We start from the raw sequence: 72089 nt of genomic DNA, 5'->3' as shown, positions 1-72089 counted from the left end.
GTCTTTCTGAGGGCTTCTTCACATGGAGCTTTTGTCCTGCTATTGAGATTGGTTACTCACAGAAGTTTGCAGGCCCTTTAGATGACGGCGTTAACCTCCAGAGTGTCTCCCGCACTAAGTGACCTTCATTCCATTTTTTTTTTACAGGTCAGAGATAATGAGCTATTAAATTACTCTGCTTGAATTCCACTTCAGTTCCCCTGTGAAAAAGGAAAAGCAGCAATAAGAGGAGCTAGACCACATGCCATCTAGTGGCTGTGTAATGGAATATACTGAAGACTCAGATAAGGGGGAAAAGGAGGTGGAAAAGGGTCGGGGAGGGAGCCTGTGTAAAGGGAGCCCGTCGTGATCCTGCATTTAAAACGGAAGAAGAGAGCCCCATTTTAAATGTGGGATTTTAGGCTGGTGTAGAGATGCTTTCAGAAAGCCCCTACAATCAAACTCCAGGTTTGGAAGCAGTACTTCCCACCTACTTTGCTAGCTCTGATGCTAACACCAGCCCATAAACATTGTTTCCACCTTTTCACACATCCAGTGTAGTGTACTGGTTAGGGTGTTGGACTAAGACCAGGGAGACCCAGGTTCAATCACCACTCAGCCTGACCTACCTCACAGGGTTGTTGGGAAGACAAAATCAGTGTGGAGAGAACCATATACATCACTCTGAGCTTCTCAGAGGAAGAGTGGGATAAAAATAATAACAACTGCTGCTACAGTGACTGCTCCTCTCCAACATTTCTTCAATCAGATAAGCTGGTATAATTATGTCTCCCTTCTCTTCCACCCAGATGATGTGCTGATTTATAAATCATCTTTCTGCCCAAAAAGGCCCCCGGTCCAAAAAAACAACAGCCAGCCACCTTTAAAAGAAATCTTATATCAAAACAATCAAATTAAGAACAGCGCATGTTCAAAACAACCAGAGAGCATATTAAAGTTTTTAAAAGCCATCAAAAGCCAGCCTAAGCAAAACAGTCTTTACAGCCCACCTCAAGCTAGGCAAAGAGTTGACTAATCTGACCTCCCCAGAGGGAGTTCCATAATTGGGGTGCTGCCACATAAAAGCCCGTGTCCCATGTCCCCACCAACCTAACCTCTCTTGTTGTTGTTCTTCAGTCGTTCTGTCCTGTACGACTCTTCGTGACCCCATGGACCATAGCACACCAGGCCTTCCTGTCCTGCGCTCTCTCCCGGAGCGTGCTCAAGTCCACGGTGATGCTATCTAGCCATCTCATCCTCTGCTGTCCCCTTCTCCTTTTGCCTTCAGTCTTTCCCAGCATCAGGGTCAGGGGCTCTCAAGAAGATTGTAAATTGCCATCAGGTTTATAGGGGAAAAGGTAGTCTTTCAGATCTCCTGGTCCCAAACTATTTAGGGCTTTATATGTGAGAAGCAGAACCAAGAATTGAGCCAGGAAACAAACTGGAAGCCATTGTGGTTCGTACAAGATCAATATTATATATTCTACAAAGTGCACACAAAAACAAGAACGGGAAGAACCAAAACAGGACCCAATGTGCAAAGAGAATGTATTCTTAAAGGTGCCAATGAAAAACATTGTTTATTGAACCCAATGCATTTTGGAACCAAGAGTTCCTTCATCACGGGCAATCTTACAAAACCCAAATTCTGGAAAAAGGCTAAGCTAGCTTTCAAGGATACTGGCTATCCTTCTTACACCATCAGTTCAACTTTCTTACACCATTATGCCCTGATGGAATGAATACATTCAATGAACAAAAAACCTTTTGATTTAACATGCTGTGTTAAGGGCTTTCCATGTTCACTCAAGTTCCGAAATGCTGGAAAATTATGGCTGTTAAGGGCCACTCCTTTAACAGACTTGTTATTTAGGCAATATGCGTATGGTATGGTATCCTATGCTGTGGTTAGTTTCAACTTCACCTTTAGCTTGGAGCTAGATGGTTGTCAGTACCAGAATGGAGGACCGAAATCCCAGATTTGTCAGTTTGCTGGAATAGACACATTGAGGGTATTTGGACAATCACAGGGGGTAAAAGCCCTGCGCGCAACTATGATTTGCATAATTACCTGCAATGCTGTGTCTGAACCTGGCATGTGGTGTGGTGGTATGGCTTCTTACCAACCCTACAACCCATGACTTGCAGTAGGGGTGGTGGGGTGGGTAAGTAGCCATGCCGCACCATGTGCTGGCTTCGGACAACATGGCAGCCTGTGCTGCATTGCGGGTAATTATGCAAATCGTGGTCACACACGTGTGGCATATGCGGGGGTGGGGGGAGACGCCACGATGGCTTCTTTTACCACCGTGATCGTCCAAACCCATAGCGACTATGGAACTGAAGTTATCAGTTGCAAAGCATCAACCAAATAGGGTGCTTACTAAATGGCATTAGAGAAAAACAAACACGAAGGCCAGGAAGTGCCTATTAAATTCCTACTCAGCCACAGAAAGATTTTTTGGTTTTCCACTAAAACATTAAATCAGACTACTCATAGGGAAGGACTGCAGTCTTGCAAGGCAGCTAAGAAATGCATTAAAGAAATAAATGGCCTTAAATAACAGCTTATGAGCAAATAGAAATGGAAAGCCACAAAAAAACATTCTTAAGTATTGAAGCAAAACATTCAGTTAGCAAAATCCTTAAGGAAAATGTCCATTATAAAGTTTTCACAGGTTTGGGAGGCATAAACAGAGGTGAAAATTATTTATACCAGGTGTGAATTCCTTATGGTGTGTCTCACTGTTTCATAAATAGAGGTTTAAAAAGAAACTGGACAACTGCCAACAGGAGGCCTATTTCAAATGGGACAGGTCCTTGCTACTACTGTGAGGGAAAATAAAGCCCTTCGAACTTCATGGCGAGTATTAAAAAACACAGCTGAAGTCTATGTATTTATTGCATTATTAGTTAATGAGGTACAAGAAGGCAGATGCTTATAGTCATTTCATTTTTTCTGCCAAAATCTTGCTTCGAAGACTTGCTGCTTTTCAGAATTGAAATAGACGTGTACAGCATTTATTAACTTGTGTGTCCACCCCTCCCATAAAACACATTCTTCACATCTTCTAGGGGAAAAAAGACACATGTAATGGCTGCAATGGGTTTTTCTTCATGTTAAGCTTACTAGCACAAGCCTCAAAAGTAAAGCTTGTGGTCAAAAGTAAGTCCCATTGTCTATTCATATACAGTCAGGGCCAGAAATATTGGAACAAGGATAACTGTTTTGGCAGTTGGACTCTATACACCACCACATTGAAGTTGAAAGGAAACACACCCAGATGGAAGCCAAGCCAGCACTTTCAGCTGTAATTCAAGGGGTTTGACAAAAGTGGGGCACTAACCATTCAGGAAGGACAGCCAGTGGCATACACATACCCCCGTCGTTGGTGGCCTATAAGTAATGGAACAAACCAATATCATTTCAAACTTAAGGATCACCTTTAAGACCTGGGTGAAAATCCTTTGCAGTCAATGACTGCCTGAAGTCTGGAACCCATGGACATGACCAAATGCTGAGTTTCCTCCCTCGAGATGCTTTGCCAGGCCTTTACTGCAGCTGCCTTCAGCTGCTGCTTGTTTGTGGGTCTTTCTGCCTTCAGTCTTGTCTTCAGTAAGTGAAAAGCATGCTCTATGGGGTGGAGATCAGGGGACTGACTTGGCCATTGAAGAACATCCCACTTCTTTGCCTTGAGAAACTCTTGGGTAGCTTTTGCTGTATGTTTTGGGTCATTATCCATCCGCAATATGAAGCGGCGTCCTATCAGTTTGGCAGCATCCGGCTGAATCTGAGCAGAAAGTATAGCCCTCTACACTTCAGAATTCATCCTGCTGCTTTTATCAGCAGTCAGGTCATCAATAAACACCAGTGACCCAGTTCCATTGGCAGCCATACATGCCCATGCCATAACACTGCCTCCACCATGTTTGACAGATGCTGTGGTATGCTGGCAAAGGCTAATCTGGCCTTTCGGTTCTTGAGCGTTACCAGTGGTTTACACCTTGTTGTGAAGCCTCTGTATTTACATTCATAAAGCCGACTCTTGACTGTAGATGTTGACAATGACATGCCTACCTCTGCAAGAGCGTTCTTGACCTGGCTAGATGTTGTGAAAGGGTTCCTCATCACCATGAGCAGAATTCTGCGGTCATCCACTTTAGTTGTCTTCCGTGGTCTTCCAGGCCTTTTGCTGTTGCTGAGCTTGCCAGTTAATTCCTTCTTTTCCAGGATGTTCCAAACTGTTGTACTGGCCACTCTCAATGTTTTTGCTATCTCTCTGATGGGTTTGTTTTGTTTCCTCAGCCAAATGATGGCCTCCTTCACTCGCATGGACACCTCTTTGGACCTCATGTTGGGGGCTCCAGTGAACAGCTACCAAATGCAAATGTAACACTCAGCACCACCTCCAGGCCTTTTATCTGCTTGATTGGTCATGGGGCACCCAAGAAACAGGTCACACCTGGCCATGCAGCTGCTTGTCAGCCATTCGTTCCATTACTTATGAGCCACCAACGATGGGTGTGTGTGTATGCCACTGGCTGTCCTTCCTGAATGGTTCATGCCCCACTTTTGTCCAACCCCTTGAATTACAGCTGAAAGTCCTGACTTCGCTCCCATCTGGGTGTGTTTCCTTTCAACTTCATTGTGGTTGTGTACAGAGGCCAATTGCTAAAACAGTTATCCTTGTTCCAATATTTCTGGCCCTCACTGTATGTTTACTCAGTAGTAAGTCCCAGTTTGATAGGCCTTATTCCCAAGTAACAGAACAATCATATCAGTTCAGTCAGGCAGCTCTGATGTCAGAGGTTCTGAAAAACCCAAAGACCTGCTGGTCCCACGGATGGAGGAGTGGAGTTTTCTTCTTCTTTCCTTCTTCTTTCTTAAACCCTTCCCCTCCTATTGATATCAACACAGGATTTGTGTCTGCACAGGACTTGTGTAGTTCCTGCCCTTTTCTGGGGCCACGTCAGGGGCACAGGAGGGCTGTGCCTGCCCCAGCATGCCCATGGAATGCCCACCAATCCACCCCCCTTTTGGCCATTCCAACATTGGTGTTCTCTCTCTCCTCCCTCAGAAGGAGAGATGCAAAATTTCAAGGCAGAGCAATAAAGCAAAGGCGAAAATTGCACAAATCTCACGGCTAGGGATGTCAGAGAATTCTACCACGGATCTCGGTGAGGCCGAATGCCAGTGCATTCGGCCCCCCGAACTCCGTGGCGGAACGGCCTGCCACCCCCCCGCCCCCTGCGGATCCCTCCCAGGATGAGACTTACCTGGGGCGGATGTTCCGGATGGCGGCGGCACCAGCGGCGGCTTCGGCGGCGGCGGCTGGTCTTCCGACCGGCTGCTGCCGCTGCCGCCGCCATTTACAGTCTTTTTTTTTTCTTCCCCCATTTGTGATAGGCTACGTAAAGACTTACGTAGCCTTTCACGTCTGGGTTAAAAAAAAAAAAACCCGTACGCAAATGGCGGCTATGGCTGCCGCCATTTGCGTTCCCTATTTTTGGTTGTCTTAGTCTACGTAAATATTTATGTAGACTAAGACGGCGAAACTAAGGGGGAACGCAAATAGGATCCGCTACGCTGTTTGCGTTCCCCCTTAGTTTCGCCGTCTTAGTCTACGTAAATATTTACGTAGACTAAGACGGTGAAAATAAAGGGGAACGCAAATGGCGTCCGCTGCACTATTTGCGTTCCCCCTTAGTTTTGCCGTCTTAGTCTACATAAAGATTTACGTAGACTAAGACAACCAAAAATAAGGAACGCAAATGGCGGCAGCCATAGCCACCGCCATTTGCGTACGAGTTTGGTTTTTTTTTTAACCCGGACGTGATAGGCTACGTCTTTACGTAGCCTATCACGGCTGAATACAGGGATGCAAACGGCGGCGGCTATGGCCGCCGCCATTTGCGTCCCTGCTAGCCAGCGGCCGGATGTCTGGCTGCTGGTGGAGCTGGCCGGCGGCTCCGCGGAATCCCCGTGGAGTGGAGCCGGCCAGCGAGGATTCCGGCGGGAGGGAAGGAGCACCTCCCCACCCCAGCGGAACCCGGCGGAGCCAGGTAAGGGGGGTTTCGTACATCCCTACTCATGGCAGAGCAGTAAAACGGGATGGAAAATTGCACAAATATCATGGTGGAGCAGTAAGAGAGGACTGTCCTCTGTAGGACACATGGCCACCCTATAATTTGTGGCACAATCCTATGCATGTTTGGACAGAAAAAAGTCCTACAACTTCCAGCATGCCCCAGCCAGCCATGGCTGGCTGGGGCATGCTGGGAGTTACAGGACTTTTTCCTGTCTAAACATGCATAGGACTGCACCCTTAGTACATAATGAAGTGACAAGCAGAAAAATAATTCTCATGTGTTGGCTCCCCAAAAATTGGACTGAGGGACCTTCTGCATGTGGAGCATTTCCTCTCGCATTAGGTCCCTTACTCTTGCAGAAGGCAGATCCTGGATCCAACCCCAAGTTACTATCTCAAACCAACACATCCTACTGTAGTCTGGAGTCCCCATTGACACCATCGGCTTCTGCAGAAGTAATTAGTTTATGGGTTTGTGTTCCTGAGGGCTTCAGTCAGAAACTGTTCTTAGTACCATGCACACCGCTGTTTAGCATTCAGAGAATACAATGTGCGCGCATGGAGATTCACAATGTTCTTTCTTTTTTTACACTGATAAAAACACATGCTACTGTAAAACATGACTTGTGGCTTTTGTAAGTATTGAAGGGGATTAGCTTTGGACAAATTCCAGCTGAAATGCTTTAGGGCTGTCTGCCTAAATCTCCCTGGCAGTTATGATTAGACATTGGGGCCTTTTTGTTTGAGGGCAAAATGAGAGCAGTCGGTCAAGTGCCATTTCAAATGACTGTTTATTATAGAGTTCTTTTTTTGAGAGGAGTGTGTGTGAGGGGAGCACCTGTACAGTACTTTCACTGATCAATACTTTTTTCTTAGCCTGCAATTCACAATTTGTTAAGAAAAGAAACAGAAGGAATGGTGGTCAGGAGAGCTGGATGAAAATTATAGCAAGATATACTTATAAGAGGTGGAATTTGTTTGCCTAAAGCATGACTGTGGTTGAGAGAACTATCAAGAAGAAAAAGTAAGAGAAAAAAGCTCCAGTCTGAAGGAGTTTCTTCACAGAAAGGTCAAGCACAGTGAATGCTGGGGGGCAAAGAGTTCCTAAGACAAAGCAACGTCAGAGAGAAAGGGCAAAGAATGAAGAACTGATCCCACTGTTAAAAATATAGGATTGTATTTATTATTATTATTATTTTATTTTTTTTAACAGTGGGATCAGTTCTTCATTTTTTGCCCTTTAGGATTGTATTTATTATTTCCCCTTCATGGATCACTGCCTTGTTGTGGCAAAGGGGCTTGCGTAACTCAGTGAAGCCATAAGCTATGCCATGCAGGGCCACCCAAGACGGACAGGTCATGGCAGAGAGTTCTGACAAAATGTGGTCCACTGGAGAAGGAAATGGCAACCCACTCCAGTATTCTTTCCAAGAAAACCCCATGGAACATATCACAAGGCTAAAAGATATGATGCCGGAAGATGAGCCCCTCAGGTCGGAAGGTGTCCAATATACTACTGGGGAAGAGCAGAGGCTATTTCCAAGTAGCGCCAGAAAGCGGCTGGGCCAAAGCCGAAAGGACACTCAGCTGTGGATGTGTCTGGTGGTGAAAAGAAAATCCGATGCTGTAAAGAACAATATTGTTTAGGAACCTGGAATGTCAGATCAATGAATCAAGGTAAGCTGGAGGTGGTCAAACATGAGATGGCAAGATTGAACATCGACATCTTGGGAATCAGTGAACTCAAATGGACAGGCATGGGCGAATTTAATTCAGGTGACCATCATATCTACTATTGTGGGCAAGAATCCCTTAGAAGGAATGGAGTAGCACTCATAGTCAACAAAAGGGTGGGAAAAGCAGTACTGAGGTACAATCTTAAAAATGATAGAATGATCTCAGTACGAATCCAAGGCAGACCATTCAACATCACAGTAATTCAAGTCCATGCCCCAACCACTGATGCCGAAGAAGCTGAGGTTGATGGGTTCTATGAAGACCTACAACACCTTCTAGAACTAACACCAAAAAAAGATGTCCTCTTCATCATAGGGGATTGGAATGCTAAATTAGGAATTCAAGAAATCACTGGGATAACAGGCAGGCATGGCCTTGGTGTACAAAATGAAGCAGGACAAAAGCTAATAGAGTTTTGCCAAGAGAACACGCTGATCATAGCAAACACTCTTTTCCAACAGCACAAGAGACGACTCTACACATGGACATCACCAGATGGTCAATATCGAAATCAGATTGATTATGTCCTTTGCAGCCAAAGATGGAGAAGCTCTATACAGTCAGTAAAAACAAGACCTGGAGCTGACTGTGGCTCAGATCATGAGCTTCTTGTTGCAAAATTTCGGCTTAAATGGAAGAACGTAGGGAAAACCACTAAACCATTCAGGTATGACCTAAATCATATCCCTGATGAATATACAGTGGAGGTGAGGAATAGATTTCAGGGATTAGACCTGATAGACAGAGTGCCTGAGGAACTATGGACAGAAGTCCGTAACATTGTTCAGGAGGCAGCAACGAAATCCATCCCAAAGAAAAAGAAATGCAAGAAAGCAAAGTGGCTGTCTGATGAGGCTTTACAAGTAGCTGAGGAAAGAAGGGAAGGGAAAAGCAAGGGAGAAAGGGGAAGATATATCCAACTGAATGCAGAGTTCCAGAGAATAGCAAGGAGAGACAAGAAGGCCTTCTTAAATGAACAATGCAAAGAAATCGAGGAAAACAACAGAATGGGAAAGACTAGAGATCTCTTCAAGAAAATTGGAGATCTCAAGGGAACGTTTTGTGCAAAGACGGGCATGATAAAGGACAAAGAAGGCAGGGACCTAACAGAAGCAGATGAGATTAAGAAGAGGTGGAAAGAATACACAGAAGAACTATACAGGAAAGATCTGAATGTCCCTGATAGCCATGATAGTGCGGTCACTGAACTTGAGCCGGACATCCTCGAGAGTGAAGTCAAGTGGGCCTTAGGAAGCATTACTAACAACAAAGCTAGTGGAGATGACAGTATTCCAGCTGAGCTATTTAAAATCCTAAAAGATGATGCTGTTAAAGTGCTGCATTCAATATGCCAACAAATCTGGAACACTCAACAGTGGCCACAAGACTGGAAAAGGTCAGTTTACATTCCAATTCCAAAGAAGGGCAACGCCAAAGAGTGTTCAAACTACCGCACAATTGCGCTCATTTCACATGCCAGCACGGTGATGCTCAAAATCCTACAAGCTAGGCTTCAGCAGTATGCGAACCGAGAACTACCGGAAGTACAAGCTGGGTTTCGAAGAGGCAGAGAAACTAGAGATCAAATCGCCAACATTCGCTGCATCATGGAGAAAGCAAGAGAATTCCAGAAAAACGTCTATTTCTGCTTCATTGACTACGCTAAAGCCTTTGATTGTGTGGATCACAACAAACTGTGGCAAATTCTTAAAGTGATGGGAGTACCAGACCACCTTACCTGTCTCCTGAGAAACCTGTACGAGGGTCAAGAAGCAACAGTAAGAACCGGACATGGAACAACCGAGTGGTTCAAAATTGGGAAAGGAGTACAAGGCAGCATATTGTCACCCTGCTTATTTAACTTATATGCAGAGTACATCATGAGAAATGCCGGGTTGGATGAATCACAGGTCGGAATTAAGATTGCTGGGAGAATTATCAACAACCTCCGATATGCAGACAATAATACCCTAATGGCAGAAAGCGAAGAGGATCTAAAGAGCCTCTTGTTGAGGGTGAAAGAGGAGAGTGCAAAAGCTGGTTTGAAACTCAACATTCAAAAAACGAAGATCATGGCATCTGGCCCCATCACTTCCTGGCATATAGAAGGGGAAGAAACGGAAGCAGTGACAGATTTTACTTTCTTGGGCTCCAAGATCACCGCAGACGGTGACTGTAGCCATGAAATTAAAAGACGCTTGCTCCTTGGGAGGAAAGCTATGGCAAACCTAGACAGCATAGTAAGAAGCAGAGACATCACCTTACCGACAAAGGTCCGTCTAATCAAAGCTATGGTTTTCCCAGTAGTAATGTATGGCTGTGAGAGCTGGACTATAAGGGAGGCTGAGCGCCGAAGAATTGATGCTTTCGAACTGTGGTGCTGGAGAAGACTCTTACGAGTCCCCTGGACTGCAAGGTGGTCAAATCAGTCCATCCTAAAGGAAATCAACCCTGACTGCTCATTGGAAGGACAGATCCTGAAGCTGAAGCTCAAATATTTTGGCCACCTAATGCGAAGAGAAAACTCTCTGGAAAAGACCCTGATGCTGGGAAAGACTGAAGGCAAAAGGAGAAGGGGACGGCAGAGGATGAGATGGCTAGATAGCATCACCGATGCAATGAATATGAACTTGAGCACGCTCCGGGAGAGAGTGCAAGACAGGAAGGCCTGGCATGCTATGGTCCATGGGGTCACAAAGAGTCGGACACGACTGAACGACTGAACAACAAGAAATTTATTATTTAATTTCTATCCCACCTTTCCACCAAAAAAGAAAAGTGGGGCTCAAGGCCATGTATCCAATGGTAGCTTTGCCTTAGTGGAAAGTTCTACTCATGCAAGTCAGGGGCACCCATAAGAACATAAGAAGAGGCCTGTTGAATCAGGCCAAATGCCTATTTAGTCCAGCATCCTACCTCTCGCAGTGGCCAACCTGAGGGCTATGGGAAGCCCACAAGCCAAACATGAGGGTAACAGCCCTCACTCACTGTTCCCTAATGACTGGTATTCATAGGCATAGTGCCTCTGATACTGAAGGTAATATATGGCCATCATGACTAGTGCCCATAAATCTATCCTCCATTAATTTGCTTAATCTTCTTTAAAAGCCATCTAAACTGGTGGCCATCACCACATTATATGGTAGTGAATTTTCATTGATCCACCCCTACTTATTGCAGACCTCCCCACCATATCCCGTTTTATTCCAGGAGGTTCCCTGAACCTTCAGAAACAGCTTTTCTGGATGGGGTGGGGGGCTTAAGTGGGTAGGGGGATCAGTGTCCCAATTGGCATGAGCAGAAACACTTTCTACTAAGGATACACCTGAACTGAAGGCCAAACGAAACTTTCTACAAACGAAATTTTCTTCAAACATTCTTCACCCCACCAAACCACGTTTAACTCCCCTGTAGGGGAGTGAAAGTACAAGACAATATGGGGGTCAGCTTAATCTCCCCTCCTGGAGCAGCATGGTCCTGATCCAAATTGCGGCCATACATGCTTACACTGAGGTAAATACGCTAATCATGCATAGCTTTGCTGTGTGTAGTTTGGCCCCTACGATTTCGAATTACTCCGCAGTTGATTTTCATCTATGTTTTGCCCTTGTCCCAATATTAAATACTGACAGGTTTCTCTTAGTTGTATCCAGCTTCTCTAGCATGGTGCTGATTTATGAAGCAGCTTGCCTACATCAGTACGGTATTTTAGCAGTAGCCATTAAAAAAACTCTGAATAGAATTCTCACCCTGCCATGCAACTAGACTATTACCTCCTGTAACTCCAACTCTTAGTATCATGTGATAGGTGGGGAAATAACATCCATAGCCCTTGCTGTCAGCAAAATCCTGCATTCACACCCTCAAGACAAACACAAAGTGGGGGCTGGGGGGAACACTCTCTGACTCTTAGAATGAAGCACCTGATGATTGCAATTGAAATGACAGGCTCTTTCCATACCCATTTGTTGAGACGCTACCTTTAAACTTGGCTGAACTGTTCCTGAATATTCCATGTTTACAAGGAGCAGATCAACTGGATGGGCAGTTATTTTCTTGCAGTACGCAGAAAGATTTTGTGATATCTGAAATAATTCTGTGAGGTCCAACTCTTCAAAGGCCAAGCAGTGTTTCAGAGGCTATGATAGAGGCCTCACAAGACTGTACCACTTCAGAACATGGGCAGGGGAAATGTTTGCTCCCCCAGAGAAAAGAGGCACAGAGAAAACTATTATGTCAGGTAAATGGCTGAGCTAGAAAACCCTTTTTGATATGGAAGCTAGGTGAAAGACTGACTAAACTACACATGGATGTTCAAGAAATCTATCCTGTCTGAAATGTACTGACCTCAACAACATCCAGTCATTCTGAAATACAGTGGTTGCAATACTAAGTTCTCATGAGTGAAACTCTGTTCATAGGATGCTCCTGTTGGCAGAATGAGGGGTGGGAGAGGTGATTTTTGCCAGTTCTCCCTTCTCTCTGCAGCCCTACTGAAAATCTACTTTAGAGCACTGTGGAACCCTCCAGAACAGTGTGGGGGTACAGGGGGAATTGGAAAAATCACCACCCCTCCTCCTCCTTGCAGATCAGTCATTTTCTGTTTGTGGAAGGGCAACATGGAGTCCACACCATTGATTTTTTTACTTCTTGAATGTATATGTCGCTGAAGTAGAGTGGGTTTGAAGACAGAACAGTATTTTCCAGAACCAGTACAGTAAAAAATGGTGTCCATACTTGGCATTACAGGCAGCTCATTTTGAAGAAATCATTTTTTTTTTTAATTCATCCCCCCACTCAACTTGTGACAGCTTCAACAAGGTTATTCATGCATTTCTATTGCAATGGGCAATACGACTTGAGAATCTTTTGGGTCCTATTCTGTTTTTAGCTGTTTTAACCCCTTACAGGAGAGTTCCTGAAACACGATCGCTGTATGGACATTTATGCTTATATTTCTCAGTATATAGAATAGTTGACAATTATCTCGCTTATTTTTCTCTTATCCCGTAAGGTTGACAGGAAAGATCCTAGAATGAGGGAAACTATTAACAATGATGCTCCTTGTGTCATTATTATTATTATTAGCATTTCTATACTGCCCCATAGCTGAAGCTCTCTGGGCAGCTAACAAACTAATCATGCACATGCTTTCACCCATAAAATGGGAAAATCCTGTCCCTGTGACCAATGCAAGACTTGTTAAGATTTCTAATACCACAGTCCTGTATATGACTACTCAAAAGTCCACAGAGTTCAATTGGCCTTACTCTCAGATGTGTACAGGATTGCAGCCTTAGTAGTGTTTGGGGGTGGGGTGGGGAACCTCTCATGTATTGTGAATGACTGAAGCAAGGGAGGACTGCACCAGAAAAAAAAGTAGCTAATGACAGCCATTCTGCAATTATCTCAAAACCTCAAAACACAAGACACCACCCTACGCTATTTCAACTGCAAAACTTGTTAGACATTGCAGATTTATCATACTATTGTCTTAATTGTAATTGTTTCAGTAAACCCAATGGAACAGGTTAATAAGACCATAAGGTTTCATAATCACTGAAAAACAGATGAAGTAACCTCGTGTTCAACTTGTTTTATTGGTTTCTAATGCAGAAGGGCAAGAACGTTCCTTTCTTCCAGTCTGAGAGAACTGACTGGTTAATAATGTGTTTGTTGAAGGAGGTGGTGAAAGTCAGATACATTCAAAACAGCTGCAGCCCTTTTCTTTCTGTTCACATAGAACACTGGTCAAAAACTGTACTTTGCCTGGAGGTTCCTTTGGACTATAGGAGAAAAAGCTTCTTAGCTGGATATGGGCTTTTCATCATAAAAATCCTTAACTAGATTTTTAGCCATTCACACAGTGTTATGTGTGGCTACTCAGAAGTAGGGATGGCGGAGAATTCCGCCACGGATTTCAGTGAGGCCGAATGTGGATTCGCAAAACGGTGACTTTCATACATCCCTACTCAGAAGTAAGCTCCACTGAGTTCAATGGGCCTTACACATAGGCAATTGTGCATATGGTTGCAGCCTCAGGCAGAGAGACTGAGCCTGGCCTACCAATGCCCTTGCATGTAAAGATGCCATTCCTCCCTTGCACTGCAGAAATGGGAAGCTGTGATTTGGAGGAGAGAAGCAAGGAACGTGCTGCAGTTACATTCAACTGGCCTTGCCATTTTCCACCACAACTCTCTCTAGCAACTTTCCCCACAGGCCAGACCTAAGTTTGTCATAGTATTTTTTTAAATCACAAAATACTTTAAAATACTTATTATAATACTTTTATAAAATACTTTTAAAATGCTTTTTAAATCACAAAATACTCAGGATTGTACATGACCTGCTCGGAACTCGTGGGCTACATATTAAAAGAGAGAATGAATGTTCCAAGGGACACGTTTCCTTTGATGGTTCAAGGCCAAAATGAGTTCCCCCGCAAATACTATTTTTTTTTCCCTTGTGAATACACCGAATGATCTCTAGCATGAAAGCAGCACTGTTTCCTTAACATCTTCATAGTCCACACAAAAATCTAAGTGGCAGAGGATGTCATCAGGGACATAAGTTTGGACAAGTTAGCATTCCTACTAATGTGCTTCTATCTACTTTAAACCATCAGCTAAGTGGCTACTTAAAAACTATGTTGTGGTACAACATGGATTTGAAATGCTGATAGTTTTTACCTGGCCAGGTACCAAAAAGCTATTTTAAATGAGCCCATGGCCTTCTATGCACACAGTGGGATTTGACCATCTTTGAACAAGAGACCCTCATTCATGTCCCAAACTGCTTTTGAACTCATGGCACAGGGGACTGCTGTTTGAGAAACAGAAGTTCTAAATCCAGGGCTCATTTGGGCACGTGGAACAAGTTGCCTGGTTCTTTATTTCTGGCTATTGTCTCTAAACCTATGACTAAGGCTGCTGAGAGGAAGCAATACGGATCTCCATGCATTTTATTGCTAGGCATTTTTATTTAGGTTTGTGAAAATGCCTAGCAATAAAATATATGGAGATCTGTATTGCTTCCTCTCAGGTATTGACCACTGTCGGGAGTTTGAATACTGATCTAGATGCATCTGTGACCCAACCCTGCCAGTTTACTAGGCAGACTTGCCCATTCTGAAGTGAAAATAAATAACTTTCTTGCAAAGTTACTCCACCCAACTCTATTTAAATGAATAGGTGCAATCCAAAGTGGATGGTACCAATGACACCCCATCCCCAGATTGTTACCATCCCAATCCTAACAACCTTTTCCTCTGTGACAGGTTAATAGTCCATTTTAACTACTGCAGTACGTGTTGGGTTCCATTAGTGCTCCTTTGTTTGTTGCATAATGGTTTTAGTAAGGATATACATCGCTTCAAAGTTTAGGAGTGCTACTATGCATGCCTACGTTGTGCGTGCACACACTGGATCCTGAGAGTCTTGGACTCGCACAAGGGTCTTACACTAGCATAGTAGAATGTTTGTCTTTTATTTGAACAACAGACCTCTATGCTTTATCACAGCTCTTCTGTTTCAAAAGCAGTTTACAATGGTCTAAGAGAGCAACCCTATGGCTCCGAGGAGCCTCTGCTACTGGAGGCTCTGATCTTTCCTATGCCCTTGCTGGCAAGAGCGGCAGGGCAGAAATGTGGAAGAAGCTTCCTGTGTTATTTCTCCATCCCTTGGAGCAAAGATCATTCCTTCCCTTTGCTTGCTCTTGAGCTGGTCTAAATGTTTGCCTGTGTTGGGGGCTATGGATCCTTTCGAGCCATGGCCGCTTCCTCCCCACCCACCAGAACATCCTTAACATACCCCTCTCTGCCATGAGGTTGGAGTTCCAACTTTAGAGAAGGTGCCACCACAGACAACTCTGTGGTGACTGGGAAGGGCCAGGACGGGGGCTGAAAAATCAGAAAGAAACCCTCTGAGGTCAGCGCTTTGTCCAAGGGTTTTTTTTTCCAATCAATCCTGTGGCCCTAGGGACATGTTCCCGGGACCATAGGATTGTTTTCTAAACCCCCTTTGTGCTTGCGGGGTTAGTGTCACAGGTCTTCGGATCCTGGCCAAATGAGTGTGAATATAATTTCATGCACACACAATGTACCTGCACTTGTTCATGCACGAAACAACGTTTTTCTGCTGAGAGGTTTTGAGCGGTCTGCTATTCCAGAGTTCGTAAGTGACCTCTTACCTAGTTACCCATTTGACCCTGGCCGTCTGTGTTTGACAAAAGTGGATTGGTTTTCTGTCTCACATTTCAAAATTCTACCTCAAGCATCCCTGGACATCTTAGGAACGTGGATTAACATTTTATATAGAAAATGTACTGTCCTTCATCTCAAGTACAGATTCCTCATACTAAAACTTTAAACTGCGATTTTTGAAAGCACTAGTGGGCAAATGTTTCCCATTTTGTACAGCAATTCTCATTTAAAAACATTGACTCTTTGTAATACACTCTGTCCACCAATTGGACCTTGCCCAAAATCTAAATGTAGAAATTTGACATTGTTCTAAACTAAGTCCCAAGTTTAAACCAAGTCACCACAAAGCTTCCTTTTACCCAACTACTCAACCATAGTAATACTTGCTTCAAAGAATTCACTGTACAGAACTTACATTCGATTTATGCCAAAAGATTGAAGATGTGTCCTGGAAAAAACAACCTTTTTATTTGAAAGCATGAACATCTTATTAAATTATTAGTAAGAAATATAAAAATATGTAGTCCACAAATGCTACATGTCTAGAGAGCTGATGCCCAGCTGTAGTCCAGTTTTCTTATTTTACGCAGTTCTCTTTCCTGAGCTTTTGATAATTTAGATATAACGTCCCCCAAACACTCTGTTGCTTCTGAAGCCTCTGGGTGCACTTCAGTAACTTCTGCTTCTTCTTCAGATTCATTCCCTCCATTGTCACTTTCCATTTCAACTTCATCAGCAACTTCACCAGTGCTGTAAAAAAAGGAAAGGATCAATAGAAATGTGCATTTGAGACCAATAAAAGCTATTATCATTCATTTATTGTGGGGCTTAGAGCCATTTGTTTTAGTTACTAAAACACTGTGTTCTGTAGCTGGGCTGTTCCACAAATACTGTTCTCATTTTCTTAAGATTTTTCTGAATATATTAAGCAAGCTTTAGCATGAAAGGGGCATGGAATTCCTTAGAAGCATGACTATTCTCCACACATGTCATGGACGGGGGACCAGCATTATAAGGTTCACTAAAGAGTGATCTGAATAGTGGGAGAGGAGGTCAGCAAGGAGATGGGTTTTTGATGCTATGAGGGGAATCAAGCTTTTCAACATCCCCCCCCGCACAAAGACTTTCTATATATACAAAACTAGCATAACACAGGAAAGCCTAGAAAGTAATGCTTGACGTGCCATTGTTGAGGGAGGGGAAGCATTTAGCATGTATCTGGAAAAAATAGAATTTTCTGAAATAACATATAGACAAGAGTACGCACGATCGGGGAAGGAAAATAAACCACCATGGCTTATATTCCTGCCCTGTTTGTGCCAGTCACACACTGCTTAATTTCCACAATTACCTTTCCTGCATGTGGCTTGCTGTGTCATCTGAACCTGGCAAGGGTGGGTGGTGGAGGTGGCTTACAAGCCACCCTGGAACCCATGGCTTGTTCTAGGGTTGCAAGGTTTGTAAGCCACCCCCTTCGGGTTTGGATGACACAAGCTGCACCTGGCGAGGGTAATTATGGAAATGAGCAGGTGCATGACCAGCACGCACAGGGTGCGAAAATAAGCCACCATGGCTTATTTTCCTTCTCTGATGGTGTGAACCCACCCCATAGTTGTGCCCAAAATCACTGGGACTAATATAGTAACACACTAATGTGTGTTTGTGATTATCTTATACAAATACATTAATTTACATACTGCACCTGGCCAGAAATGAAGTTCTGGGTCATGTCCATTATGGAATGCTCTTGCCCACCACTTGCGTGTGCATTTGAAAATGCCAGGCAGGCTCCCATCGAAAATGAGAGATGAGAATTACATTGTAAAATTCTACATTTGAGGAACCACTCAGCAGATTTCATACCTTTTGCTTGTTTTAGAAACCAGCAGCGAGTTAACAAAAATAGGACACAGGAAAGAGGCAGATGGTAGGACATGGGCTGGCGTGTGAAGCAGCTGGGGAGATAAAAAAGAAAAGACACAACAAAATGCAAAGTTTGTTAAGAGGATCGTTCCCCATTAATACTTTTTTGAACACACATTATGTTTTCTCTTACTTCTTTGACAGCAGGTGACTCTTGTGCCAAGCTGCTCTGCATAGCTACTTGCCCAGTTTCTGCAGCCTCTTTTGTTTGTTGCCGGTGCTTTCCCAGGAGCAGGCAAAAAGGTGTCACGGAGAAGCTCTCCTCAACTGCCAACTAAGAAGTGGTGGTGCAGAAAACACAAAAATTAAAGAACAGATGAGTTAATTCTAAAAAAGCCCATGCTCATCAAAGGTATGGGAGAAATATTTAACAATGTTTCCAAATGCAAACTTTGCAGCAGACAGTCGCAAACCACAAAACAGCATGGATTAGATCAGCCTGCCCCAACCCAGTGCCCTTCAGATGTGTTGGACTACAACTTCTAGCGTTCCCCAGACAGCATGGGGCTTCTTGAGGGACGTTGGGAGTTGTAATCCAACACATCTGCAGGGCACGAGGCTGGGGAAGGCTGGCTTGGATTATCAGAATTTGGCACCGATGGCTTCCTACACGGAGTACTCAATCAGTCCCTTTTCAGTTATTTAGGAAGCCTAATATTAAAACCTGTGACTTGAAAAGTTAAGGACACAGATCCGTATGAAGAAAGGCGACAGTCTTGACAGAGACATACATTTCTCCTGGGCATCTCTGAAAATGGGGATCTGTGACAATGTTGACTGGATAGCTTGGCACCAAAGATCTGCTCAGGAGCGGTCAATGATTTTGCCCTCACCCTCACTGCAGTCCCCAGGGCTAGGCTGCATGGCACTCTGAAGTGGATTTTTAATTTAGGACAAGCCAATATCTTCTTTGGTAAATCCCCTTAGCTCTTTTTAAAACAATTACCTGTCTGCTTGAAGGGGTAAGTCTCTCTTCCGGGGACTTTGTGCTAAACGTCATCAATTCCTAAACATTCGGAATGAGAAAACAACTTTACAGCATGAAAAGCTCTTGTTAGGACCTCACTGAATCTTTAAGAAATGATACACAATTCAAAGTATTTATTTTGAGGCACATGCCCATAAAAATATATCAACGAACGTATCACGTACACATTATAAACAAAATTCAGAAGAGAGATATAATGAAGTATTACTGCTCAGAATAATCTCTCTTCCCCCTTCAAGTCACCTGCCAAGAACATTTTTTGCCTCCCACCATAAATTAAAAATTTATAATATTGTTGGGGGGCAGATAAAAATTCCCTGAGGGGGCTAGACTTGGCTGGTTGGCCATGACTGATCTAGACATAGGAACTACATGGGCAGGGTGAATGACTCAGTCTTCTTCTATGTCTGCCTTACCCTGGTGGCATGGGTCTGCACCAAGGGAAAATGACTCCTATTCTAATGAGATAATAGGCCGGTTTGCACGTCACGATAAACCACCCTGAAAATAAGCTACGATGCGTTGGTTGTTTGCTTGCTAACCCACGTTACTGCTGACAGACGATCAGGTGCTCTCTGGAGTGCTGCAGCTTGTTTCCCCAGTAGCCCTCCCACCCACCCTCGGCACGTATCCCATGGGCCTTTACGGCACAACGGCAGCAGCTTACTCTGCTAATAAGCACAAATGTGCTCATCAGCGGAGTACAGTTTATTTTGTAGATTTTTTTCACCTTCGGGAAGATTTGCACATATTTAGCATTATTTTTCTACCTTTTGGGAGATGTGCGCATATTTAACTTTAATTTTTTTTAAGCTTGGGGAATTTTGTGCAAATTCACTACAGCGCAGTAATGTTAAATATGCACAAATCTCCCCAAAGGTGAAAAAAAAGAAAGGCACTGCTGTGTAGGGAGGTGATGAAGTGATAGAGTAAATTGACTAGTGTCATTTCAAGTTACAGTACAGAGGGGAATATTGTTAGCAAGATCGCTAAAGGTCGAGCAGGGTTATCTGGTCTTCCTGTAAGCTCATCAAGCTTGCATATATTAAGGATGTGAGCCACACATTCCTAATATCATAAGAGTGCATATATATATAGGTAGAAAAAAGTCCTTCAACTCCTAGGATGCCCTAGCTAGCATAGCTGGCTGGGGCATGCTGGGAGTTGCAGGGCTTTTTTTCTGTCTAAACGTGCATAGGATTGTGCCTTAGCAGTATGATCCTACAGACATCTAGTGGATGTGCACATTTTAGGAAGTAAATGGAAGGGAAATGTATACAAATGTAATGGCTGGGAAATATACGGAGGTGAAATTCGACCAATTTAAGGGCTGGGAAGTAAACTGAGGGGAAATTTGCGCACCTGCAGTAACAGAGCATTTACTTCCCAGGCCTAAAATTTGCGCAAATATTCCTGACAGTTTTTTAAATAAACCCCCAAGAGGATGGCAGAATGGGATGGAGCAAATGGGGCACCCACATCAGTAGTACTTTAGAAGCGCCCCACCCAATGCCCCATTCACTCTATCCCATGCAGCTGCCTTCTCAGTTTTTTTTTTTTTTAAACTCTCAGAGAACTGCAGCAATAACTGCTCTGAAAATGGGGGGGGGGGAAGGAGAGTTAATATCTCCCCTTTCGGGAGTAGCTGGAAAATCAGGGAAGTCTTGAAAAGGTGGAGGAGGCCGAGTAGTCAGAGCAGTCACTGGCGAGATTGCAAAGAGCAAGTGGCATGGGCTTTTTTGCTGCTCTTGCCAAGCAGCTCTATAACTGATCACTGCAACCCATGGTAAAATCAGTCTCCTGGGTTCAGACAACACAGCAACCCACCATGGCTGGCTGCCCATGGTGGGTTGTTGTGTTGTGTGAACCCAGTCAATGTCATCCAGCAAGACGGCAGGGGAGAAACAAACCAGAAATAGGGAAAACAAGCCGTGGCTTGTTTGGTCATCTGTAAGATGAGTCATGTCTACAGCAACAAACCATGGTTAACCTAAACCATGGCTTAGCATTACATGTGAATGCAGTCCTGTCCTGACTTACTCCACAGGGCTCTTGGGAGGATGAATGAAAGTACACTGAAATGGTCTACAGCAATGATTAATATTACACCCTTCCATTCTGATCTACTAGTAGCTTTTTACAACGTTGTTCCAGATCATTAAAAAACAAGAACCTACGTGCGTTTCAGTCAGGTAGTAAAACTGAGACTGGCTTAGCCACTGATATTTTTCTGAGCTGATACATTCAGGCACATCTCTTGGAACAAAGACAGCCCACCGGACTCTGCCTCTGCAGACCTTTCTCTGGATACACAACGGCCGCGGCTCACTGGGTTTAAACACAAACACTGAAGAAAGGAGGATATTTTTAGTCCTTAAAAACAACCCTCACCATCATTTAACTTCTGGGAGTAAGAGTCACTAAATCACAAAATTATAAAGGAACCATATATTCGGTAGTCACATTGCTATGGGGCCCTATACAAGTCCAGTCTTAATAAGCTGGTCCCCTATCTACAGAGTGCCACAACTGAAGAGGAGCATGGGCTGAGATTCATCACAGCAGGCCTAGTTCTCAATGATGTGGTAAACCTGTGACTGAGCTGTACCACCTCAATGACAAACAGGCCGTAGACGCACTGTAGGATAAACACCAGCTGAGGAGGAAATCCTGTAAGGAACGCAGTTTCTTTCTCTAGGCCTGACATCTTTTGATGACAATCACCGAGGCACCAGAAAGGAATTTACAACAAACAGGACTCTAAGTTGTATGTTATCACCCACCTAAAGGGATAGAATGTTAGTAAAAGACTGTGTGATGCCAAAATTGCCAGATGCCCTTTTCCATGGGAGAATTTTTGCTTTTCCTATGATGAACATCTATGAGCCAGAAATCATTTTCAGGCCCAGAAAGATCTGAAAAGTCTGACAGAGATGCCTGACCATGGGAATGGCAAGAGAACCTTACTCCAAATACAATTGGTACCTGGGCTTGGATCCGAAGATAGTTAATTTAAGCAGTTAAACAGATCACCCTCAACCAGCTTTGGGAAATTCCCCTCTCCCCAACAGCCCCCTCTGACATTATTCAGGAGGATCCTCGACCCTCCTGACAGGTTCTTCACGAGACTCGGGTGGCTGTGAGGAGAAGAAGATGGGAAACTTTCAGTGAACTTACTTTAATTAACTTGTCTTAGGATCCAAGCCATGGTATAGTTTCCATGTGGACAGAATCAGCCTATTTTAAGAAGGGTTGTTTTAAGTGGCTTTCAAGTCTATTTTCCTAGGCAGCATGGTTCCATAGCTCAGACCAACCCTCCTTGACAAAAAAGAAAGAAGCCTTTATGCTCACTGTCTGAGTATTCAGAGTTCCATGAAACCGCGGCAATGTTTTCAGACAGACCATCAGGTTGCAGAACGATGACGTTTAATTGGGCACTCCATTCCACTGAAAAAACAATACAACCAGGTATGAAAGAGAACCACATACTCTCCAAAGAAGTTGTTTTCGTAGGGCAGACGGTGAAGTGCAGGAGATGTTCAATAAACTGAAGTCTAGCCTTTCAAACCAAGTACTGTTTAGGGTGTGTGTGTGTGTGTGTGTGTGAGTGAGAGAGTGAGCGCGAGCGTGCACACCAGGAATTGTGACCACAGGGACAAACTGCACTGCCTAACTTTGAGCAAGCCCACAGGGGGATAGTCAAGGCTTTTCAGCCCTCCCAGTGCTGTATGTTGGCATGAAAGCATTTTCTTGCTGGCATATTCCAGTAAAAAGGATATATTCATGGAGGGTAGGCCATATATTCATGGAGGGCTATTATAGTCCTTGAATGCCAGCTGCTGGGACAGTGGGTTGAAGCATCTACTTAGCCACCTCTAGAGACAGAATGCTAAACAGCAAGGCAAATCTGCTCTGTTTCAGAGTCTGAGAGTTCGAATTCAGATCCATAAAACGATGGTAGTAGGCTTCAAGATCATGAGACAGACAAAATAATTTGGCAACTGGACCTTTTAAAATAGGAGTGGGAAACTTCTGGAGGTCTGGAAGCCAATTCTGCCCCCCCCATCCACCAGGGGCCACTCCCCCCTCCCCGCAACCACACAGCAGGAGCGTGCCGCTGATTTAAAACATGGTGCATACTCCGCACACCCCTTGTTTTACAGGAAAATGTGGCATTTGTGCCCCTGCACCACCAAATTTCAGCAGCTGCAAAGAAGGTGGCGGCAGTGGGGCACACGTGTTGCCTGTTTTTAACATGCCGGCTCCGTTTGCTTACAGCTTGTAATTTACACCTATGAAAACTAGAAACTCTTATCGAGGAAATGCCAGAGTTTACGGTTCTAGGATTTCTGCAACAGCCAACAAGTGACACAAAGTACGTCTGGCTATCCCGTGGCACACAAATCACATGCTGATCACCATGAGCAGCATCAACTCTATTTAGGTCAATCATAAGGTAAGAAAGAGACCAGACATTTGGTCAAACTGGAGAAATTCCGTTAGTGCAGCTTCAGGTTTTGAACATGTGTAGGAATACATGGAACTCAACTAGTCCAGATCACCAATAGTCTTTTTGGGATGGTAGAAAGGGTTATAAGAGAGTCCTAGAATACTCTTAAGAAAATGTAAACAGTTTCCTCCCAGTTAATGGGGAAAATTTACATTCTTCTTGGCCTGAGAGTAGTTTTAAGGTGAACTCTATTATCTAACTCTTATCCCTTATTTTCCTCTTGTATGATCCTCCTGCCTGCTCAGGAAGTCAGGGGAGACCCTGCTCTGTCTCACTGCTGGCAGAGGTCCAATTCGTCAGCACGCAGAGAGGGCCTTCTCTGTTCTAGCAACCAGGCTATGGACCACTTGTGACCTGGGATATCCACCTGGCCCCCTTCTTGATGATATTTAGCAAGCTAGAGTGTTTTGTGCTGGTGTGTTTGTGGTTTGTCTGGTTACTGATTTTTTGAAAACTTTTTTGGCTTCTTGTAAATCTGTTTTATTTGGTGTTTTGTTGATATATTTTAAAAATGGTCTTGCTTTGAAATGGTGTTTTTATTTAAAAATATTTAAAGTTGTAATTAAAATAGTAGATTCGTAATAGTGTTTCTTCCTACACCGCTGCAGACGTAAGCAAAGCATGAAAGGCATTCTAAAATGGGCTCTGCTACAATTTTGCTGATGTTTAAGTAATTATCCACCTACTTGCTTGATGCTAATTCAGCAATTAGCCTCTACATACTTTTTTGGGTTGTTTTTAGAGAGAAGGCAATGCCTGACCATTTGATGAAACATGTGGAAGCTACAGACTGATGCACTACCCTTTCATTAGCATTCTCTTTCTGGTGGAGATGCAAATCCTGTTTAAGTGTTACACTATCAAAAAGAAAAGGAAAAAGCATATGTATACAGTTTTCGTGTGGGTAGGCACTTGAATGTTTCTGTACATAAACATGCATAAGTGCACAGAAGCTCTTCTGTGCATAAATGCCCTCAATAAATAGAAGCTTAAATTCAATTCAATTGTGTCCAGTTGATATTTAATGTCATGGTATAACATTGATTGGCCCGGTTTGCATGTCACGGCAGCAATTCCTGGATTGTTTAACCCAGGAATTGCAGGGACAAGTGGAGTGTGAAAGCTGTGGGTGAGCTGTGCGTGAGCAGTTTCAACTTTTAATCAACAACCCAGGAATGTGTGAACCTGGATACTCTGAGTTATTTATGGGTTAAACAACCCAGAGTTGACCTAATAACAAACCACGGGCAAATTCCTGGGTTGTTGATTAAAAGCAGAAACGCTCATCTCCACGATCCTTGGATTAAACAACCCAGGAATTGCTGCAGTGATGTGCAAACCGGGTCATATTGTTAAGTCATTTTTAAAGTGCAATACTGTAAACTAAAATATTCCATATCAAAACCTATTAGCTGTCTAGTGATGATGAATCAGTTTATAATGGTTCTGAATAGCTGGCAATTAATGAGGGGGAATATCGCCATTTAGGCTTTATCAGGTAAATACACTGTGGGTTAACGATACCATGTAATTGTATATGATTACTAAAATGGGTTGTTCCAGTGACCAGATCACTTGAGAACAAAACTACAAGCATTTGGTGTATGCTGAAACATATAGCAATCGCCTTCTTGGGTTTTGTCAGAACTGATTTTGAAATGCCAAAGAAAAAAGAACCACAGAAGAGAAGGCTAAATCGTCTTACATGCACAGCTCAGCAAATTCCAGCAGCACAAAAAGCCAGCACTGGTGGTGCCCAGAAGGTATTTTGAACAACTTAGCCTCCCAAAACACAGGCTTCTGGAAAAATAAAGGGCAAAGACAAAGTTAATCAGCTTTCAGTCTTGTCTGTGTGATTTATCATTGCAGAGTCACCATCATCTGACCCAAACTCAGGCAGCCATTCCTGGGTTGGAATTGTTACAGCAGGTAAATGTGCACAATGACTTTCCTTCACTTTAAGTGGCATGCTTCCCTCCTTTTACTCCCCCTGCCCTCCAATAGATTTGACTATTCATATCTCAGAGATAGTTTACAAGAGGGGTCAACCTTCTACATGTTTCATACTTTTATGCTAATTTAAGGAATTAATTCAATTTTAAAATGGAGTAAGTGTACTAGTGGTTCATTACAGCATTGATACCAGCCACATATAAAAAGGTAGGTCACCTATACCCTAATGAAAAAAGAGACAAAGCCTCAGGATGTTGAAAATATAGTTTTCCTTGAAGTAGCCCAATGCGTTTTGGTTGATTATCATATATTTGGGCCTTTTTCAGGGGTTAGATTCCTAAAAGTTGCCTGCAGAGATCTCTGGCTCCAAGATGAATCCTGCAACCAATCATTTTTCAGAGATCTCTGCAGGTAATTTTTAGAAATTTAACTCCCTGAAGAAGGCTCAAATATATGAAAAAGGCCCAAAATGCACTGGGCTATTTTAAGGAATAAACTAATAAAACTCTCTCTGTCTGTCTTTTCAATATCCTGAGACCTTGACTCTTTTTCCATCAGGTTAGTTTGGATGTTCTCCAGTTTTGTTTGACCCTGGGGCACCTATATCAACACAATAAAAAGGCATTATTGATGTTCAGGCAAATCAGAAATTCAAGCGTTAAGACTGTCACTGTCTTCCTAGCCCCCCAACAAGCAACCTTTGCCTTTCTTCTCACATCACTCTCACGAGTTGTGTGTATAGACTTTGGGACAGGTTCTATTTTACAGCCACATAATCTTGACCAGCGTGATTTGCCCTCCCCCCCTTGCAACCAGGTAAATGTTTACTCTGCATAGACAGGACCAAGAGAGGCATCTGACATACAAATTGAAGAGCAGCAGTTTCCTAGTAAGCCATTCTGTTGTAATCCACTTAAGATAACAGTGGTGCATGCAGGTGCTAAAAAGCAATCAATGCAAGATGACTCAATTCCAGAAGTTTCCTGAAACCATTTTCCAAACAGGAAGGCAAGTCAGCACTAACTGGCTTGCAACCAGGGGCAAAAAGTGCAAGGCATTCAAAGCAAAATGGGGGGGAGGGGGGATGTATACATCATCACTTGCAGGGGATGCTGTTAATTTACCTATTTAAAAATGCAAACTGTTGCACAAGCAGTGTCAGTACTCAGAGACTAGGACCAGAACCCAATAGGGCGGCTTACGTGCTCAGAACCACACACGCAGCCAGATGTTTTCACAGAGTTTTCACCACTGCAGTTCTTACAGACAACTTGGGAAGCCACTGGAAATTTAAAAGAGGCTTGCCTCCGAAGCCGTAGAAATGAAAACTATGGAGAAAACCCCAGCTCTGCCTATGGTTCCAACAAACATTTAAAAACAGAACTTTAGTGCCATAACCTAGAAGAGACATTTCATAAAATGCTTTATCCTTACACCTTTCCCGCTCCCTCATTATGCTTTCCCACCTGTTGCACCTTTATTCCTAACCCAAGGGTCAGAATTCTTAAAAAAAAAAAACCCCTTCCAGCCTAATTTAAGCCAAAATTATGCAACTGTGAGTTTTGCGCAAGTTATTCTGGACACAGAAAATAAATTGATTTTGGCAGCTTCGTTTCTATTGACAGATCCTGTCCTTAAAAACCAAAGAATCTAGTGAAAGCTTCAAAGGGTCCAGCTGTGTTTGTTTTGTTTTCTGAAAAGAAAATGCTTAATGTTTTAAATTAGGGAACAGTAAGTCAGTCATTAAGTTAGTGCCATTATGCATTTCAAAGGGTCTTTTAAAAAAAAACAAACTGATTTAAATAAAAATAAAGTGATGCAACATGAAAGATCAAAATCATATAGCTACATACAGTATAGTTCCAGGAGGATGGCAGAAAGTACATTTTAGATCCCATGTTTCAGAGTCCCACACAGTGACTATTTTGTCAAAGCTGACTGCAAGCAAAGAGCCGTCTTCGGAGAAACAGCAATTTGTAGCACAATAGTTGTGATAGCTTCCTACAAAATCACAGGTCCAGGTTATGCTTTGGTCTGTTAGAAAAGACAACGCACAAGGTTTATAAAAAAAAGCTCATGAGAATTTTAAGGCACACCTTTTGCTTGCCAAGTCAAAAACTGTGGCCGCTTGCCCCTTGCCTTCCTGGTTTGGCCATGTGGCCAAAGTGCTCTGGATACTGCGGTTCAGTGGGTTCCAAGGAAACCCCCTACTTGCCTTTCCAATGGGAAAGGGAGACATCAAGCTTGCCCATCTGGGCACCTTGACCAAGCGGTGACCAAAGAAGTCCCCTGCCTCCTTTCCATGGAAAAGGGAGATAAAAAGGGTAACCTGTTTGGGTGTCACAGCTAAGCAGTGACCAAAGAAGCCTCTTACCCATCTTTCATGCTCTGGAGCAGGAAAGGCTTGTAGCAGGCTTGGCAGTTTGGCCCTGAGCTGCCAAGATGCTTCTGCTGTCTTTGCAATGCAACAGCCAAACCACTCCCAGCCTTCCTTCCAAGCCCGGGGCTGGGAAGAGAGTGGGGGACTGCCATGCAGCTGCTGGGATGATCCCTGCCCAACAACACTCAGCAGAAGGCAGCAGCACATTTGCTAGACCAAGCAAAAATGTAGGGAGCATGTAATATGGTTAGGTGAATTAATATCCCAGTTTGTGTATGGAAGAATTTAATAAAATGTTGGAACCTTTTAAAAAACATTAACCTATTTAAATTACATATTTTTGCTGACAACCTGTTCAACAGCAATTCTGGAATACCAACCACAAGTGTACAGGTTTTTCTTGGTACAAACTTGCCTGTGTAGTTTGCATTACGAGGAAGTCCTTAAACATTCTCTGAAAATCTATCATCTTTAAGAGTTAGGGTGTGCACACCTCAGCTATTTTTCCTGGGATGTGTCCAAAGTCTTGATTAAGACTCCACTTTCAGACTGTGTTGTAGAGAAGTCAGTACCACATAAAAGAGGCACTAAAATCCCGTAATATCTGGATCACCCCCAGTGCTCAGAAACACCCGTCCCTAAACCCCTGGCACTTGAAAGAGCAGGCTGGGCACTTATTTATGAGTTGGTGCTCCAGCCTCCTACTACAAGTGCATAAGGTTAGCTGGAAGGGTAACCCCATGTTATCCAAAACAAAATTTCAACAAGTAGGTATAATTCCTTCTAACAGCAAACTCAGGTGATGGAGTGCCCTATTGGTTTAGAAGCAAAATGGGGCCACTCCAAAATAAGGGGGTCATTTCCACATACCTGGGGGACTCCTTAGATATGCAGACGTTTGTAAGCTAAAAGACAGATAAAATTGTAATCCTCCATGCAACCCCACAACCAAATGTCCTGACAAAGGCCTGAGAGCTATCGACTTCCAGGGTTGAGGGCAAAGAGAGTGGAAAATATTACAGTAACACATTCCATTGTTTGGAGAAGGAACTTCTGGGTTCTCACTGAATGCCAGAGACAGGAACACCTGTCTTTGTTGTAGTCTTTTGTTTGGAGGGGATATTCTGTTGCCCAATCATACCTACACGAAAAGCCCGGATTTTCCCATTGTTTTCTATAAGCAGCTCTCATTTCTGACCCGGGGATGGGAAAAGTGGGATCTAAAGGAACCAGAAGTTAAGCAGACTGCCTGGTTCACATGTCACAGTAAGCCAAAATCGATGGTCTTGTAGGCCCCTTCCAACCTTACTATTCCATGAAAAAAGCCCCATAAAGATCCTTGCTGGTTCCTTAGCCTTCAGCACAGAGTAAATATTTAACTAACATGTAAATCGTGATCCACGCCATGGAAAGGAAAAATCGGCTCTGCCGTGTTTCAAATCCCCCACCCTTAATAAAGAAACAAATGGAATAGAAGTTCCCATCTCCAAGGTGAATACAAACTAACACCCCTCTTACTTACTTTCACCATCATTATCAACCAGAAGCATCCACACTTTGAAGTGCCCATCCTGGCCAGCTGTTACCAACATTGGTGTTGTATTTTCAGACTCATCTGTGCCACGGAAACACATAGCTGTGACACGGTCCTCATGTGGCATATTTATTCTTGTGTTCAGAGTAAAGCTACAAGGAAGGGAGGGAAAGAGTATTTCTATGACATCAGCGGGATTCCATGTGCCTAGTTCTGTGCTAGATTGTGGTCTAAGTATTTAGCTTGGAACTGTGAGCATCCACTGCAACAAAATAAAACAAAGAAATAAAAGGCTGGAACAATTACTGGACTGCATATTTTCACTTTATCAGATTGGACTCGAGTCAGCCTGGGATATGATCAATCAAGCCGTGTTCTTTCATTAGATTCACTAACACAAATGGAGTGGTAGGAAGAGAACGCAGAGGTGCAGGGATTGGTAAACATAATCACTGCAACCAGTGGCTGGTTATACCCAGTGGCTGGTTATACCAGTGTTATTAGACACTGACACATCTATGGCAGCCAATCACTGATTTTGGCTGCCACCTCACCTGTCGCAAATAGCAGCATACAATGTAAGTGGAATGTGCTTTGATGGGGAAAAAAGTACTGCGTCTTTCCACCAGCTCCATAATGTCACCACCTGGTTTCCTAGTAACAGTGTAGATAATCTGAATGGGTCTACCACAGTGTAGTGTATACTGCATAAAGCTACACTTGGCTAGATATACAAGGCAAACTTAAAAGTGGCGATAGCACTGGGAACACCAAGGTTGTGCATACATTTGCAGCCCAAACAAAGCTCACCTGTGCAACAAGTAACAGAGGTGGTATAGATGAAGATCTGTTGTGTACATTTCTTGAACTGTTTGGCTGCTGCTGCACTGGTGGAGATTCACATGGAGACTTCTGTTCATGTGGCTTCCTAAGGGTGTGTTTAGAATGCCACAAAATGGAAACCTGCCCCTGGGGAAGTACATCGCTTGTGTGGGATGCTAAGCATACTGTTAAGAGGAATTATGATGGCGGGAGCTTTTACACAGGCCCTGACCAATGTGGCAGCAACCACAGAGGAGCAGCAACCATGGCACATGGGGCATGTGGATGTGTGTGCGGCCAAAGTAGCGACATGCCACTTAACACACCAGCATAAACACAGCATACTGACTTTATGCTGATGGCTGAAGACCCACCCCTCAGTGGTTTAGGGCAGTCTTCTCCAATTTGGTGCCCTCCAGATGCTTTGGCCTACAACTCCCAGCATTCCTGACCATTGGCCATGCTGGCTGGGGCTGATGGGAGTTGAAGTCCAAAGCATCTGGAGAGCACCAGGTTGAGAAAGGCTGGTTAAGGGCAACAATGGTAGAAGAAGGCAGACAGGGTAGGGGATGCCACAATGATATTGGGAAATACTGTTGCTCTGCACTGTAGTAATTATAGGAACAAGACAGCTTTTCACTGATTTTGAAAACTTAAGCACAAGTACCTTTGTGTTTGCTCATCATATGCCCAGAGCTTCATGTGCAATTCGAGTTCACTGCAGCTTCCTTGCCTTTGTTCCACAGTAGCCAGCCAGTTGCCTTTGGAATCAAATGCAGCCTTCACCAACTCAGCTTGGTTCAGACCATATTGATGAATAAACTCCTGCTGCACAATATCCAACTGCAAATTTTTGTAGAGACAAAGTAGGTTTCTGAGCTCATGTGCATTTGGAGGTCAGTCACGGAAGCAAACTATTGGCGACTTCAAAACAAAATATTAGAGTGGGGCAGGCAAGGATGGGCATGTGTGAGGACAAGTAGCGAGGTGCAATGTGGGAGAGCCGGGTGGCACTGAAGGAGCAGGTAAGACAATGTCAAGTAGTTCAGGACAGGTGTTGTTGAAAGTGGAGGTGAAGGCAGTACAGGGACAAGAAGTACAATGCTTTGATGAAGGCATACCTAATACATGGTTGGGTTGTGAGCTACCATTAGATCAGCCTTTTATTTAAGAGCTCACCTGGTAGCCATACGTTACCAGGAACTATATGCAGGTGAGTGCACAGAATTCCATGTAGGTGAGAAGGCTGGTGGAGAAGGAAAATATGCCTTTGTTCCTCCTCTGACAGTCTGCTTAGTTTCCATGCTGGTTGCAAAGGAAGGAAAACTCAACCCTCAGCCCTGCCCCTCCTCCGTCAGCTTGTTTCATAGAAGGCCATTTTCTTTTTTACTAGCTTGCTAAGTGTACTGCATTTCCATGCTGACTGGGGGGGAGGGGGGTAGAGTGGGAAACACAGGCTACCAGCCTCTTGGCAGATGAGTAACTTTTGTGGGCTTATTTATAAGGCTGCATTAGATGATCTTACTTACATTATACAGCTGCGTGTCATTTTGCAGTGAATAGAACTGCAGATGACCCGGCTTGCCATTCAGAACCAACGCTTTAGTTCTTGGGTCAACCATCAAACCAGTTTTGACGTCACTGCCTAAAATAAAAAAGATGGTATGAGCTGGAACGTGATTTCGGTTGACACGATGGGAATTTAAAATCAAACAAAAAACGACGACAACGACATACCTCTGATTAATCCTTGAATTACTGCAGAGACTTTCAAGTTGCTGTGTATGATTACTATTTCTACATGTATTAAAAGAAGTTAACAAGGTTAAGAATGAAGGTTTCCAGAGCATTAACAAAAAACCTACTGTTTACAACTGGACAATTCAGAATCTGCACGACTCCATAAAACCCACTATCTATAGAAAGGCTGGTAGTCCTTTCTGAATATATATTTTTTTCAGTAGTGGCCCTAAACTCTAGAACCAGCTGCTTGTTGCAAGAGACTGGCCCTTTTAAGTATGCAGTTAAGATTTAAAAAACATAATAGTCACACACAGCCCTTGTTGGCCCTGTTTGTTTACCAATTTTATGGGCTCGCCAAGGTGAGTGTACTGTTGACCTCTGCCAAGCGTACTGTTGGCGTACTATGAGCGTACTGTTGACCTCTGCCAAGTACTCCAAATCTAGGAACTGCAGAGGTAGGTAGGTGGGGATTGTCCCAGCAGTTATGTGGCAATCCCACCCCCTCCCCAGCTTCAAAGTTAGGAGAAAGGCTGGGAGCGATTTGGCTGCTGTGTAGCCGAGGCAACTGCAAGCCCCTTGCCACCCTCTTCTGCACCAGTTTAGGAAAGGGTTTGGGCGGGACCTGGAGCACCTGAGATGCACAATGGCCAAACTGGGAAGCTCCCTGGCGCCCTTTCCTGCACAGAAGGGCGATGGCTGAAGGGAGGGTCTGGGTTCTGGCAACCGCATGTTGTGGCTCATCTACCAACCCAGGTCAGCCCCAAATTGTGGGCTTCTGGTCAGTGTCATCAATGGGCTTGTCTGTTAGCCACAGACTTTGAAGCGCATGCAGGAAATAATCAACAGAGCCAATGCCATTAGGTGACACACAGTCATAATGAACGGGTGTGGGAGGATAGCATTCTTAATTATGGGAGAGGCGTCTCTCCCAGGCCCCTGGCCTGATGAACGACACATTAAAAGAGAGGAACAAAGCACCACTTGCCACTAATGGTTTTGTGATGGACTAACATTCTCATAACTTCCAGAATCTCTGCAACATTCTAGCCTGGCTTATCCAAATGCACAGTACCAATCTTGGACACAGAACTGGGGTGGGGTGTAGGGCATGGGGCAGTCGACCATTGGCTCTGGGCCAACTGAGGCAGGAGGATTCACATGGATTAATTGGAGAGAGCCTGGAGATAGGAACTTTCAGTTTGAGATTATCTAGAGTATGAACTGAGAGGTGCCTATCACAAATCAAGGAAGGGGAAAAGGCGAATAAAAGGACTGGATGTTGAGCCAGGATTGCCCATGCGCTCAGAGAAATCTGGAGCTGCGCATACTTGGACAGGGGTACTTGACTGAATGGTTTATCATTGTTCTTACAAAACCCAAACAACCGTAGATCTTTAGTATTATAAAAAAAGGAGTTTCTTTCCCATTTGGGCTTACTGTTATCTGAATGCGAGGTACAAAGGAAAGTTCCGTCAGGCGAGACAGAGATATGCTGTATTGTGGATCCCAAACGAGGCAAGAATTCCTTCTTAGCGTCTGACCCATCTCGCCACTGGACCAGGACAGATTCAACCCCACCACTCAGAAGACTAGTCCCTGTCAATCCAAACAAAATGCATATGCCTCAGAAACATCACATATTTTTGCATGCTTCTCGGTGCAAATATCAAGTTACTAAACTGCTGTTATTTACTGCATTAACTACAGGGCTGCGTGTAATCTGCACGAAAAGAAAACAACCTCAACACTGTTGCCAAGGTAACCCCAATTCTGGGCAAGTGACATATGTTGTGAGATGTGTAAGTCATGCAAGTTGGTGTGATTTCTTATTTTGTGCAATTTATTCAGCTTTTGAAAGAAGTGCTTTCACAAAATGGCTGCCACAGTGAGACTGGCCAGTCACAAAACACTCATTTCCCAGAAGGCAAATGGGTGAGAGTAAAAGAAAAGTAACTTGCTCAAAAACAAGACAGAGGTGGGGCCCGAGTTTCGAAACACAAAAACACTCTTTTGAATCCAAATAAAGATGGCGCTGGAGGACTGCACTTTGCTTTGCAGCATGCCAGCGTCCCAGTTTTAAAGTGATAATCTAAAAAATGATAAATAAAAAAATTAGGAGGGGGCAGGGAGCCTGGTGGGCAACAAGAGAGGGTGTGCTGAAGACTCCAGCTTTACATATATTCCAGTCCTGTGGAGCACCATTATCTGCTGCCATATACATGAAGCTGGGTTCTGCTGCTAAAAAAGGACTAAAGCTGCAATGCTATAAAGACATATCTGTGAATAAGGTTCTGTGAATGCAACAGGGTTTACTTCTGAGTAGACCTAGCCCGTCACGGTATGCGCCTGAGCTTTCTGATGGTGTGGTATGCAACGACCCTATACAGGGCTTTCATGAACTTGACTATAAAGAATAGAAACGCATAGCAATAACAAGGTTTCAGATTTTTAGATTTGGTTAAACAAAGAAAGGGTTTAAAGCAAAAAATAGTTTTGGAGCAAATATGCTCTGCTTATGGAAGCAAAAAATGTTATGCTGCAACACAGCAAAATCCTACCTCTTGTCATGTCAAACTGTTTCCTGTTTCAAAAGAGAAGCCAGGAATAAAATAAACACTGTGGGGCCGCCTCAAGTTCTCACTGAGGTCAACAGGATTTTATCTCCACCGCTTCTGATGGAGACAAAGATTTTTTTTCTTGTTCTAGTTATATGGTGGCTCAGCTTCCCTCTCCTTTCGCTTAAGAATGCAGGCTGTTTACTTGCGGCCATCAACCAAAACAGTGACATAAAACAGGCTTCCATGTTCCATTATCTTGCTGTTATGCAACACACAGACAACTGTGATGGGGTGGGGGGGATTCTGCCGCTTTGGCCATGGACTGTCTCTAAACCCCCATGCCTTTGGTAGCTGCATCAAGGGGATCCATCTTTCATTTTGTAATGATATTTAGAATGTATACAGTAGATTTTAAATGTCAGAAGAACTTCACATACATTATCTGGAGAGATGGTCAGTAATACTATCCATAAATAAATTTTATGAACTGGGGGGAGTGGGGAGAGACTGAGAACAGCAGCTTGCCTAAGGCCCCCTAATGCGTTCATGGCTGAAGTGGGACTTGAAACGGCATTCTTCGCTCGGGCAACTTTACCTTCTACAGTGAAAGCAAGATCCATAACTTCATCGTGGTGCCAGTGCATTGTGGAGAATGTATATTCTCTCTTATGATTAAAATTTCTCCTATTGGAATAAAAGAAACATTCAGTTTAGGATCAACTTTCCAAGATTTTAAGGGAGCGACTGGTGCACAAATATAGGAATCACCTTGTTAAGGTGCTAAATGTTGTTAACTCTCAGGTTATAAACCTTTTTCTGTGAAGGCATGTACAGAATGGAAACGCATTTTTCTTCAAATCTAAGATATACAGACACTCAGATCCATTTAAGGGGATCTGTGCACATCAATTCGGTTTTACATGTCTACCACTTGCCAGATTGGGGACTTCAGGTGAGCACTCAAATACAAACTCAAATGCACAGCCCAGCTGATTAAAGATACACTCTATCGGCATAGCAGCACTTCAAATGGGATGCACAGTCCAATGTGTATTCAAATACACACCCTCATCCTCTCTCCCACAACTAGTTGCACATTACTACCTTCTTTTCACATGACTAGCACTGGATTAAGGCCAGAAAGCTCCACACGGGGTCTTTTGCTCTTAGCTGGGAGAAGGCAAGCCCTACTACTGAAGCCAAGCACAACTGCCCCTGATTCCTGGGAACAATATGGAAGCTGTTCTGATTTCTTCAGAACAGGCTTTTAGGGTAATAAATAGGCCTCACCACTTATACAAGTTCTCCTTCTTTCTACTCAAGTATGAGGATACAGAGCAAATAACAGCAACTATTAAAAGGTACAGGAGACCTGTCGTCCTTTGCATCTAGCTATCCGCTAAGTTGATGTATATCTCAACTATGGATGGGCAGATCAGACTATTTTCAACTGATGTCAGTTTTGAATGTGTTCACTCATAAGTTTCTTCCCGTTTCCGTATTAATCTGGATTTTAAAAAAAATCTGCATGAAAACTTGTACATATTTAATGGTAAAGTACAATTTTTATATGCATTTTGGTGCATTTTAAAGCCAAAAATGGCATTGAAAAATTCAGAGAAGTGCAGAATTGGAAGGAAAACCATGTCTTGATCTATACAATAGTTCAGGAGATGCAGATCAGGCCAGTTTGTGTGTAAATGCAGACTGAAAGAAATCCTAGAGCATTCGTAATCTCTACTACTGCTGCATAATCAAAGCCTTCCAAGACCAAGGCTTGGAAGGCACTAGAACCAAAGGGAATTTTTACCATAAGCTTCAATGGCGAGGAGAGGTTGATACTGTGCCCTTATATTGTGAATCTTTACAAAGTACAGCAAGGCAGCATATGCATGCTTATCAAACAACAGCCATCAATAACATTAACAAACATTTGCCTCACCACAGACGGATTTTGCCATCTTTATGTCCACTTGCTATGCAGTCTTCCTTTGGGTGACAGGCTACACAGGTAAAGCAGCTGGTTGCACTACTTTTGAATTTTGAACCTAAAGGAAAGCTTCAAAAACAGGAGTTACAGATTTAGTTAGTTCAGAGGTTAGGAAAAGCTATCCAGGAGATTTCTCCAGATACAGGTTGTGAGAGCAATCCCACCTCAACAGGACACAGCACAAGTAGCAATAACAAAATAGTTACTGAAATAATTTAAAAACAACCACCACCAATCAGGGCTGGCACTGCAAACCTGATAATTGATTAGCTGCTACAGTGGATCAATTACAGACTGAATAACAAATTAAACATGGACCCTCCCCACCCCACACACAACCAGCGGGGTTGACAAGAGGCAGGTCTTAGGACTCCGGAAGGCCTTGTCAACATGTAGGCCAAATAGATAACAGAGCCTTGGTGGATCAGATCCAAGGTCCATCTAGTTCTTGGATAGCCTCAGGCTCTAATTATTTGGAGTATTTTAATACTACACTTCATGATACATATCCCAGGGTGATTTCAAATGTAGTATTATGAGGAAGATAGCATCACGGATGCAATGAATATGAACTTGAGCACGCTTCGGGACAGAGCGCAGGACAGGAAGGCCTGGCGTGCTATGGTCCATGGGGTCACGAAGAGTCGGACACGACTGAACAACAACAATTATGAGGAAGAAAATCCACTCTATCCACTTTCTTTACACAATGCATACTTTTGTAAAGCTCTACCATGTCTCCCTGTCACTCACTTTTCCTCTAAACTAAATAGCCCCAAATGATGTAACAATTCCTCATAGGGCAAGTGCTTCAGTTCCCTGATAATTTTTGGCTACTTTTTTCTGCACCTTTTCCAGCTCTACAAACCCCTTTTTGCAGTGACCAGAAGTGTATGATGACCAGTTGCATATTTTTGTAAGATGATCATTTTACATTTGAGTGCTTTAAGAATGTCCAGATAGTTGCTGCCTAGACTTGGTCATTTATTAACTTTTAATTTGCTGATAAGCTCTAGTACTTCATTGCTTGTCATCACTGTTTGACTTAATTCTTCAGACTCCCTCCTGAGAAAGTTGGCTCAGGTATGGGTATGTGTCTTACATTTTTAGCAGTGAGGACTGACAAAAAACCATTTAGCTTGCTTGGAGGTGGATGGGATCCCACGGCAGAGCTACTGCCAAACCTAGAGCCCTGCTAGTTCAGTTTGGCCAGGACAGAAAGGGGTGGGGGCACAGGCAGCAACTTTTCCTTACTCCATTTTTCTTTTCTTCCTTTCCCTCCCACTGTGGTCAATGGGTGGGAATTAACTATGCCAGCTGTAGGGCTGATGCAGTTAAGGGCCTTTTGGAGAGGCACATCTGTGGGGCATAAGGGAACGTACATTCCTTTTCATCGAAAGCTTCCTCTGACATACCCCTGACACACCTTGTTTTTGGGGCCACTGCCTTCAGAGCGCTGTGGACAGAACAGCAAAGGCAGCAGAACTTTTCACCATCACCACCACTAGACCTCTGACAGTGGAGAGGGGGGTCCAGAGCATACAGCAAGCGCTCAGCTAAACCTCAGTGCCCCAGAATGTAAAGTATTCACCCTAAAGGGGGAGCGTGTGTAACAGGTGGCTAAAGAGGAGGTGGTGGCAGAGGTTCCCATCCGAATCTGAGCGTGTGGCTGGACTGGACCTTGACTAAAAGGGCCAACCAATCCTCTGCTTCTCAACAGTGCAAAGATGATGGGTGTGGGCCTCCTTCCAAGTGGGCTAGTACTAGCAGCTGTCACAGAAATGTTTTATTTGCAGAGGCTTTTTTGATTGAGTCATACCTGCCTCTAGGGCCAGACCACCTATCTTCGCTCTGCACTACCTTTGTTACAACATCAACAATTCCCTTTCCCTCTTTATTCTTCATGTTCACTCTGACAAAGTGTAGAATGTTCCTCCAGGCCTCACCTAAGCACTATAGTATTTAGGATGCTATTGTTAGTTTAGGTAGGTAGGTATATGGAGGTTATATGGTGAAGCAGTAGCTAGGCCACATTGTACCAAGCACTAATCCAATTCCTTTGAAGTCTTGGTTCATACCACCCCTGAACAGTTAGCTCGGATAAGACTTAGACAATTTGAGTGCATAATAAAGATGACTAATAGTTTATTTTCTAGAAAATTCCCAAAGAGGTTTAGACAAGCACTAAAGATGGAAGAAACTAGATGTCTCAGAAGTAAGGCATAGGGCTGAAAGCAGAACAAAGTCCTTTGCTAGCCTGTTCTGCCCTTATAGCTGTGAACAGGAAAAGCTTATAAACTAGCAATTAAGAACTTTAAAGTGCTATTCACAGGATATGGCAAGACAGCACTGCTCCTGAAACATTCCGTCCAGCTATACAGCTGAAGCAACAGAACGAAAGTATTAATGTTACCAGGGCTGCCAACCTGTCGTTAAGGAACAGCAAATTCCGGGCCATATCAAAACCAACACAGATGTAATGTAGCTTTATGCTTTACAAAAGCAGTCAGTTCGTGTGCTCTGTCCTCACCTGTAAATCTTTTTTTTCTTGAAAAAACAAACAAGGAGGTGAAGCTCCCAGACGGATACCACATATTCACCCTGTTATAAGCAAAGCATAGTTTGAGACTGAGCATTTGCTGGGGTCCAAATGGCTTTTATTATTTAAAAAAATCAGAACAGATGGATGACATGACAACAGATGAATGACTGCTGCACAAATTATCCAGTCACAAATCCAGCTATTTGAGAAAAGAAGAGAAATGTTATCTAGAGCTGTTTCAAAGAAATGATGACTAATGCAGATACTCTAATTGAGGTAGCGGGGGAAGGAGAAGACAGCATACTTGCTGACTGAGAAACACAAAACCAAAGCCCCCTTGGCTCCACAGAACCAGTCATGTGGTTTTTGGTAACCCACAACAGTGTGCCCAAAGGAGCTTTGGACTTGTGTTTTTCAAACAGTGGCTATGCCTCACTCCACCCAGCTGCCTTCTGCTAAGCTACTTTAGGAATGGAGGAATTTCAAAACAGCTTGAAAATCAGACCCCTATGCCACATCAAAGTAAAAAAAAATCTGCTGAACCCACAAACATATTGCTCTTTGGAGCCCACTTTCTGGGAGAATTATATGGATTTTATGCCAAGACTCTCAGACGAGATTCAAACATGCCCTCAAACAGGCACGGATGAAATAAAATGAAGAGTTTTTTGCTCCTCTATGAACAGAAGGGCTCCTTCCATTCACAGAGGGAACTGGGATTCTCAGGAGGATTCCAACTGGAATAAGGAGGGTGGAAGGCAATTTCCCCATTCCCCTTGCAGCCCCCAGCACCACCTCCCATGCTGTTCCAGAGTCATCCCTTCCCCGCCCTGCCACCCAAAGCGGCTTGTCAGGGGGCACAGGGCAGACAGGAGGAACTAACAAAAATCAGCTCCTTGCTCTTTCACCACCCTGGAGCAAAGCCAGGGAAAATATCAATAGAATTATTAAGCATATTTTATGAGTGTCATTACACTTGAGCCTTGTAGTTGTTTTGTCAGGCAATCTTTAAGAATGTGCTGAATTTGCCTATAATTTATAAGCAGCTGCACGACTATATATGGCGTAATACCAAGAAAATGAACTTGCTACTTCAAATACTTGCAAGCTGAAGTTTATGGAACATAGCAGCTATGGTAAAACGAATTAAGTTCAGAGAAATAAGGTCAAAATGTAACATACAGAATCTTAAAAACACACACACACAATTACTTGATTATCACATATTTATAGCAGGAACCTATTAAATTATGATTTGAGAAAATATTAAGATTTATTCCAGTGTATGAATGATGAAATATGCTTTTTAGAGTTTTCCATAAACAGAAGAATGGGTATCAGTTTAATAGTTTGAAATATCTTTTATAACTGGAGTTGTTCGTTAGGGCCACTACTCAGTGGGACTTTTTGATCTACTAATAGCAAATTGAGCGCTTTCTATCTTTCATCAGAACCTTGGCAACAAATCCTGCCCAGAATCCATTGTAGGCTAAACCTGAGGCCTCTCTGAAACAACAGTCCTTCATTTCTCAAACCTTAGAAAATAATAATACCATGGAGACATCCAAGATGATATAAATAAAGGCAAAATAAATTAGGTAATCTGCAGATTTTTGACTAAACATACAGAATATAGTTAAGGCAGAAAAATCTCTGTTGTAATGGACTGAAGGATTCTGTGGTAGTGATGAAGCTGCCTCTGACAGTGACTGGATGAGCTGCCCTTATGCCACAAAAAAGCAGGGCACACAGAAGGGTCTCTGAGACATGATTGGCTGAGCTTCTGAAAGGGGGCAGTCTAGGAAAGGGGGCTTGGAAAGGAGAAGACTATGGCCTGAGAACGGGCAGAACGAGGGCTGCATTTGCCAGGAAGTGAAAAAGCAAGAGAAGCTGATTTGAAGTAACCAGCCAAACGTTTGCATGCAGGCCTCTAGTATTATATAATACATAAAAATACAGAAGCTATGCATACTTCTCTTCCAAAGGCAGTACATTTGGGAGACTGGCTTACACCATCCAGAATCAATTCCAGCTCCTTGGCTTCTACTTCCTGATCCGGTATTTTTGGAAGTTTCACCGAAACCAGCTGAAATATACCTTGTGAAACAGAAGACTTAATTAGTAACATGACTGACACACGTACGGACACAAACTCTCTTTATGGCCTGGATAAGTTGAAGTAAAACTTCTGCTCCCCACCTTCCCAAAGCTGCTCTGGAGGGTTGGGAGATTAAAGATGGCTTCAATATCCTGGCTTGTTTGGAAGCCATTAATGATTTGGACGTAACAGGAAGCTATGATTAATTGCAGCTTCCTGGCTTGTTTCTCTGTTCACATGAAGGAAGGAGCAAAGCAGCTGAGTGCAGCTGCATAAAGTTTGTTCATATTTTGCCTTATTAAGTCAAGCTTTTATCATCTGAATGTGGCCAATGTACATATGTTTCACTTTAACCACGGCTGAAACACTAAAATCAGGAGTGTTAATTGTGTTGTAAATATTCATTTATACAAGTTTTCTTAAATTGTGATGCCTTGATCCTCTACAACAGAGCAGCTTACACTGACATACCTAAAACAACATTTCTGTGCTAGGCAGTAGAATAGAATGTATTTGCAATCTCATTGTAGGAGGAAAAACTGCAATTATTAATTACATTTCTATATCACCCAATAGCCAAAGCTCTCAGTTCAAGCAATTAAAACCATAATACACAACATGAGAAAATACAGTATAAAATAAAAATAAAAACCAAAATAAAATGTAGCAGCAGTGCGAAGATTTAAAGTACAGTAACAATTTAGAACAGCAGAAACTGAAAGACTAAAACGCCTAAAAAGAAGTAGCTGGCACAGTTCTCTCTGTGCTGGCTCTGAGGGGATGGGGAGAGTGCTTTCCTGGCTCTTACCTTGGAACCAGGAAACCGAACAATCCTAGATGTTGTCTGGGGGGCATAAGATTGCTCTCCCTGAAACCCATTTCTACTACTACTACGCTATCTCATATCCCAGATCAGGAAAAACACAAGGAATCTTGTGGCACCTTAAACACAATTATAGTATAAGCTTATGTTATAATAAATGTGTTAGTTTTCAAGGTGGCACAAGACTCTTTGTTGCTTTTGCTGCAATTTTTATTTATTTATTTTATTTATATCCCACCTTTTTTTGTCCAAGGAGCTCAAGGTGGCGTACATAATCCTCCTCGTCTCCATTTTATCCTCACAACAACCCTGTGAGGTAGGTTGGGCTGAGAGCCTGTGACTGGCCCAAAGTCACCCAGTGAGCCTGAATGGCTGAGCGGGAACTAGAATCTAGATATCCCAGCTCCCAGTCCAACATTCTAGCTGCTACACCACACCAGCTCTCCAGATTAAATGCCCATCCTTCTGGAAACCACAGCAGGAAGTTATGAAAGTTTCTGGGAATTTGATAGAAGGATGGGGTATAAATCCCTAAAATAACTATATAACCAGTCCCTGGGAGTTAACAAAGCTATGGCTTCCCCCTCCCCACTTTTAAAAGTCCAAGACATTTAACAGCACGTGTAATGAAAGGGAAAATTATTCCTTTATTTTGCCTTTCCATTCTACAATAGAAGCCTCAAAGAGAGTTACTAGAAAAACAACAAGCACTATAAAACAAAAGAACATAGTTTATGCTGTACCTGATCTTTCATCATTATCCTTTGGAATAATAAGAAATACTGAACTTTCAAAGCTTGCAAGTGCATATAATGCAAAGACTTTGAACCCAACGACAAATGTCTAGAAGAGAAAAAACACATCAAAGCAATATATTAAAGTTCAACTTAAAACTAAGCTGAAAACTGATGCTGATGATAGAAAAGTTTTGGTTTAGGCAATCAACTTAATTAGCACTTGGGAAATTGGTTTTATCAGTCACACTTATTGAAAAAAATAGTGTATGTAGCTAAACTCAGCTGTGAATCACTAACATAGAACACTGCTCATCCTAAGCCTGAAGCAACATCTGATATAAAGGTGGGAAGAGAAAGTGAGACCCTGCTCACTTTGTTCTTTGAAGGGTTTGGTTAAAACATGGCAGTTCAAAAAGGTGATTTGCTCAACGTTTTCCTAGTCTGTTATTTTAATACAGTTTCCTTCATGGCTATTTTAATATGTTGATAATTTCATGGTTTCCTGTTATATAGTTGTTTTATAACACAAGGTATGGTGTAAGTCTTTTACATAAAATAAATAAGACTTTGCAACTAGACAGTCTTTAGAGATGAGACAGAACTGACCCCCCAATAGCCCATATGCTGAAAAGGATTCGTTCACTGACTGTACCTTTATAACACTGTCAGATTGCAATTCTATATACACTTCCCAGGGATGAGGTCCACTGAGTACACATACATAGGACTGTATCCAATGTCAGTCTAACTTAAGTCCCATTCATTTTACTGGGTCTACATTAAGTAGGACTAACACTGGATACAACCCATTGGATTGCACTGCACATGCAGTAAATGACTTGCATCAGCCAGGATGCAGCTTGCATGGCAGTGACAGAACACATCCAGGTTTGCACACAAAAAACATAATCACAAGGCACGGAGACTGATTGTAACAAACTGTGGCAAATTCTGAAAGTGATGGGAGTACCAGACCACCTTACCTGTCTCCTGAGAAACCTGTACGAGGGTCAAGAAGCAACAGTAAGAACCAGACATGGAACAACCGATTGGTTCAAAATTGGGAAAGGAGTACGACAAGGCTGCATATTGTCACCCTGCTTATTTAACTTATATGCAGAGTACATCATGAGAAATGCCGGGTTGGATGAATCAGAGGTCGGAATTAAGATTGCTGGGAGAATTATCAACAACCTCCGATATGCAGACGATACCACCCTAATGGCAGAAAGCGAAGAGGATCTAAAGAGCCTCTTGTTGAGGGTGAAAGAGGAGAGTGCAAAAGCTGGTTTGAAACTCAACATTAAAAAAACAAAGATCATGGCATCTGGCCCCATCACTTCCTGGCATACAGAAGGGGAAGAAATGGAAGCAGTGACAGATTTTACTTTCTTGGGCTCCAAGATCACCGCAGACGGTGACTGTAGCATGAAATTAAAAGACGCTTGCTCCTGGGGAGGAAAGCTATGGCCAACCTAGACAGCATAGTAAGAAGCAGAGACATCACCTTGCCGACAAAGGTCCGTCTAATCAAAGCTATGGTTTTCCCAGTAGTTATGTATGGCTGTGAGAGCTGGACTATAAGGAAGGCTGAGCGCCGAAGAATTGATGCTTTCGAACTGTGGTGCTGGAGAAGACTCTTACGAGTGCCCTGGACTGCAAGGAGGTCAAATCAGTCCATCCTAAAGGAAATCAACCCTGACTGCTCATTGGAAGGACAGATAATGAAGCTGAAGCTCCAATATTTTGGCCACCTAATGCGAAGAGAAAACTCCCTGGAAAAGACCCTGATGCTGGGAAAGACTGAAGGCAAAAGGAGAAGGGGACGGCAGAGGATGAGATGGCTAGATAGCATCACGGATGCAATGAATATGAACTTGAGCACGCTCCGGGAGAGAGCGCAGGACAGGAAGGCCTGGCGTGCTATGGTCCATGGGGTCACGAAGAGTCGGACACGACTGAACGACTGAACAACAACAACAACAAATACTATTCAACTCATCTACTGAGAAAAATGAAGTTTATGAACTGCTGCAAAAAAAGAAAATAAAAGTTCAACAAACCTTGATGAGAATTCCATCCATAAAATCCCAGAGCTTAATGGTGCCATCTAGAGACCACGAATAGAGCTGATAAGAAAAAAAATATTAAAGAAACCCATAACCATCTATTTTGGTGTATATGGAGAGCATTTAGATTCCCAGTATTGCTGATTATTCCTGTGACATGATAAAAAGAGTCACAAAATGTGGCTGTTCTCGTTATTAAAATAGCATATACCATGTTCTCTGCCAAAAATAAGGCACACAAGTAGCATGTACAAACGAGTAAAAACAATGACAATAAAAACATCCCAGAAGTACTACAACAGTCAAAGTCAGCCAGCATAACAGAGCCAAAAAGATTTCAGCTTAAATCCAACAAGTAGATACTAGCTCCAACCGTCCTTAACCAGGAAGAAATGCTTTCTGGGAGAAATACGTTTTAGCTAAGCACCAAAATAGCAGAAGATGCAGACAGCCTCAGCACATCACAGAGTATTCTACTAGGTGGGCACCACATGAAGAAGGTGCAGCTCTGAGTCCTTATTGTTCTCATTCCCATAAGGGATGAGATACAGAACAGCACTTCCCCTACAGATCTGAAGGGAAAAGGAGGGGGAGACAAAATATTCTCTCAGGCAGGGGTGGGGAACCCGTGGCCCTCTAAATGTTCCTGGACTTCAGCTCCCATCAGCCCCAACCAGCATAGTAAATTACCAGGGATGATGGGAGATATAATCCATCATCACCTGGAAGGCCACAGTCTCCCCAGCCCTGGTCTAAGGCATACAGGGCTCAGACCACGCAGGGTTTTAAAGGTCTTCATCAGCTGGGCCAGAAACTAATACGAAGTCAGCGCTGCTAATCCATCATAAGAGTAATATGCTTCATTTGTGCTATGATCACACATTTGATCTAGAAGTAAACACAGCCCTTTTGGACAGCTACTTAGTAGCCATGCACTGTGTAAGAGAAAAACCACTCATAGCCCTTTATAGGTTTTAGGACAGAAATTGTCTTAACCTGTTGAAGACAGTTAATCTTATTTCCAGCATGCTCAAATGTTAAACAATTTCTCTTTTATCATAACTGTCCCCTGTGATTCCAGACTAAATTCCAGATTTTCTTGATTTAGAAAATGTCATGCAAGAATTGGACACGTACTGAGGTGGAATTACTTTAATGGGTCTGTGACCGCATAATAAAATTAACTGAACAGATAGAACTACCATTATCAAGATTGTAATAACCTGCAGATGGTTTTGGGGATTCAACTGGATTCCTGTCACTAAGTTGCTGTGACCCTGTAGGACATGTATACATTCTTCTGTAGCTGTACTGTAGACTTTTACATAGTCACCTGAAGCACACAAGAGGTACCTATAAAACAACAACATTAAAAAGAAGTGAATTAAGAGGCATTCATAGAATTCTATAGACACAACAGATGTTGACTACAATAATCCCAGAAGTTTATTATACAAACTTTAGTCCTTATGCATCCAACACTGAAGGACTAAAATAAAAACAAAAGTGCAAGAAAGCCAGCTGTTTTCCCAGTACAATGCATAATTTCATTTAAATATTGTTACATCCAAGGTGCCTCAGATGTCTCATATGCAAGCAGAAACATGATAAATAATTGTTTGTAAACAAATAAAAATATTGATCTTGATGTTTATTCTATTAAAATGACTGTAATAAGCCAAACCACTTATTTTTATACAGACCCAACAGAAATAATATTTAAGAACAACTAAAACGAAAGAAGCAACAGAAGACATGCACCCTGCTTCAAAGAGTTTACTATTCAAAATTTTGATGGGCGGGGATGACATATGTTGGAAAAAAAGGAGACAAAAAATAACAAGGATGAATTGCATTGCATTTGTTAATATATGGTTCTGGGCACACTACTATACATGTTTAGACAGAAAAAAGTCCAACAACTTCCAGCATTCCCCAGCAAGCCAGTTGTAGGACTTTTTTCTGTCTAAACATGCATAGCATTGCACCCTTCAACGCATTCATCTCACTGAACACAAACAGTCTTTTCTATCATTCCACAGAAGACAAAGGCGGTAATAACAGCAGCACAGTTTAAGCACCAGAAGCACAGTTTAAGCACAGTCTAAGCACTCTTTTGCCTCTGATAGTTTGTACTACAGGAGATGCTTGTTTTGTCAGAACTTTACATACTATAGATCTTACTTGTTGCTGCTTGTTGTTAGAAAAACCTTAATTACTGGGGTAGCCAGATACAGAGGAGGGCAGGGCTCCTGTACTTTCACCCTATAAATTACTGACATCACCCCCCACCCACAGAAAACAGCATCATATAATAGAACATACCTTCTCTTCCTACCTAGCCATTAAATCATAATGAGCCACGAGATCGAGGGCAGAAACCTGTATCTAAGGCGGCAATCCTACATCCATACAGGATTGCACCCTAAGCACCCCACGCTATGCGATACCAAAGACGCGGGTGTAACGACTTCACACGTGTGCGTGCACATTCAGAAGCCTGCCTGTTTGCAGCCGCAGCTTCCTCAGGGGACGGAGCGTTGCGCTGCAGAGCCGCGGCCACCAAACACCCTCTCCCCCGGGGCCGCCACTCACTTCGAATCGGCTGAAAAGGCCGCGCGGCTCCCGCTCAGCCAGCTGCCACCGCAGCGAACCACGCGGAGCTGCTCGCGCGCCACCATCTTCCCCTCGCCGGCCGACCTCCGACCTCCGACCTCCGCCCCCACCCTTCGAGAGAGAAAGACCGGCGCGCAGCTACCGCTCTAGCAAAGCACTTCCTGGAACTCCATAGCGCTCCGTCCTCATTTCCAGAATTAAACAACGTCGCGACCACTTCCGCTGCCTTTTTCTTGGGCTGAACAAGACTCAAAGGGTTAAATCTACATTTCCGGTTTCCGATTGAACGTACCGAGCTGAGGCCGAGACAAACAGGACCTGGTTACCATAGACATTGAGAGGGAGCGCAGAGTGTCTTTCCACTATGCTCCTGCCCTACGGATAGGGGCTTTCAAATAGAAACCGGAAGAGAGGGGTGTGTGTAACTCTCTTTTTTTAAATTTCTACGTGGCTGAAGTCAGCCGTAAGGTTTAGCAGTTAGCGCTTGACTAGCAAGATCTGGGTATAGAGATAAAAACAGAGTCACACAACCTCGTCAACTTTATTTGGTAATATTTGTGTAAAGTTGAGCTCGCCCCCCCTCCAATGCAAAATAGGTAGGCTTTCAACTATAGAGATGCCAAGGGATAGAGCGACGCGACTCTGCCCATACAGAGAATCCCGACAAATCACGCTGTTGCGGCCAACAGCGCATGCGTTACATTTCCTTTTTAAGGAGAGGCAGCAGCCGTCGCTGGGCATCGCGTCTTAGATTGCTGGGGTGGTGGTGTGCGTGCTGCGTTTTTGATGAAAGGCTAAGGGGTGGTAGTTAGTTGGCGCTAGTGATTTTAGAGTTGAGGATTTAAGGTACTTAACTTCTATTGAAGCATAAAGTGGGGGAATGGGCACCTTTTTGTGCTTAATTTCCCCCCCCCCCGCAATATTTCATTAAAAAAAAGGGATAGTCCTGTGTACTGGACACTCACTATTTCTTCAAATATTTTCATGGGTTTTCTTACATAGCAGATAGAATACATAGTCACTCATTGTGAACAAATGACATAATCAAATCACTGGGTATGCTGCATGCATAAAATAAATAACATTTTCCAATTAGGGGATCTGAGGTGCATGCTAAAGCTTGATAGCCCATTTCAGCTGTAAACCATATTAGGCTCTTCCATTCCTATACATCTGTATGGCATGACCCCTGCTCGTGGCACCATGTTAACCTTATCTGCAAAATTTATGAAAACTTACCAATTTTCATTAAAACAGCCCTTATATCTCCATCTAGCCTGTCTGACCTGACAGTTTCTCCATCAAGACCAAAGTTTATTTCTCCATGTTGAAAGAGGGCTTGTCATATTTGTGCTTGGGAGCTGGTGGTGCATTCTGTTGTGCTCGTGTGCATCTTTGTCCACGCATGCGAGGTACCATGAGGAGAGTTTACGGTGGGCACAGATACGACCAACCAATTGAGATGAGCGGCAACAACGCAGCAGAGAAAGAGAGGAGAGGAGTGGGGGAAAGGAAGAAGATGGTGAGGTCTGCCGAGTGGGCCTCGCTCTGTGAGAAGTTCTGGAGTGCTATCCAGCTTTCCTATGTGGAGTCCAAGAAGGACCCAGAGACCAAGCCATACTGCTCCAAGTATGGGGCGCGGGAGCTACTCGAGGGCATCAAGCAGCTGCTGGGCTCTGAGGAGGTGGGAGAGACCGGAGGCGCCCCAGACGCTGACAACAATGGAGCCAGCGACGACGATGGGAGGGAGCGGCTGCGTGCCGTGCGGTTGGCAGTATGAGCTGGGGGTGAACTGCACCAACACCCAGGAGTGCTCCGCCGACGAGGAGCACCTGGTGAAGTGCGTGCAGCTGCTGGAGCAGCACTGTCATCTCCCTCTACATACAGGCCCAGAATAATATGGGTATTCTGTGGTCAGAAGGAAATGACATTAAAACAGCACAGACTGGAATCTGCAGAGGCGTTGTATAATCAGTACATGAAAGAGAATGGGAATCCTCCATTTGATTCCAGCGAACACTTTATGACTGAGAAAGAGAAACTCTCTGACCAAGAGAGAGCAGAAAGATTTGAGAAGGCCTATACTCATACTCTATGTTATTTGGCCTAAGTCTACCAACTTGTGGAAATGATTGAGAAGACTGTGCAGTATTGCCATACCACCCTCAAACGGCAGCTTGAAGATAGTGGCTACTATCCAGTAGAGTGGGCTCTCAATGCAGCTACTTTGTCTCACAAAGCAATGTTTTATGGAGTCCAGGCATTGTTTAGCAAGTGTCATCTCTGGCCAAGCTGGACAGGTGCCATCTGCAGAGGACAATGAAACGGAACAAGATTGACAAAATCTTCGACAGAGGAAAGCTGAAATTGCCAGATGTTGGATTAAGTACTGCTTGAACTTGTTGCAGGGAGCCCGGAAGTTGCTTGAGGACAACATTGGTGAGCTGGATCTGGACAGGCAGTCAGAGCTTAAAGCCCAGCAGAAAAAAGAGGAGGACAAGAAGGAGACGGGCAGGAAGAAGGCTGTTCTCCTTGGAACTAGTGATCTGTGTGACTCTATTTTGGCCATGGAAGAAAACGTGAGCTGCGTGTTCCCATTAGACTTCGAAGAAGCCAGGGAAGTCTTCTTGGTGGGTCAGAATTATGTCAATGAAGCTAAAGAGTTCTTTCAGGTAGATGGGTATGTCACTGACCACATTGAAATTGTTCAGGACCATAGTGCCTTGTTCAAGGTACTGGCTTTCTCTGAAGAAGATTATGAGAGGCGTTGCAAGATGCACAAGCGTAGGATTGATATGCTGGAGCCAATAAATGCAGGCTTAAGCCCTTAGTATTATCTGCTCCTCAGTAGACAGTTTCAGTTTGAACTAGCCGATACCTACTATGAGATGATGGATTTAAAGGTGACCATTGGAATTAGACTAGAGGAGCTTGACTTCCACACAATAAAGAAAATACATTCTCTTGCTCAGCTGGCAATAAAATTCTGTGAACTCTTTTTGGATTCACTGAGGAACCCTGATAAGGTTTTCCCTGAGACCCTGGAGGAGGATGTCCTTCGCCCTGCAGTGGTGGCCAAATGTCATATTGCATGCCTTTATGGCAAGTTTATTACTTCAGGTGGCAAGAAACAGTTGGAGAACATGCAGACGTCATTGGAATATTACTCATTTCTGGTGGACTACTGTGAGAAGCATGCGGAGGCTGTCCAGGCCATTGAAACTGAGTTAGTGCTCAGTAAAGAAATGGTTGGTCTTCTTCCAACGAGAATGGAAAGGCTAAGAGCAAAGCTTTCTACTTTCACCTAAGCTTTTTCCTTCCTTGGAAATGTGCAGTATTAAGATGATCTCTGTCCAAAGAGATGGTTTCCCTTATGGCAGTTGCCGTGTAATAACCCAGCATTATCTTCTGTTGTGAGCTCCCACTGTGACAGGCAGCAGCATAGACCCCGTATCAAATGGAAAACTGTCAAATGTAGTAGTTCTCCCACAATTCAATATTAAATATACAACACGTGGCCAAATGCTGCTCTGTATTGCTTGCTCCGTACTGACATGTAAACCTTCCTGCCTTATTTTTCTCCATCCACTATGTGGTCCAGTTTCTGACTAGTGCTGTTTTCCAACTGTTTCCTGCAGTGGGTAACTTTCTGGATAGGTTATGCTAACAGTCCAATCCATCCCTACAAAACAGGCTTTAGATACTGTGGTATAGGCAGAATTTTAGATTCCTCCTTAACTGTCCCTTGTGTTTTTTTTTTTAACAGATCGCTAATTTAATGGTGTCATATTTATCTTTGTATATGTTCAGTTGTCCTTTTTAAAACCATTTTAAAGGGGATCAGTAAATAAACACGCCTGATAGTACCTTCTCTTGACATCCCTTTATTTGTGTGTGTTGTGACCTATTTGGCAGTGTAGACCTGTTCTGCTTTTTCTCAGTCTTAAATACACTCTGGATTCTATCAGACCTTAGGTCAGGGCTCTGTTTACTCCATTCCAAAATAAAAACTAAAAGTCCTACACCAAGATAACCAAACATTATGTAAAGAGATCCTGAGTTCTGTGACCTGTATAATTCAGTTGCACTTATTTTGCATAATTCTAGGTATAAGGCCAAAAAGGTATAGACACGGGACACTAAAGCCCCACCTCCAGACCATTAGGAATCTAAATTTCTTTAGTTGTTAAATTATTGACTTCCTGTAAGCTGTCTGGAGCTCTTCGGAGATAAGCCAGTGTATAAATGTGCTAATATAAAATAATTTATTTGTGCTATATTCATTTACTGTCTGTTCTGCACTGGTGGTCTGTGATGCCTTTGGAAAGCTGACCAGAACAGTTTCTTCTTCAAAATACACGTGTACACATGTGCGCGCACACACAACTCTAATAAGGGTGTGTGGCCTCACACTTGATTTTAATACAGAACTGCAGCAATTCAAAACCATTATTGTGGTTTTAATGTTCTGTATATTTTAAATTGTTTTATTGTGTGTTGCTTGGATTTAATTTTTGTGAACCGCCCAGAGAGCTTCGGCTATTGGGCGGTATAGAAATAAATAAATAAATAAATAAAAACACATTAGCAATAATTAGTATCCAGGTGTGCAGCTATGGCTGCAGCAGTGAGAAGCAGTACATTCAAGTGCATTACAGGTGCATTCCACTTCTCCCTTCAGATTCAAGTTTTAGGGAACTGGTGCCTGAAGAATTCTAGATTATTGTGCTCTAAAACTTAAGCATTTTGGAAAAAGCATATTTTCAAAAGGTAAAACACTTACTGGGTGTAAATAGTAGAAAAAAGGAAGGCATTCTCTTTTCTCATCCCCTGCTTCCAGGTTTTGTTACCTTTTTATGAAAAACCTCACAGTAAAATCGCTATAAAGACATGTACCTAAAGGCAATTATTGTATGTTTCTTAGAAGCTTTATTCCTTGGCCAAAGTGTTTTAAGTACAGAGAGGCTAAAAAATTACCTCAGAAAGTGGAATTGATAAGTTGTAGTAGTCCAATCATTCATCATCTACATCTTTTTGTTTGTTCAAATAATTCATATATTCCACCTTTCTGCTATCTATATAAAAGAATGGCCAAGGTGGTCAGCAATGTTCAAAGAAAATACAACAAAGCAACTGTAAATGACTAAAACAATTAAAAACAAACCAAACTAAAAAGTTATTGTGTTAAGTTGATGGTTATCAGCATGGCACAGGGTGCGCTGTAAATTGTATAAGTACTTGTGGCTGAAATTAGATATCAAAGTACTTGTGATCACTGCATAATTGGAGGTATCTAGTCACCTAATATTTGATTATTGTGTAATTAGAGAACGTGTTATTAATAGTTGAATGTGTTATTAATGGTTGAAAGACAGTTATCACAGTTCCATATTTTGCACAATAATTTTAGTTTTCAGAGAGGATGGGACATAATGCATAATATGCCTTCAAACAGATTGCCATCAATCTTTTCCAAAAACATACTTCTGGTCATAACTATTTCCAGAAGCCTTTTCCCATCAGTCTGGCTTTAGAAAAAACAAAATAAAAACGGATGGCAGGACTTTATTGATTTTTATTATTACATTTATATCCCACCTTTCTTCCATTGTGGAACTCAAGGTGGCTACATGTGACTCCCAGGTGGTTTCCCCTCCAAGCACTGACCAGACCCAGACCCGCTTAGCTTCAGCAAAGTGGCCTCATGTGCCTTCAGACTATGACCTGGAACCTACACCCTCGATGTTTGTTAACGGATGTGATTTTCTATTAAAAAAAAAAAAAGCATAATTTTTATGCTAGTAGACAATGCTCTGAGGTGGGCAAAAATATGTAAGTGTTAAATGTGTGGCAGTCCTAGTCCCAGATAATACAGAATGATAATACGGTGTTTGGAGAAAATTCAGATGACTGTATGTGGCATGGCGGTAGTACAGGTAGCAAGTAGAAGTACAAAAATATATTTAAAAAAGGATAACTTAACACTTCTGTACTGTGATGTCCTATATTATAATGCTCGGGCTGGTGTTTCCTTTTTTCATTAAATAATACTTGGGATACCTTGTATACAAAAGTCCTTTCTTAATTCTACTGAATAACAAGATAATACGAATAGGGCTGGAAGATTAATGCTGTCTGGTTTCCACTGTAGAATAGTTAACCAGGAGGTTATCTACACGTGTGATTTAGTGTGGAGGGAGAGCACTTTAGGGTCATTAGCGACACTTGACGTCGTCGCCACACTGCAGCAATCCTGCAGCTTCCCCCTCAAAAACACACATTTTCTGAAAGTCGTTTTAGTGCGTATGTTCGTTAAATGCAGCTCCTGAACAGAATAGCGCTTCTCATTCCATTTCCATGTAGACCTGGCTCAGACTAGACTTCATAACTGCAGAACCATGGAAATTCAAATTGGGAGGGCCACAGAAAGCACATACTGTTAATGTGGATACAAATATATTGTAAATGCATTTGGAATCTTGCGTTTCTGGATAGCACCTATTAAGAAATATACTAGGGGGGAAAGAAAAGAGAAACCAAAAGAGAGTGACTTTGTTGAATGCCCAAGTATGAATAAAATGAGAAAGAGTATGATACAAATATGAGTGAAGTCCATTGCCAAATAGTCCATTGCCATATGTGCTCTAATATTGGGTATATATTGGGTATATATCTACTTGTTTGTGTTTTTGGAACTTGGTTTTTTCCCCTCCTTTTAGCTTTTTTCTTGGTATTCTTTTGAAACTTTCTAAGTCCTCACATGGTGACTTCACATCCCCTTTTTGAAACTTGTGGAAAGTATGATTTCTCAGACATGAAAACTTGATCTTTTTTCCATATGGTGTCTTTAAACAACCCCTATTTTAATATATGGATGCAGATTTGGATGGCTATTTTGACACGTCTAAACCTGAATACCATAGGGTGTCGCTAGAGTTTCATTTAAATACCAAGATGTTTCAGGGAACAGATGCAATTTTTTGGATTATTAGACCCACTGTGCTTCTGTTAACATAATCTTAATTTCATTTTATACAATAGCTCTATTTTTTTTAAAAATACTGTTTTATGCTGTATTTTTATGGTTATAATTGTTGTGAACTGCCTAGAGAGCTTTGGCTATTAGATGGTATAGAAATGTAATAAGTAAAATAAATTGATCTTTTTTTCCTAGTGAAATTTTCAATGTTCCTATGCAGCTATGACTAATGATTTTGCAAATGGTCTTGTCCACCTCCCCCTTTTTTCCTATGCAACTCCTTAAGGCTTTGTGGTAGCATGGCTTTCTGTGTGTTGCAAGCTGATTGTTCAGATTCTGGTTTACATTTTAGATTATATTATTTATTTTTATTAGTCATAATACAAATTATGTAGGTGATATATAATTTCATATAAAAACTAAAATTAAAAATCAAAACAATACATTGAAATTCAACTGTAAAACCAATCCAGCACAAGAGACTGAAACCAATAATGTTCAGTGTACAGTCATCAATGCATGTTTTGGTAAAACAATATTTCTATACGTATCTCCACTCATTTTCCTTGCAGCACCATATCCAAAGAATGAGTTTTACATTTCACATGTAATGGGTTACATTAATGTAATGATGGTTAGGGAATTTGCACTAACCATAGTGGCTTAGTGTGTCATGTGTGGAAGAAAACCGCCACTAACTGTGGTTCCAAAACCACCCTGGGTAACCACCTCCCTGCAGCAGGGTTAAGGGCCCTCAGGGTGGCTTACCGTATGGTGGGCTCTCTGGTAGTTAAAATGAGCTCCTGGTGATTTCTAAGCCCTGACCATAGAGACAGCAGCCTAGAATGTCCATCACTTCTGACGATGGTCTAGCCAGCATGGACTTTCTCTATGGTTGTCCGCACATCGCAACAGATGGAGCTGCTGGCGTGTGCGTTTTCATGGCACGAGGGCTGCTGGGATCACTGGCAGTGGGAGGATGGTTACAGGAACTACAGAGGGGGGTGGTTATGGAAGCCATGTGGTGCTGCATGGCAGGCGTGCATGTTGTGGTTATTCTATCTCCCCCCCCCCCGTAGTTACCCTAACCACCCCCCTGTGCGCATCTGAACAGGGCCACAAAAACACTCCATATCACATGAGCGTACACATACACACATAGGGAAATGTGCTTTGGAGGAGTTTCCGAAAATGTGATGGTGGAAGGACAAAGCTAAAGCAGGGATGCTTCTCTGCCACTGGAAAACAGACTTAAGAAGAGGCAGAGGAGGGCCAGGAAAATTGGGGTGGTGGGGTGGATAGAAACAAAATTGAGGGAAGAGAGTGGGGAAATGACCTAGCTTCACCCACACCACCTCCACAGTGCATGAAGTGCCAGTCCTGGCAGCCACCATCAATAGAAAGGAGTCGGGCGGGCAAACGAGCAGGGAAAGGCTCTGGCTCCCCCAAACAAACAAAAGGGCACAGAGGACAAGCACTGCACCTCACACCACACAAAAATAAAGGGTTGGAGACCAAGCACCAACCCACTCACCCCCAAAAATGCAGAAAGGAGGCTGAGCAAGCTGGTAGGAAATGCCCTCTCTTTGCCTATGCTCCCCTCTCAGATGGAAAAGGCCCCAGCCACTAAGTCCCATCCCTGTACTGCCAGTTTGCATTCAAGGAGAACACTTACCTTTCCCTTCTGACACAGCCACCCACTGCTCATGCGTGCTCCTAGTAGGCACAGAATGGGAGTAAGGATGCTGGTTTGTAAACTATTACTTTGGCCAATCAGCGAGAAAGGGGGCATGTCAAAACTGCAAGCTGAGGTAGACAGATTTAAAATTATAGAGAAACCAGGTCCATAGACTTGATAACATAGAGCAACCAGGAAGTTAGCAGACATACCTTGTATACATAGAAATCACCACAAGGGTGCCATTAAAGGCCTCGCAGGTGCATCTGCACCCTTGGGAGCCCTGTTGGGGACCCCTCTGCTAGAGCATCTTCTATGTAATGGGTGTGCATCTAAATGTGTCAGCTTGTTTAATTTTCGGTAATCCATACAAAAGTGCAGTTTCTCATCTTTTAAACTAGTGCTATGGGTGAAGCCCATGGACTAAAACTCTCTTACTTATACACCAGTGTCATTCACCTCCCTCACCATTTCTTGTACTGGCTGATACCACTTAGGTGTGATAACGTTGGAAGGTTTCTTTTTGCGGGGAGGGGGAATTGGTGGTAACAATACAGTGTTCAACACCTTACCCCATCTCCACAATCGCTAGTATGTTTGAAAACACAGCACTATACTGATATAACAGGTTCTTAATTGCATTCCTCTGTTTTAAGTCAGATTTCTCCAGTGACGTATATCCATTGTTCATCTGCCTCTAAAACATATTCTGATAAAGTCTGACACATCCACAGTTGTTCTGACATCTCGATACTGGGTGCTATCCCTATCGATTGTTGTGCAACTACTTTCAATACACTATTACTAAAATTGCACAGTCTTGCTGGAATAAGGTTGTGTCCCACTTCCAGGAAGTGAAAAAACAAAGGTGCAAAACTGGGAGAGCTTCCAAAATAGACCCATGAGTAGAAGAGAAACATCTCAGCATGCTGAGACAAAGATTTTATTTGTAAAAAAAAGCCCAACGCGTTTTGGCCTATTTGTACTTTTAGGCCTTTTTCAGGGGGCTGTAAAATAATACAGGACAACACATTACTAAAATAGCATAGAATTTTTAGCAATGAAAAACATACAGAATGTTGCACACTGCAGATAGGTCTGTGCATACTTAGTATAAAAATGTCTGCAGAAATTCTTATCATAATATATCTCCTACTAAAATTCACTAGTGACTTGGAAAAGTGTTTAGAAGGCTGTAGTTTGTATTCGTTCTGTCAGAGAAGTTTTTTGCAGGTTTTCCCAAGATACATCAATTAGCTTAAGGCTTCTGTTATCTGCACAGGACTATGTTAGAGAGGAAAGGAGATGTCTGAAAACTACATAGTTGTTACAGAAGTGGTAGAAAGGCCAGTTCCTCATTTAGTCCCTGAGGGGGTAAGGTGTTTAATCTTATCCATTTACTCAGCGGGATCTTATATTTTGTATAAATTTTGACACATCCGCAATTGTTCTGACATCTCGACACTGGTTTCCATCCCTATCGATTGTCGTGGAACTACTTTAAATATACTCTAAGTAAAATTGCACAGTTTCACTGGAATAAAGATGCAATTCTGTAAGATGTTCCAACCCACTATCAAAGGGGGAAGATCTTTCTACTGCCATCGCTGTACAGCTCTGTCAGCGTACTTGCTTCCCTAGACATGCCATATCCTTCTTGATACATATTCTAACTGGGTTATTTCCTGGATATTCCCTCCAATTAGGGAGCCCAGCCAGGAGCCAAATGCTTTATTTCTGTTTTGCCCCCAAATTGCAAACAATTCCCAAGTGGTATTGCAGCCAACTGAAATCCAGTGTCAAGCAAAGCAGGTACAGTGATCATCCTGAATCCCACGGGGACTGTCTACCTTTTCCCATCAACTTTTCCTCTAATCTCTCAGGGGACTATTGTTCTCTGTTCTGCCCTGGCGTTCCTCCCCCAGTCCCAGGCTGGAAGAGTTTCACTGCACCTTGCATGCCAGGCTATATGCCCAGGCTGTTTGCACTGGTGACAGATAGGATGGCCATATTCATCCCATTTGTAGTTTGGCAAGGAAAAACACCCTCTGGGTATTTTTATTATTATTTTATTTATTATTAAATTTATTAATCGCCCATCTGGCTGGTCACCCAGCCACTCTGGGCGATGTACAACGTACAATAAAACAGTTTAAAACAATAAAATTTTACAATAAAAACATTTTCTAAAATACCCTAACCCACCTCAAATGCCTGCCTGAACAAGAACGTTTTTAATGCACGACAGAAGCTCATTAAAGAGGGGGCATGATGGAGTTCCCTAGGGAGGGAGTTCCACAGAGTGGGGGCCACCACAGAAAAGGCCCCCTCCCTCGTCCCCACCAGTCTAGCTGTCCTGGCTGATGGGACAGAGAGAAGGCCATCTGAGGCTGATCTTGTTAAGTGGCCTGTCTGGTGCTGCTGGAGGCGCTCCTTAAGATAGGCTGGGCCGGAACCATATAGGGTTTTAAAGGTCAAAACCAACACCTTGAATTTGGCCCGGAAAACAACTGGTAACCAGTGCAACTCCTGCAGCACTGGAGTGATGTGATCTCGCCGGCGGCTGCCTTTAATCAGGTGAGCCACCACGTTCTGTACCAGCTGCAGCTTCCAAACCGTCTTCAAGGGTAACCCCACGTAGAGCACGTTACAGTAGTCTAAACGAGAGGAGACCAGGGCATGTACTACCGATGGGAGCAGGTGGTCGGGAAGGAAGGGGCGCAGCCGCCGTATCAGATGGAGTTGATACAGCGCTGTCCGGCTCACAGCTGACACCTGAGCCTCCATGGACAGCTGGGAGTCTAAAATGACCCCCAGGCTGCGGACCTGGTCTTTCAAGGGTAGCCGTACCCCATTCAACACCAGGTCGACATCCCCCAGCCTCCTCTTGTCTCCCACCAAAAGTACCTCGGTCTTGTCAGGGTTCAGCTTCAGCTTATTCCTCCCCATCCAGCCACTCACCGTCTCCAGACATTTGGACAGGGATTCTACGGCCAACCTTGGTGAAGATTTGAACGAGAGGTAGAGCTGTGTGTCATCCACATATTGATGACACCGCACCCCAAACCTCCTGATGATAGTCCCCAGCGGCTTCACATAGATATTAAATAGCATTGGGGAGAGGATGGAACCCTGTGGCACCCCACAAGTGAGTGGCCACGGGTCTGAAACCTCCTCTCCCAGTGCTACCCTGTGGTACCTGCTGGAGAGGAAGGACCGGAACCACCGCAATACGGTGTCTCCAATGCCCAACCCCTCCAGGCGGTCCAGGAGGATACTGTGGTCAACGGTATCAAAAGCCGCTGAGAGGTCGAGGAGAACAAGGAAGGAGCATTCACCCCTATCCAGAGCCCTCCTCATATCATCTACCAAGGCAACCAAGGCCGTTTCTGTCCCATGCCCAAGCCTGAAACCCAACTGAAATGGGTCTAGATAATCAGTTTCTTCCAAGTGTGCCTTCAACTGCATCGCCACCACCCGCTCAATCACCTTGCCCAAAAATGGCAGATTTGAGACTGGGCGAAAGTTGTTCAAAACTTGAGGATCCAAGGAGGGCTTCTTTAAGAGCGGTCTTATCACTGCCTCCTTGAGGGCTGATGGCATCACTCCCTCCTCAAGGGAGGTGTTCACCACCGCCCTGATCCCCTCACCCAGTCTCTCTCTTCAGCCCATAATGAGCCACGATGGGCAAGGATCAAGTAAGCAGGTGGTCAGCCTTACAGATGAAAGCACCTTGTCCACTTCATCAGGTGGAAGAAGCTGGAACCGATCCCACAAAACCGGTTTGCCACAGGCCGCCTCTTGCTCACTAACTGTATCCACAGCGTGCAGAGTAACACACCTAATCTGATCAATTTTATCTGCAAAGTGCCTTGCCAAGGCCTCACAGGAGGCCTTAGAATGCTCCAGTGGTTCCGGAGCCACAGGACCGACCAGGCTCCGGACCACTTGGAACAGCCTCCTGGGACAGCACTCTGCAGTCACGATAGAGGCAGCATAATATTCCTTTTTTGCTGCCTTCACCGCCACGTGATAGGCTGAAGATACAGCTCTAGCCCGTGTCTGATCGTCTGCTTTGTACTCACTTTGTACTCTCATGGCCATCTGTTCTCTTCACGCAGTTCTGTCGCCAGCTCCTTAAATTTCTTCTCTGTTAAACTCATCATTTCGTTTAGCTCTGCCACCTCCTTCCCTTCGCTCTGTACTCTTTGTATCTGCATCCCAAAGACGAGATGTTCTGTCTTACACCTTTACAACTCCTTCAGTTGTAAAGCCAACTGCCAAACATCTCAGAAGCTTTCCCCTGAATGCTGGTTTTGGTGCAATCATAATTCCCTAGTGAGATCATTAACCTTCATCGCCTCAAATGACTTTATCAGGGACCCTGGAACTGTTTTTAATGTGAGGGGGGCTCAAGACTGGCAGGCAGGCAGGTCATGTCGTGCTGACCTACTTGCAGGTGCATTTTTATATCTGCTTATTTAATGGGTTAAATAAATAATCTGTCATATTCTAGCACTGTCACAATAATAAAAACACTTGAATAAAAAAGAAAAAACATAAGTAGTAATTGCCAAAAGTAAAAATGACAGAATGCTTATGGATAATGAATAGAATAGTTTTTATTTATTTATTTATTTCATTTCTATACCGCCCAATAGCTGAAGCTCTCTGGGCGGTTCACAAAAATTAAAACCAAACAACACACAATAAAACAATTTAAAATATATAGAACATTAAAACCACAATATAACAATACAACCACAATAAAACCTAGCAGCAGTGCAAGAGTTTAAAATACAGATTTAAAACAACAAAGATAAAAATTTAGAAAGCTAAAATGCTAAAATGCCTGGGAAAATAAAAAGGTCTTCACCTGGCGCCGAAAGGAATACATTTTTGTATGTTCCAGCTAACCTGTTTTTGCTTCAGAGATGGAAAAGAAGAAAGCAAGGTCTTTTGTAGAAGGTTAGAAGGTTTTAATTTATTATTGGAACTTGTAACATGTAACATCTTTAAAATAAAGGTATATAAAGATCTTAAAATAAATTAAAAATTAAAACAAAGTACAATAAATTTAAATAAATAAAATATTAGAGTAACTGAAATTAAAGTACTGTAAATAACAATAAATTAAAAAGATCTTAAAATATGTAATAAGTAAATGAAGTAAAGATTTAAAAATAAATAGTATAGTTGTGTTTCTTGTATCCTACTATTTATATAACGTGGATATCATAGCAGGTATGCATTATACTTAATAACAACAAACCATAAAGATAGGTTCAGGAGAGGTAGCCATGTTTGTCTGAGATATGAAAACACAAACAAGGAGTCTGTGGCACCTTAAATAAATTTGTTAGCCACAGGTTGTGATTTGTGTTTTAATAAATCATAAACATTACTGTGGCACACTTAAGCCAAAGTGGCATGGCGTTCAGCAGTTCTGGTGATGAATTCATTCATAATGTTTTCCAAAGGAATTTGGCCAGATTTTTGCTTGTGCACATGAAGAAGGAGCAGATGTGTCAGGCGCTTCTGTGTCATGCAATTACACAGGCACAGTATGTCTTCACTCTCCTCAGAGCACTGAAAGAACGTTCTCCTGATGCTGGTATGGTGTGTAAGAGCTGTACCAGCATGATGACTCGGTCTAAGATTTTGGACTGTCTGAGGCTGTCCTCTCAGTGATTGTGAGATGTCTTCAACAGTCTTTACTTCAGCAGTTGGAATGACTGTTGGGAGGAGTAACAGCAGTGCCAGAAGCCTGTTCAGATCAAAGTCACAGCTGTGAACACCAAGGACCAATTCTGTGCTGCTGAAATGCCTTCACATGCAGCAGTTACTAAAGTGTTTTCCAGTTTCACTTGTTGGTCCATTCCAGGCTGGTTGAACTGATGTTTGATTTTGGATGTTATGTGATCAATACATCAAAGAAATCCTTCAGGAGAGTTTTCTTTGCATCCAGGACGACTGGTGGTGTTGGTGTCTTTGTATGCTCAAAACGTGCTGGTGGTTTTCTAACTCTTGGAGTTTGAAGATCTCGAGCCCAGTTTCTCAGCAGCAATTTTTGTGTCTTGCCAAATGGTTGCAAATGCACTCTTAGATCTTAGGTTTGACGGGACAAATAAGCATTTCTGCTGCTTGCTTTCCCCTGCTGCAGTGTATTTGGTGCTCTGTAGGCCCCATCCAACCCTATGATTCTATGATTCTTGCAAGCTCTTCACTTGGCCCAAAACACTGCTCTTCAGCCCAAATGCTGTTTCAAATTTACAAATGATTTTGTAGTAGACTTTAACTGTTGCCCTTCTGTCATCTTGGAAGGACCCTAGATGTTCCAGGATTTCGTGGAGTGTTGCTTGAATTCTTTCATAGTTCTCAAGGAACCTCTGTATGGACTTAACTCTGATAGCCCAACGTATTGGACACAAAGGAAAGGAGGCTGTTTGGTTTCCATATCCCATCAGCGTTTTCTATGGCTTCAGGAACAGCAATGTTGAAATATATGCTCTTCTGTTTTACTGAGACCAAGATCATGTTTGAAACATCCTTAACAGTATTTAGTGCATCACCATCCATGTCACAGCTGCGGGCAATCTCTTGCAGAGCCAAATCTAGTGAGTGGTTGTGCAATGTATGTAAACTGACCTGGGTTGAATATTGGTGATCTTTTTTTGAACACCAGAAAAACACCCAAACATGTTAGCTGCTCCATCAAAGCAGTGTCCATGCAAAGCATGGAAATCCAGCCCCAGTCAAATGATCATGTCTTTCACAGCAGTGAAGAGAGTGCAAGCTGTAGAGTCAGGAGGGTTATAAACACTCTCTACCCAATACAGACCCAATGTAAACTGCTCGTCTCCAGTCACAGCTGTTGTCCCATCAGCAATTATTCCTCCCCCCCACCCCGCCAAAAAAAGAGAGAGAGCTTGATTTCACCTCTTTAATGATGTCATGTTGCAGTCTTTGAGCCATAATTTCAATTAGCTCATTTTGGATGTCACCACTCAGCCATTTGTCTCTTTGTGTCAGCCACCTTTTAAGGGCAGGTACAGGTCGGAATTAAGATTGCTGGGAGAATTATCAACAACCTCAGATATGCAGATGATACCACCCTAATGGCAGAAAGCGAAGAGGATCTAAAGAGCCTCTTGTTGAGGGTGAAAGAGGAGAGTGCAAAAGCTGGTTTGAAACGCAACATTAAAAAAACGAAGATCATGGCATCTGGCCCCATCACTTCCTGGCATATAGAAGGGGAAGAAGTGGAAGCGGTGACAGATTTTATTTTCTTGGGCTCCAAGATCACTGCAGACAGTGACTGTAGCCATGAAATTAAAAGACGCTTGCTCCTTGGGAGGAAAGCTATGGCAAACCTAGACAGCATAGTAAGAAGCAGAGACATCACCTTGTTGACAAAGGTTTGTATAATCAAAGCTATGGTTTTCCCAGTAGCAACGTATGGCTGTGAGAGCTGGACTATAAGGAAGGCTGAGCGCCGAAGAATTGATGCTTTCGAACTGTGGTGCTGGAGAAGACTCTTACGAGTCCCCTGGACTGCAAGGAGGTCAAATCAGTCCATCCTAAAGGAAATCAACCCTGACTGCTCATTGGAAGGACAGATACTGAAGCTGAAGCTCAAATACTTTGGCCACCTAATGCGAAGAGAAAACCCCCTGGAAAAGACCCTGATGCTGGGAAAGATTGAAGGCAAAAGGAGAAGGGGACGGCAGAGGATGAGATGGCTAGATAGCATCACCGATGCAATGAATATGGACTTGAGCACGCTCCGAGAGAGAGCGCAGGACAGGAAGGCCTGGCGTGCTATGGTCCATGGGGTCACGAAGAGTCGGACATGACTGAACGACTGAACAACATCATCTTCTGAGTGTTCCACCAAAAGGTCAATCAAGTTACCATCTTCTTCAGTGTGCCCCTGCAATGCTTGACCTGAGGTGGTGCACAGAACTATGTCGTGTAGTGCTTCTTGAGCCTCCTCCTGCTGCTTACTTGAATACTTGGTAAGGAGCGCAACACTATTCATACCATTCTCTTTTGTTAGACGGTAACTCACAGAATCAATATGGAAAATGCTCTTTTCATGAGACTGGGATTTTTCAACGGCATGTTTCCAGTTTGAAAAATCTTTTAGAATAAAACTCACTTATACATTTGAAGAAACCTCCTCTCTAAATGCTCTACTGCAATCATGGCAAAGGACCACATCATGATCCACATCATAATGAAGCCAAGTGAACGTCTCAAACCATTTCAGCTGACAAGACTTATTACCCTTATTTTTTTGGAAATATACCCTTATTTTGTTGGCACAAAACTGGTGGAAGAATATGGTGGTCCATCTCTTTCTTGAGGGTCATCCTCAAGGTGTTGATCGTTTTCAGCTTGCTGGATTGATTTGTGTCTTCAGGCAATTCTTTTGAGGCAGAAGCTGTTTTCTTTGATGGCAGCAGCCAGGCATTAAGCAATGGCCTTTTCTTGGACATTGTCCTGCAAGTAATCAAGAAGCAACCATTTTTTTCTTTCTGTGTGTGTGTGTGTGTGCGCGTGTACTGAAAAATCAGTGCATGCTGCAAAGCAGCCATGCTGTCACTATGACTATAGAACAAAAAATGAATTTTTATTTTTTTACAGAGTTGCTGGACTCACTGTGGGAGTTTATCCGCAATAGGAACTCTGTGTTGGGATTGTGACTTAAAAAGCTGCTTCCTATGCACATTTACCTTGGAGTAAATCTCATAACTCAATGGACTTCTGTGTAAACATGCATACAAATTGGGCTGCATAGCTTATTTTTGCATCCCTTGTTTATTTATGCCACATCTATAACCTAATTCCTGTTTTGATGCTAAACGGGATTTCTGTTTTCTATGCAGGTTTTCTGTGCTGTTTAGGGGTTCACACAGGGCATCTCTACACCAGCCTAAAATCCTGCATTTAAAATTGGGCTTTCTGCTTCTGTTTTAAATGCAGGATCACAGCGACTCCCTTTTTCACCCGCTTCCTTTCCCCCCTCCCCCTTCCCCCTCCTTCTCCCCGTATCTGAGTCTTCTATTATCTTTCATTGATCTCACTCCTCTTCTTGCCGCTTTTCCCCTTTTCACGGAGGGAACTCAAGCGGAACACAGCGGAGTAATTTGATAGCTCATTATCTGCGATCTATTTAAGAACGGAACAAAGTGCAGTTAGTGCAGGAGACGCCCTGGTGGATCAGGGAGTCATTTAAAGAACCTGCACGTCTGTGAAGGAGCGATCTCAATCACAGGATAAAAGCTCCGTGTGAAGAAAGCCACAATGTCTGAGCTGAGAACAACAACAGCAACAAAATTAACAATGCCATGTCCCTACCCTTGTCACTGTAACTGTACTATAAAATACAATGTACAGTCTCTACTTCTGAAACGAAATGCATTAAGTTAGCGAACTTGATTTATGTTAAACTGTTTGAAAGTTTGATAATCCAGTATAATTTATTCTTTATCACAATTTCAACTGTAGTATATCAGCAGCATTTAGTTCAGACTGATATTTATAAAGCATTACATTCACTCCAGGATGATTCTGAGTCTCTGTTGCAGGCCTTTGTTCTTCAGTAGGGCTTCAACATACAGATTAAAAATGGCTGCTGTGAAGCTCTCCTCCCTCAGTTCTCCCAGCTCCAAGACGCAGGTCCTCTGTTGGCTCAATGAAACTACTTTTAAATAGAGTGTCCCTTTCTAAGGTGTTTCAGCCCCCTACGTGTGAGCCCCGGCTTTTAATGGAAACAACAACAACACCCAAAATAACGGGACAGAAACCTGGGGGGAAGAAATGCAAATGCCCCAGCACAAATTTCTAGGCAACTGGGAGAAGGTGTAATACTCTGAGTAGTTTATGTGTGTTGCCACCTAGTGGCCAAAGGGCAGATGTATCGCTGTAGCAATGGGAGACTGAGCATGCTCCAGTTTGGTGGCTGGAGCTGTTCCTAAGATGGCTGCCAGGCAAAGGACTTAATGAAAACAGAACAAAATAAACACAGTTATCTGTTAGCATTCCTGGTGTGGTCTCCATACATTACAAAAGGGATGCTCATGCTCTGGAGACCTCTTTGTAGTGGCAGTGTGGGAAGCCATTCATTTTTTTTTGCCAGAATTTAAGAACACTGCTATACCGTTATCAATTTTGCCTGGTCATTTCAGTGGGGCTCAGCTCACCCAAGTTTAGTCTTCGCAGGGGGGCTTGAGCCCCTGCCCCCCCCGTTCCAGGATCCATGGACATTGTGTGGATGTAAGTGGTCAAAACCAGGTCTTCTAGTGAGAAAGACTGATGAGGCTCTCTGGAAGAATGTGATTTCAGCCAAGGGACCAAGAGCCAACAGACTGAGCTTGCCATGCACCAGAAATTTGGTACCAAACCTTTGGGAAGACCGGGAACCAACAGCTTGCCACAGACCAGAAGCGTATGGTGCCATGATCTTGGGAGCACCAGGAACATGACTTAAGCAATAAAGTGAGAGTCCGAGAGCCCATGGGGCCGGTGGGGGTTGCCAGAACACTGAAGTCCAGGGTTTATATAGTGTTTTAACGAACATGTCCCTGGGTGAAAAGAATGCTGAAAAAATACTTCTTTTGACATTTTAGGGGTCCGTTGTCAAAACCTAATCAAGCTGGAACTCTCCTTAGTTCATTGTATGTAAGGGTGGGGAACCTCCCATCACCACTCAGCTTATCTCTAATTATGCAGCTGTGAGGGGGTATGCAACTCTTTGCCTGGGGTGCACTCATGCCCAGCGCCTGATTCGTGTGCCTAATCTAATTGTGAGGCACTCAATCTTAGTGCAGTAGATGAAGTCATATTGTTAAATCTTGACCTGAGTACATGACCAGATGCTAACGACCTCATGACACGATCGATCGCTTACTTGAGCTTTTCCACCCGCCCCAGGGGGAGATGCACACCCCCTAGGATTGACTGCACACAGGGTGGCAGGCTGCACTTCTTAAAGCGACAGGACGATGTCACACAGAATACTGGATCTGAATGTCTCTCGGGGTTTGATGCCAGGCAGCCTGCCAACAATGGCTACATCGCGTCATGCTTCCCTCACTTGTATAGATGGGATATGGCAGAATGGGATCACCCGCCCCTGAAAAGGAACAAGATGCCATCAGTGGTGTGGAAGGTAATTGGCAGTTCTGCATGCAAGAGCAAAAAGGAAAAGGAATGACAAGTAACTGCAGAAGGCTGCTGTCTGGAAGTGCCGCTGGCCCAAATGGTTTACATCTACTTACCGATCACAGATTTGGGTATGCCTAAAAAGGACAAGTAAGGCATTCATAGGCGCCTCTTTCTGTTTTGTGCAGAAAATGATGTCATGAAGGAAGCATGCAAAATCCTGGGATTATTTAAAAACAACAGTGGGTTCTCAAAAAACAAAAACAAAAACCCATTGCTTTTTTTCTTGCATGCTACAAGGTCACATATTTGTAGTAGCAGTTCTGATTACATGGTTAAGTAAGAATGAAAAAGGAATGGAATGAGCCTCTTGAACATATTTATATTGTTAATCATGCACATCTGTTTTAATCTACAGTCTCCTGAACACTATTTTTCCACCCAAGACTGATGATGTACACCCAGATTTTTGAACTAGGAGAAGGTTGTAATTCCAAAGGTTATAGCAATATTCTTCGCCATTGAAACTGGATTAATTCTACATTAATTGAACTTTAAAGTTATGGTTTAATGTTCACTTCTGAGAATCTCACAGGCACCTTCTGTACCTTTGATACAAAAGCCATGAATTATGTTTCTCAGCTTGTTCGATGTTCCAAGCATGAAGCAACTGATTTTCAGCTGCACAGTTCTTTCCGAGGCCGATTTCATAATGACTCTCACATCAATTGTACATTGTCTACTTATGTTTAGCCCTCATTCATTTTCCAGAAAATCAGTAATTCCTTGAGAAGTAGCAATTGCACAAGAATGGAGAACAACAATGAAGATGGTGGTTATTGGTTTAGCTTCAATGTATTTTCTAAATAAAATGATAACTAAATGCTCAAGTTGTGGAAAGGTTGTTGTTTCCTGAGTTTTCATCTATAATGGCAGTATGTGTTGTGTTAGCTGAATGGAGAAGGGAAGCATCTTGAGGCAGGGACAATCCTGAAACGGAAATTTACGCTTCTGTATTTATAATACTGTGGTCATGCAAAATTGTGCCAAGAATGCATGTTGGTAGGAAATTATGTTGACGTTATCCTAAAAAAAGCATCTTACAAGGACATTTCTATCCCTATATCTTGAACCAATTCTAAGTTACCTATTACGATATGCTGTGTACGTATGTGAGGGCTGAAGTCTGTAATTGTAATATCTCTTATTCATCGTTCTTCCTTTTTGAACAAACTGCTTCACCTTAACTTTGGGGATGGGGATGTGTAAATAAGTAATAGTATTTATACTTGCATTTCCATTTGATTTTTACAGTGAATCTGTTCCTGACACTCATTAGTTTTTCCAGCAACAGCTGAAGGGGGTGAAATCTGAGCAGCTGTACTGGCAGTTTCATATTGGGAAAACAATTACATTGCCAAGAGGTTGTCGTCACTGGTTCTGCAGGAAATCTAAAAAGGGGAGGGCATGTATGATGGTGAGGAAGCTGTGCACAAAGTATTTGCTGACAAATCCTGCAAATGTATGTGACAGTTTATACTAACCAGTTCTTCACCCCTCCCACCCACTCCTCCCATTGCAGTGATATATATTAACTTACTATAACGATGGTCAAAACAGCCGACAGGCTTAATGCACCAAGCTTTCTACATAGAGAAATGGTAGTAAAATACAAAAGGTTAACTCTTGAATGTTACCAACACATAAAAATTATGTGGTGTTGAAGTATTTGGCCCAGACTTCTTTCAGCCTTTGGTGGGGAGGGCTGCCCCCAAAGATTATTAATAATCTCCTGCTTCTCCTCCTCCTCCTCTTTAGCAGTGGAGGCAAATTCTTTACAGCTTTCAGGGGAAGGGATGGCTCAGCATGCAAAATGAGGAAGCCGCAGTTTGTTTTTTCTCTCTTTCTCAAACATAGACATATCTCTGAGTTGAGAGACTAGTTCACCAGCCCCCAAAGGGCATCTTCATGCAGACAGAGGCTGAAAAAATTAGGGAACTGGGAAAAACTATGCAGAATTTTGCTGCTAGAGTTTACTTGAAAGAGAACTCTGAACGAGAGATGTTTGGGGGAAGATAGAATTAACCATGCCAAAACAGTATACAGAATCTCCAGACATTGCTGAAATTCATAGGCCATATCTCTGTCTTATGCAAGCTAGCCCTCAGTAATCCTAGGCTGCCAACTTGCACTTAGGCGGATTGTTAAATAAGTAGAGATGTCGTGAGTGTCCATTCTGAGGGCTCGAGTTCAGCGGGTTACTGCCAGTTTGCTCCCCAGGATGCCAATCCGCAGCTCTCTGGACTTGCCAGACTTGGTGTGCGCTGGGTCAGGCAAGTGCAGCGGTCCCCGCTCCTTGCCTGACTGCCGATTTTACATAAAACCGTCCTTTACTGAAAAGCCCCCCTCTGCCTGGGCTCTTAACCCTTCGTGCTCTCCTTGCAAGGAAGGCGAGCACGAGGGGCCGCTGCCGGCTGTGCAACTGCATCTCCAGTTGGATGGGAGCTGAGAGGGAAGTGCCATGGCATTACCTCTCGATTCCTATCCTGCTGCCTCTGCCACCATGGCCACTGAGCAACTCCACGTCCCTCTGCCAGTGCCCAGCAGAGAGGGTGTGGTTGTTTTTGGCAGTGGCGGCAGCAGGATGGGACCTCTCGGTTCCCATCCTACTGTGGCCACCAAGCAACCTCACCTCCCTCTGCTGGTGTCTTGCAGAGGGTGATGCAGTTGTTCTTAGTGGCTGCGATGGTGGCAAGATGGGAGCTGAGTGGGAAGCAGCTCATCGGGGAAGTGGGTGGCTGCTTGCTGGGCTCTCACAAACCACCAGGCTGCTAGCATCCTGGCACAAGCAGGGGTGGGCAGCTGCCAGCGGCCCGGTGAGTGGGGCAGACTCAGGTGTGTTCTCCCATCCCTACAAATAAGGCTCTAAAAGCTCAGGAGCTAAATATATTGTAACGAACAGCTCCCAGGTATGTAGGTACTATTGAGCACATGAAAATTTGCTCAAGTGTCCCAGGACGTGCACAACTGAAAAAAAAGAACAAGTAAACATCCCCCTTTGTAACTGGCACAGTGTTAGATACTTGTCCTTCGTGGCCTGTTCTTAATTGTTAGCGATGTCTCAGAGTACAGACTCAAGATATGGTTCGATAGCTGTGCATCAATACCCAAGGATTCCAGAAATGATGCCAAGGAATAGTATCAAAAGCAGCTTTTATGTCAGTAAAAGCCACAAATACGTGCTTGGTGAGTCCAGCTAAATATCTATGATGTGTTTGAGCAAAAAACAATGGTCAAGCGTTTACCATTCTGCATGAAACTCAAGACTGATCTGAGCAAGAAAGCTTTCCCCTCAACCCAATCCTCTAAATTCTCCAGGAGCTGCCTAACATAGCTTCCCACCCAATCAAACAGGCTAATAGACCCAATGCATCCTACAAAAGGGATTAAAACGTACAAAAATTTAGAGCAGTTACAGAAACAATTAACAAGAAAATATTCAGACCTGATGATATAACTACGTTAAAATTAAAATGCCCCATCGTGTGCTATCACATGTCCGGGAGTAAAGTCTTGAGGAGAGCATTCCACAGTTGGGGGGCCACCACTGGACTGGCCTTCTCCCTTGTTGCCATCCTCCGAACCTTCCTCGGAGAAGGTGTTCAGAGGTAGGGATGTACAAAAGTCACTTACCTTTTCGAAGGGTGACATTCACGGTGGGGGGGAGGCGCTCTGTCCCTCCTCCCGAAATTCTGGCTGGCTGGCTCCGCTCCGTGGAGATTCCACAGAGCCACTGGCCAGGGCTGCCCGCAGCTGGACATCCGGCCGCTGGGCAGCCTGCACGGACACAAATGGCGGCTGCCGTAGCCGCCACCATTTGCATCCCTGTATTTTGCCATGATAGGCGTCGTAAATATTTATGTAGCCTATCACGGCAAGCAAAAACAAAACAAAACAGTGGATGCAAATGGCGGCGGCTGTGGCGGCCGCCATTTGCGTTCCCTTTTTTTCGCCGTTTTAGCCTACGTAAATATTTACATAGGCTTTTACGGCCACGCACACAAAAAAGGAACGCAAATAGTCCCCACTACACCATTTACGTTTCCCTTTTTTTCCCACCGTTTTAGCCTACGTAAATATTTACGTAGGCTAAAATGGCGAAAAAAAGGGAACGCAAATGGCAGCTGCTGTAGCCACTGCCATTTGCGTCCGCTGTTTTGTTTTTTGTTTTGCTTGCCGTGATAGGCTACGTAAATACTTACGTAGCCTATCACGGCCTCTGCAGGGATGCAAATGGCGTCCCTGTGTTAGCCGTGATAGGCTACGTAATTATTTACGTAGCCTATCACGGCTATGATGAGGAAGCGAATGGCGGCCGCCATTTGCAAGTCAGCGCGGATGGCAGCAGGTAAGTGCTCCGTTTCGCGCGCCTTTTGTGGGGGGGGCTTCATTCTGCCATGGATTTTGGGGGGCCGAATGCACTGGCATTTGGCCTCACTGAGCTCCGTGGCAGAATTCTCTGACATCCCTACTCAGAGGAGAGCTTCAGATACTGATTGTATTGTACAATACCAGGAGAGGAGCTCCTTCAGGTGGTCTTGAGCTGTATACTTGGTAAAGAAAAAAAAAATGGGGGTGCTATTGCCCTGCTTAGCCAGATCCGATTTTAATTTTGTCCAGTTGCTAAGTTTATTCACAATTTGTTTATATAAGTGTTTGCAGTGTATTGTAATGGTATGTTTCAAACTACTGGGGAGAATGATTCCTAAATACAGTGCCTTGCATAAGTATTCACCCCCTTTGACTTTTCCACATTTTGTTATGTTACAACCTGGAATTAAAATGGATTTAATTGGTATTTTTACCATTTGATTTACACAACATACTTAATACTTTGAAGGTGCAAAATATTTTTATTGTGGTGCAAAAGGTAATTAAATAACAACAACAACAACAAAAACAACCCCTGGCA

The 72089-nt window shown here is 43.3% G+C and overlaps 1 protein-coding gene and 1 pseudogene across 1 annotated transcript; one reads left to right on the top strand and one right to left on the bottom strand.

The window, feature by feature from the left end:
• Window positions 1-14078: 14078 nt before the first annotated feature.
• On the bottom strand, window positions 14079-47372 carry WDR75 (WD repeat domain 75). The gene is made up of 21 exons (XM_084815762.1): window positions 47271-47372; window positions 45899-46028; window positions 44670-44735; window positions 42613-42712; window positions 40921-41045; window positions 38937-39007; window positions 36359-36475; window positions 35012-35100; window positions 33296-33454; window positions 31853-31912; window positions 31645-31760; window positions 30783-30958; window positions 29282-29445; window positions 27233-27413; window positions 25132-25226; window positions 22268-22363; window positions 21094-21263; window positions 18875-18934; window positions 18062-18202; window positions 17869-17960; window positions 14079-16755 (listed from the first exon to the last, which is right to left on the bottom strand). Exons 1-21 carry the CDS (start codon window positions 47354-47356, stop codon window positions 16548-16550), a joined length of 2502 nt encoding a protein of 833 aa, XP_084671888.1. The 5' UTR covers window positions 47357-47372; the 3' UTR covers window positions 14079-16547.
• A 1185-nt stretch (window positions 47373-48557) lies between these two features.
• LOC146358609 (KIF-binding protein pseudogene) lies at window positions 48558-50599 on the top strand (annotated as a pseudogene).
• The last annotated feature ends 21490 nt before the right edge of the window (window positions 50600-72089 follow it).

The sequence above is a fragment of the Heloderma suspectum genome, chromosome 1 (genome assembly GCF_057233095.1).
Source record: "Heloderma suspectum isolate Gila_16-S chromosome 1, 16-S_ref, whole genome shotgun sequence".
NCBI classification, from domain to species: domain Eukaryota; kingdom Metazoa; phylum Chordata; class Lepidosauria; order Squamata; family Helodermatidae; genus Heloderma; species Heloderma suspectum.
This window is presented reverse-complemented; position numbering and strand designations above follow the sequence as displayed.

What these genes read in the sequence shown, in the direction of transcription:
- WDR75 (XM_084815762.1), bottom strand. Translation starts at nt 47,356, where the DNA reads ATGGTGGCGCGCGAGCAGCTCCGCGTGGTTCGCTGCGGTGGCAGCTGG. An exon ending in AATTCAAGGATTAATCAGAG is followed by an intron (nt 31,761 to 31,852) that starts GTATGTCGTTGT and finishes TTTTTATTTTAG; the next exon opens with GCAGTGACGTCAAAACTGGT. An exon ending in GAATTTGCTGAGCTGTGCAT is followed by an intron (nt 22,364 to 25,131) that starts GTAAGACGATTT and finishes TTGTTTTTTCAG; the next exon opens with TGGAATGGAGTGCCCAATTA.